General features: G+C 39.5%; 1 protein-coding gene across 1 annotated transcript; it reads left to right on the forward strand.

Annotated features, from left to right (window-relative positions):
• The first annotated feature begins 12,973 nt into the window (after positions 1-12,973).
• Positions 12,974-38,572, forward strand: LOC142098448 (uncharacterized). Its single transcript, XM_075181294.1, has 8 exons — positions 12,974-13,118; positions 22,137-22,436; positions 22,603-22,881; positions 24,689-24,799; positions 32,807-33,175; positions 36,235-36,540; positions 36,646-36,999; positions 38,166-38,572. The coding sequence occupies exons 1-8, from the start codon at positions 12,974-12,976 to the stop codon at positions 38,570-38,572; spliced, it is 2,271 nt and encodes a 756-aa protein (XP_075037395.1).
• Positions 38,573-58,108: the final 19,536 nt, after the last annotated feature.

A 58,108-nucleotide genomic window follows, 5' to 3' on the forward strand; every position in this document is an offset into this window, starting at 1 on the left:
TGAGATAAAATCAAGACCCTCTCTATAGAAGAGCATTTAGGCTTATCGCTCTGGTTCCTTCCCCAGACACAGACAGGTCTGTTTGTTGGTGCTAGTCTGCGGAAACACCTTGGTTGCTGACTAATCTCCTATGTAAACACATATGCATGTTTATGAAGGAAATAAAGCAAACAAGACTTATCAATGTGGATTCCGGACTCCAACATTTACAGTTGTAGCAGTGATGGGATCCCGGTTGGGCAGCTTATACAGGGAAGGATGGAGACAGTTGTGAATGAGCTGTTACAGGAGTGAAGGAAAATACAAGATACTCAGCAAGCCTGACTGGTAGAGAATAACCGAGATATACTGATCTAGATACAGAATTAGAGGGCTGGCAACTGCTACAGACCCCATGATTACCATCAGTGGCAATAATATATTTTCTGTCTAAAATTAAAGAATCAAATGAGCTATATATGTTCTTTATTATATTTGAAACCTCGTCAATGTGGAGAGTGTTAGGAAGCTGAACATTTGGAGAAAGAATGTTCACAAATGGACTGTGCCTTCACCACAACATTTTTGTGAAGATGAAAATATGGATTAAATAGGTCAGTGAGGTAATAGACAATGGGTCACAATAAATATTGGTCTGGACTTTCCTTCATTTCCTTCCGAAACAAGGAAGGAAATGAAGGATGCAAGTAGCTACCCAATTGCCTTCTAAAAAATACAGAAATTTTCTGGGTGGCAGAAACTGAGGTCTTGGGTCTTCCTTTGTGTTCTGCATTTGATCTAAGAACTACCCACAGGAATGATCCCACATTTTAAAACTTGAGGTTAATGGACACTATCAGTCACTCTAATTATCTGTTTCTTTTACATGATGTAATATTATGTAGGAGAGACCTGTTTTATCAAACAGGGAAAGTGTTTCAGCAACTGGTGATACCCAGGGAGCTAAGGAAATCGGTACTGTCTTTGGCATAATCTACTCACTGGTGCAGACATTTAGAGGTATATTTACTAAACTGTGGGTTTGAAAAAGTCGAGATGTTGCCTATAGCAACCAATCAGATTCTAGTCAACATTTATTTAGAACATTCTATAAAATGACAGCTAGAATCTGATTGGTTGCCATAGGCAACATCTCCACTTTTTCAAACCCACAGTTTAGTACATATAGACCTTAGACTGAGATAAAACTATCAATCAAATTTTAGCTAGATTTCTTCGCCTGTAATTTATGTGGGAATTGGTAAATAATGTTCAGCCTGCCTTATGCATCCACTTATTAGTGACAAGAGGATTAAACCAACTCCTTTGGTGCCACTCCCAGTTGTTGAAACACCTTTCGATTGAAGACTGGTGGACCTAGTTGGGCCTCTAGAACTTTTTTTACAAGGGTAAAAGTTTATTTTAATTATTGTGGATTATGCAAAACAATATCCTGAGTCCTTCCCACTTCCCACCGCTACAACCAGTCAAATTGCCTCTACTTTTTTTTCAAGTGTTGGTTTATCCAAGTGTATTGATTGGCCATGTTACTAATTTTATGGCAAATAGTTTAAAAGATGTACTAGATGTACTAAAAAATAAATCTGTTCTTACTTCTGTCTACCATCCTCAAACTTGTGGCTTGTTGGAAAGGTTAAATAAATATTAAAAGATATACTAACAAGTTTGTTCTCTGAAAAGTAGTGAGGTCAATTGTTACAGTTTCTATCTTTCGATATCTGACTGGTGCTTCAAGTGTCCACAGCTTTTCTCCTTTTGTATTGTTATATTGTAGGAGACCTTAAGGAATCTGATATCTCCTTTTAGATGAATGGGAATTCCAAACTTTTTTTCATTAAAAAAAAAAAAAAAATTGCAAAATTTTGAGGCATAAATAAAACATTTAACTTGCTAGGAACTTTTGCCAGAAGCAATTTGTTGGAAGCACAAATACCAAAGTAAAAAAAAACTATAATCAGAGTGGTTATTACATGAATAAATACCCTGGACTTAAAGTAATGCTGTTGCTACCTACCTCAGAAGATAAGTTATTGGCTAGCTTGTAGAGACTTTTGTAAATGGTTTGTAAAGTGGGGTAAGTGAATCATAAAATAAAGCAACCAGGTTGCAAGATAGGGAACTTGCTTCTCCATGTGCTGAAACCAGGGGTTACCCATGATAATTTGTTTATTGCCCCGACTGGAGACAGTCTCAAATTAGGCCTACAAAGAAAATATATGTTGTAATAGGGGTTAGATATGAAATTGTCACTGTCCAAACATCAAAAATTTCTTGTTCTGGAAAAGAGTGGTAATTTGAGACTTTGAATTGACTTTCAGAAGGTCAGTATAGTCTCTGCTTCGACATTTACTCTATGCTCAAAGTGGGTGAGTTGTTATTATTGAGCTCTCATATAGACAGATTGCGCTAGATGAGTCTTCAAAACATAAACCGGCTTTCACCACGTACTTCTGGCTTTTTCAGTTCACGACCATGTCTTTTGGTCTACATGGAGTATAAGCTCTCATTCAAGATAAATGGATGTCGTGCTTTTGCCTAATCATAGCTATGCAACCTTTGAATGGCATTGTCATCTTTAGTACACACTGGATATGTTATCTATCATGTACATAAGCTGAGGGCAGTATTTTATTCCCTGAAACAAACAGGTTTTACAATCAATATTAAGAAACATACATTTGCAAAGCAAGAAAACAGGTATTTGGGATATTTACTGGGTGATAGAATTATAAAGTGCTTAATATAGATGGTAGACGCTTTGACTAAGACTCCTGTCCCTAAGACAAAAATGGATCGTCAGCTGTTTATAGGAGAGGCAGGGTATTATTGGAGGATAATTTCTCATTTCTCAAATTGACTCCATTAAAATATCTGTTAGAAAAAAAAGTTCTTGAAGTGGTCCCTGCTGACTCAGGAGGTCTTTAATTCCAATAAGTCTATTTTCACTTGAGGACCTGTTTTAAAATGTCCCAATTCTTCACTGTCCATGTTCGGTTTAGTTTTAGGGTTCGTTCTGTCCCAGATCTAGATCCAGAAAAGTGTATGGCACCCAGTGCTCTTTATTAGTATGTAACTCTTCCCAATGGAAACAAAATATTTACAATTGAAAAAGAAAGGCTAACAGTAAAGTGGGTCATTGTTTCTGTAACTTATTATTTGACAGAGGTTTTGACTTCAATCAGTTAAGAACCATGCTCCTCTAAAATGGTCAAACTCCATACATGATGGTACTGCAAGGTTAACCAGATGGCAGCTCACTCTCTAACCCTTCTGTTTTGAATAAGTTCATTAGTCAGGGACCTGCCCCTGGAGATCAGAATTTTGTCTAGCTTTGGCTGGGAAAACCAGCATTCGGCCATAAGTCCCCAACCATGTTAACAGGAGAGAAATGTAATAGGTTGGTAGGAGTTAATGACAATCGGGATCATGTTGAGTCTGATTTGAGTAAAACATTAATTTTTGTACTGAGGGTGTGCACCAAATAAATTAACACATACGTCCATATGCAGATTTTGTCTCATCTTACACTTACAACTACTTATGACTGGAAAGGAGGAATGGGGGAAGGAAGTGCCAGGCGATCACAAGGCCGTGTGCTGAAAGGTCATGGTCACGTAATTTTCACTGAGGTAGATCTGGGTGTAGATTCATATAAATCTGTCAGGAGCCATATATTTTGTCGTTGCTGGAGGGATAAAAGCAAAGATGATGATGGGGATGATGATCGGGAGCGCTAGGTAGATGCTTGATTGTGTATTATTGACTGATTGTGTATTGAAACCTCCAGCTGATTGAATTTAAGTGTCATTAGTGTGGCTGCTGTATTATATAAACTTGTGGCACTCCATTCACATTACTTAATTTATATCTCCATTTAGACTGCACTAGGGAAGAAGATTGCCATTTGATTTTAAACAGATGTTTGTATTAAAGTTAATGTCATTTCATTTAATTTGTAATTTGTATCCATATTTAATATTTTTGTTATATGGTAAAAGTAATTTTAGTATGTATTAATAGTTGTCAAGTCACTATTTTCTGTGACACTTCATTACATATTGTGTGTATTTTAAAGGTATATATATTATAGTGCATAATTTTACACGCTTGTTACTCCTGACATAAAGCTGGCTCACATGCTAGCGAACTACAGCTGGATGTATTGTGAGATGCTTCTGGCTGAACATATGCACGAAGATTCCTTTTTCATCCTGCTTACATGCGCCTTTTCCTGCTTGCCTTCGCTGGGTAAATGAGTCCAATGCTACATGAGCTCCAGTGCCTCCATAAAATAAGTTGTTAGCAGTTAATGATAATGGAGTTGATGCAGAGTGGGATGTATGAAAAAGTTATAAGAATTGATTAAAACGCATTGAGTGGGTTTCATTTATTTTACATGATAGACCATTATGATTATTGGAAGCGTTCTCTACTGTTTTCAAGAATTTTGGTATAAGGATACAGACTTTTGACAATAAAATTGTTATTTCACCTACATTCTGCTCAATGTTCTAATCACATATGCTGGAGACACTGTGGATTGTGGGCGGAAATTCAGATATGTGTAGCCGGCATCTTAGAGCTGGATGAACGGACCTTACGGGCGCTGATCATACAGTAGCAAATGGAGGTACATTACAGTTCATTTACCAGTAAGTGGCTACTATTCCTTATTTAGGATATTCTTACGTTATTATGACCAATTTTTCCATTTACTCTTATTTCATGTGAACTTGGCCATTTACATTGACAGTGACTTGTAGACCGTGATGACCAACAACTGATACACACACAGAGTATTATTGAACTGTTTACTAGAGGATTGATTCATTTTATGCTCTCACTTGTACTGTGACCTTTGTGGATACTGAGGTGTAAGAAACATGACTTTTCTCACTGTCTATTATCTGCATAGAGATCTGTGATTGGCATCCATCCCAGCCATTATACACACCTTACACAATTTGTAAACAAGCCCCGCTATATATGGTAATCACCCTTTTTAGTATGAACCTATTTGTGCACTATAGTCCTTGTTGTTATAGCGGGATATATGCCAGTTTGGGCACCGTATCTTGTGTGAAATCACTCTGTGCGTGCCCATAATGTAGGAGCACGGATGTGAGCCTATGTAGACTTGCACGTTTCTGCCACTTATGTCCATCTGTGCCTGGGGTGTTTTAATATAACCTGGGCACAGTAGCAGCGTATGTACGCAAATTGGGCTCATGCAGATTTGCATAAGCACACATATACGTATTTTTTGACCCTGCTATAGGGCAAGTGCACATAAATGCTAAGGATTAGATAGATAATACAGAAGTAGACAAATTTTAAGATATATACGTCTCTGCAAATAGATGGAAATACATTATTGCTATATGTTTTGTGTCACGAGATGATTGGAGCTAAAGGTCATTTGCTGATATTTGCGATGCTAAGCCAGGAGGCGCAGAGTATAAACACGCCCCTGGTCTTTGCCAGGGACCCCCTCAAGGGAATTTGGAGTTTGCTGCAAGGGATGTGCAGGTCGCGGCCCTCCAAGTTAGCTATCAGCAAACTGGATGGTGAACAGGCATGGTCGTACATGCAGTGGTCAAACCATTTGGACAAATGCTGTACCAAAGGAGTGAGCAAAACGAAGTCAGCAAGCCAAGGGTCAATTACAATAGGAGCAGTCAGGCCAAAGGGAGATCCAGGATCAGAAACAGAGGAAGCCGGTTCGGTACACAGGAAGTCAATAAGAGAGCAGGGAAAGAGGCAGGAATGCTGGAGCATAGGGAGACCTAGATACTCTGGCACCCATATGCCTCCCTTAAATAGATTAAGCACTGCTCTGATTTGTGGACAGTGGATTCGGTGGTCAGAACAGCTGACCGCCAACAGGAACTGCAAGTAGTGTCCTCGTTGCCAAGCAATGAAGATGCGATAGGCCGCAAATGCGCCCAAACGTCTGTCCCAACAAGCAGGATTCGTCCCATTCCTAGGCAACGGGATGTGAGGCTCCAAGAAGGTACCTGTCCCAAGCTGCCAGGTAGAGAGCGGGGGTGGCGCCTGACATTTTGTTTTAAAGAATAATTTACTCCACTTCTGCAACCAACTCTGCATCAGCCACAATGTCTTCAACTTGAGGCAGGGAAAAGCTAAGGACCCTCCCTATAAGAAGCTCCTGAGCTTGTCATCCTGGTTCCTTCCCAGGCACAGACAGGTCTGTTTGTTGGTGTTAGCATGCTGTAACACTATTTTTCCATGTCTAAACTCATATGGGAAAACCTTTGAATAATTATGAAGAAAATAAAGCAACCTGGACTTGTCAATGTTGATTGCAGCCTTCCAGGTTTACAGGGACCTCAAGGTTTCTATTGATAGACATCCTTTCCTCTCTTGTTGTCTGCATCTCCGCTTCTTCAACCTGTCCTTTACGACATGCTTTAGTTGCATAGAATAGAAAATAGCTCCTCTTAAGAACCCATGGTCCATCAACCAATGTTCAAAATAATCTATGGTTCCTTGTCAATACAAGTCCCCAAGGAAATTAATGCGAAGGCCCTTCCAGAATTTGTGGTTGACCACCGATTGTAGTTCTGAGAGGTTCACATTATTTACTGCAATATCATTATTGATTTACCATGTAAACCAGTCATCACAGATTCAAGATTAAGTGACAAAGTAGTGGCCAGGTCCAGTAGCCATGAGCTCACGTATTGGAGTTCTGCGGCAAGTATGTAAAAGTGACAATTGAGCAAAGCAGGTCCATCAGATTTTAAAGAATTTTATAATTTTAGAAATAATCCTGGACAGTGCCCACTGCAAATTAATGAGGTTATTAGACTTTAGAGGTTTCTAAGGTTTTTCTGGAGGATAAAGATCAGATAACTTTGAAATAAGAGTACTGTATACTCTTTTAAATTAAAATAATTTGACTTATCACAGGCAAATTTGCCCAATGAGCATTATAATGTAAAGAAGAAAGCTAAATATTCTTCTTGAATCAACAAAACATATGTTTCAATTGAGATACTCAAATTATTTTGTGGCCCTCTTTTTGTAATTTTCTGGATCCCTCAACTAAATGTAAAAAGATTTCTCTTGCTCCTAGTTACAAATAGACCTCAGAAAAGGACCAAAATGCGCCACATTTTGTAAAGATTGAATAGATGAATGATCATCTGTGAAACGGAGCAGCATATCATCTGCAAATAAATATATATATTCCTCTAATTCCCAAATTTTTAGTGGCTGAAATTTTTTTCTTCCCTTATACATTGTGCCAGGGGGCCAACAGCCAGTGTAAACAAGACAGGACGGTCATTCATCTATTTAATGGAAAAGGGTGTTATATTCAATCTCCCGTTCTCACTCTTGCATGTGTAATGTGTAAATTATCTTTTATTTTTTTAAATTATCTATCTAATTAGTTTCCAAAGCCTCAATATTCATATCCGTAATAGACAAGATGATAAAATATAATTGTTTGTAAACTATTTTTAACACCATCATTAATTAATGTTGGACTCATCACCAGTGAACCACTATTATCCCTCAGACCAGTAATTACAGTCTTCAAATAGGATCACTTTTTGTTCCAACCAGTTATGTCTTACATAGAACCTGGCATCCTCTCTGAAGAGCTGCTTATGTGCTTTATTAGTAATTAGTGATTTATTAGTCATTTCAAACAGAGGAGGAAGAAATTCTCTGTCTAGAGTTTTGATGCGGGATTCTGCCTGAAGTCTGTCGTTTTTATTATATTTGTTATGAAGTGCTATAAATTGTTATAAAGTATTTGTGATGTTATGCCTCAAAAACGCATCTCAAACTATTAAATCAGCAGCTGTGCCATCATTATTATTACTAAGAAGAGTTCTATATCTGTTTCTAATTTATCAACAACTTTAGGAATTCTATCCAATCTAACCATTGAGGATGGAAACTCCATATTCTAGTGGAAATTGGGATATTTAAATACAGATTAACAATTAAAGGTGAGTGATCTGAAATGCCGCATAGAATAGATTTTTACTTGCTGGTTCCTTAAACATATTTTTTTTGCTGATAAGGTGGGTTATATATATATATATATATATATATATATATATATATATATATTTACAGATTACACAAGTTTTCACGGGCAACTGGACTTGTCTTCTCTTCGTCCTAAGGGGGTCACTTGTACCACATCAACGCAGTATTTATACCATAGCAATGCCTGTTCTGTTAATGTAATCGGAGGATTAAAAATATATATTCATTGACTGAATCAATGTGTTTTTTTAGCGGTTCCTGTAGGGAAAACGAGCCCAATGCTGATGTCACTGGGGCTCTTCCTAACCCCTGGCTGATGGGGTTTGGCGCCAATAAGTCAAAGTGAGAAAAACATTTACTATGTGGAAGTATATGTCCCAGTAAGCTCAGGAAGCCAGTATCTGCTTGGTTATACTCACTCGTGTAGAACTACTAGTACCAGCATAACCATAGCTGTCAGTGGCTACAATCCATTTATAGACAATAAATTCTTAAAAATGTGCATATACAAATACAATAAGCAGTAAGGACGATGCAACAGCCAAACTCAAGGATTGTCTTAGGGGCAGACAGAGGTTTTCAAGAGGGGATCTTCTGTTCTCTTAGATTAATATCAATAAGAAATGTAGAAATACTCTATAATTGATAACAGCATTAATATGTAGAATGATTATACTAATGGGATAATACTGCAGTGATTAAATAGAAGAACTATTTCTTAATGTGCTTTTTAGTAGTGCTTGTTGTTTTAAAATTGAATACTTATAATCAGGGGAGGGCTGGCAAATTTTAGCCTGGGGGGCAAGACTGGACTCAGCAGCCTATTAGAAACATTTTAAAGGGAACAGAAATGCAGGTGGCCCAGTGACCCAGCCCAAAGTAGCCCAGGGGGCAGATGCCCCCCTACCACCCAGCCCAGCTTGCCCCTGTATATAATTTCAGCCCTTATACTACCAACTGCAATCTCAATTACAGCAAAATAAACTGGGACACACTATGTACCATTACCTTAATCTAACTTGATGCTCTAAATTCATGCAGCAAAATTTTTGAATGAATAAACAGTCACTAGCACAGCGTGTATGTTATCTATAAACAGAATAGCAGCGATCATCTGGTGTCGATCTGGTACTTCTACATTCATTCATAATGAACAGATGTCATCAAAAAGTATATTAGAAATTAAATTACAGGTATTTCCCTGTATCCCTATTGAGGATAGATATGTGATAGATTCTCACAACATGACTGTGAATGATTAACAGGCTATGAACACAGTGTGTGCTCTATAACAAAGGATAGTTCCAATTTACAGCAGATAGTATCTAATATATAAAAGCCTAGCGGCATGTGTTAGTGTGTGTGTGTGTGTGTGTGTGTGGAAAAAACTATTTTCTCAGAAAGGGCTCATTCAATTGACCTGAAATTTGGTATACTGACATTATTTGACAAAAAAATTATAATAGTGAAGTCAGTTAACTTCCATCATCCCCCCTTCCCCCCGGGGGAAGGGTAGTAAAGGCTGAATTTACGAGCTAAGACGGCGGCAGTTCCCTTTGAAGACGGCATTTGCTATGACCATTAGCAAGTCACAGGGTCAAACACTTGACCGTGTGGGTATTTATTTACCAGAGCCTGTGTTTGGTCATGGACAATTGTATGTTGCATTTTCACGAGTACGGAGAAGCAGTGATGTGAAGGTGCAGGTTATGAATATTGCCCTTCAAGGAAGACTGATTGAGCACAGCGATAAGGTGTTTAGCAGAAATGTTGTGTATCGAGAGGTTTTAGAACAGTAAGACGATGGAGATGAAGGATGTGGCGATGAAGATGAAGGATGAGGTGATGGAGAAGAATGATGAGGTGGTAACATGTGGACAAAACCACGTTAAAAAAAGGGCGCTTGCGTCGGGAAGTAACATTCTTCCCCTGAGGAGGCCTGGCCTAGCCCCAAATGCATGACAAGAACCTTTTTAACACCTTAAGTAGCTTGATTTGACTAGAATGCACGAGTATCATGCACGGGTTAACTTGTTGATTATAAAAGCAAATGCTGATAAGGAATTTACTATATATATTTATAATAAAGTACTATCATTTAAACTCTTCTGCTGCTATAATTAACATACTTATTACTAGTTGAGAATTAGCCTTGGACATATTTTGCTGCTTTAATAATGAGTCATACATTATAGTACAGTATTTATTATGATTACTAGCAGAGTTTTATAGCTAGCAATTGGAAATGATTCATCTAATGCCTGTGTGTATTAAAATATGACCATATCCCAGACATCATTGATAAAGATAGCAGTAGCCGACCAGCAGATATTGGTGACTCTAGACATGCTATATATAACCGAATGTAATAAGACCTGACCTGTATATAGGATACATTACAGGATACGCTTTTCTTATAGCTATTTAAATGGTCACAATTATGGCAGAACCTCTTCAGATTGTGATACTCAGTCTTTTTAAACCCTCTACCTTTATATTTTCTTTTTCACAATTTTACTTCTATCTTTTAATAAATGAATCCACAATGAGTTTTATGACAATTTTCTTAAATGTAATAAATAAAGTATAATTTTTTACAAATCAAATGAATTATTATTGTGGACATTGATTGTCTTTATTCGAAGTTTATTTTACTCTTTTTTCTTCTTGTGACACATACTCCATGATGTCACTGGGGCTGTCAGACTACAGAAAAATGTCCAGTAAGTTCAATTTCTGGGATCTGCAAACTGAAGGTGAAGGTAGAGATTGCGCTTAATGGGTCTTTCGGGCAAATGAAACCCACCCCTTATTGAGCACCTGGTTGGAACATAGCCCCTCTGCCCCACCACAAACCGTAATTCATGTGAAATTTTGCAATGATTTCCCCCACCTCTAATTATGAGATTTTAGTGAATAAAAAAAAGAGAAACATATTATAGGATATCTGCCTCTCATAGTTTGACAGTTGTCTGCATAATGATCAGCGTACAGATAAACTTTTATGACACAATGTACTTATTAACCATGATTGACATTTAGTGACTTTGAACAGTCATGTGACTGAGGGAACGTCAGTTGTCAGAATCTCCTCTGCTACAATGGAGAGATCCAGGATATATACAGGATGTCTTCTCCTTCTGTTACTGCACCATTCATGTAAGTTTTGAAACTGACATGTTCTTTTATATATAACAAAACATATAGACCCCTAAAATGTTAGTTACCAAGGGTAACCCCTTGATAGATTGGGAGAAGCCCTAACTCTGCAAAAAACACATGTTTTTGCCAGAAAAATTAGTTATCTTCAATTCATAAATAGGTCCTAGAGTGGTAGAATACCAATTTAGTGATGTATCTGCACAAATTAAAACATAAGTAAATTAATCTTAATAATAAATTAAATTCAGGATTAAATACATTTTTACTTCCTAATTGTTTTGATAACCAATCTACAAGGATACTATGAGCTATGCTAAAGTCTTCAAAATAGGGCAATTAAATAGCCCCCAATTTATCACTTTATATCAGCACAAAAACATAAGAATACAATAAGTTGTTACTTCCCCCCAATTAAATTCCTATTGTTTTCACTCTCCCGGGAGAGAGAGAAAAGGACTTTTTCCTTTGTACTTCCCTATACAAAGTACATTTTCACTTGCGTGTACTCTCCTGATTCTGCTTGTCACTACTGTAGTCTATGTTATGCAAAATTGCTTGTGTGTAATTTAAAAATAACAAAAACACTTTATAATTAAGAAAAAAATAAATACAGGAGACAGCATAGATACATTGCGGGCTCAATTAAAAGCTCCCTGCTGGGTCAACAAGATCACAGGGGAGTTCCGTTGTTTGGGGGAGGGGAATGCAACCATCCCTTAAAAAAACATACTTGTCCACCACTATAGATCACTGTATATTTATATATAAATATTTAATATTGGAACACTGCTGCTCTATCATTGCTTCCTATTCCAGCACGTCCACACCGGAAGTTATCGGCTCCGTGTGTAAAAATGCTGGGCTTCTGCCTGACCTGTCTTGTGAGTAACAAGATTGTTACTACTGGATTGACCTCAGTATAATAGATAGGGATCTTCTTGTCCATTACACTATCCATGTAAAAAAAGAAAAACAAAACTCCACCAAATTTAGAAATAAACTTTATATAAAAGACTCCTCCAACCCTCATTCATCACTTTATTAAAATCTATTCTTCTTTCCTAATCCAATGTAGAGTAAATAAAAACAAAAGAAAGAAAATCCCCAAATAAATGACCCCTGCAAAATAGCATCAACTGACACCAAATGTTTAAAGCCGGGAGTACCCAATTCTTCCCTTCACCAGCCAATAGGGTAAAATTTGTGTTTTCTTGGCCAGTGAACGGGATGGGGTCTTCTGCTGAGGTTGTTTTTTTTTTATAGGGATTTTCTGTTGTTGTTCTATTTGGACTATTTCAGATAAAGAAAATACTTTTTCTAACTTTAATAACGAGACGAATAGGGGTTTGGGGGGTCTTTCATTCAAGTAAATTTCCCAATCCTGCTCACTGTCTGGCCCCCACAGTCCAGGTCTCTTACTAATATTATGTTTTATTTACATTAAACAGCTTCAGCCCCGTGAAATTAGGACCAGAACTTAAGCCAGGGATGATCATTTTCATTTTCATTTGTGAGATTCATAAACTGAAATTCTTGGGTCTCATACACCTGTAGATAGCACTTTATCCTTACACAGAGTTCCATTTTATATTATGCAGGTTCGGTACTAGAAGTGGTGGCCCCCACTTCTCATAGTGCTGCAATAGGATCAACTACTCTTCTCTCCTGCTCATTTACTGTAGACAACCCCCCCATACAACCTTCATTTCTTGCTATCTTGTGGTACCGTGGAGACAAGGAGCTTCTGAGATATGACAACAAAGGGAAACATTCTAGTCTCAGGATGTCCATCGATGATCAGGAGGCCAAAAAGGGCAACGCCTCATTGTCCATTACCAATGTGACCCTCTCTGACCAGGGAATGTACAAGTGTTTAGTGATTTACAGTCCAGAGAAGCAAGAAAAGGAGATCTTACTAAAGGCTCAAGGTGAGTGAATAACTGTTATTAGCCCATCTGTACACTTTCCCGTAACTTCATCTAAAATGGTAATAATTAAACATTATATGACACTTGTTGTTCTGCGTCACTGGGATCACCACTACTAAGGATTAAATTGAGAATTTGTGCTATCTGTGAATGCACTTTGTACCATGGTACAAGAAATTCCACGCAACCTGCAGATAGTGTGATCTATTCCCATTAGGGATGAGCGCACTCGGATTTATGAAATCCGAGCCCACCCGAACGTTGCCGATCCGAGTCGGATCCGAGACAGATCCGGGTATTGGCGCCAAATTCAAATCTGAAACTGAGGCTCTGACTCATAATCCCGTTGTCGGATCTCGCGATACTCGGATCCTATAAATTCCCCGCTAGTCGCCGCCATCTTCACTCGGGCATTGATCAGGGTAGAGGGAGGGTCTGTTAGGTGGTCCTCTGTCCTGGTAGATCTCGTGCTGTGCTGTTTAGTTCTGTGCTGTGCTGTTTAGTTCTGTGCTGTGCTGTGCTGTGCTGTGCTGTGCTGTGTTCTGCAGTATCAGTCCAGTGGTGCTGTGTGCTGTGCTCTGTCCTTCTGAGGTCAGTGGTGCTGCTGGGTCCAGTGCTGTGTCCTGTTCAGTCCAGTGGTGCTGTGTCCTGTGCTCTGTGCTTCTAAGGGCATAGTTATTTCCCCAATATTCCCCTGTGTTTAAAAAAATAAAAAAAAGTTATTTAAAAAAATACCAAAAACTAATTTAATTTTTTTTAATTACCACAAAATTTGCACAACCAATCCTGCAGTATAAGCCCATTGGTACTGCAATATTACCAAGTTTACACATTCTGCAGTATCAGTCCAGTGGTGCTGTGTCCTGTGCTCTGTCCTGCTGAGTTCCGTAGTGCTGCTGGGTCCTGTGCCGTGTCCTGTTCAGTCCAGTGGTGCTGTGTCCTGTGCTCTGTGCTTCTAAGGGCATAGTTATTTCCCCATTATTCCCAAGTTTTTAAAAAATAAAAGAAAAGTAAAAAAAAAATTACAATTAAAAATTAAAAAAAAAATATATAATAATTATAACCAAATTTGCAAAACCAATCCAGCAGTATAAGTCCATTGGTACTGCAATATTACAAAGTTCACACATTCTGCAGTATCAGTCCAGTGGTGCTGTGTCCTGTGCTCTGTCCTGCTGAGTTCCGTAGTGCTGCTGGGTCCTGTGCCGTTCCTGTTCAGTCCAGTGGTGCTGTGTCCTGTGCTCTGTGCTTCTAAGGGCATAGTTAGTTCCCCATTATTCCCAAGTTTTTAAAAAATAAAAAAAAAGTAAAAAAAAAAAAAAAATTAAAAAAAAAAAAATATATAATAATTATAACCAAATTTGCAAAACCAATACAGCAGTATAAGTCCATTGGTACTGCAATATTACCAAGTTCACACATTCTGCAGTATCTTGTGCTACATATAATGGAGACCAAAAATTTGGAGGATAAAGTAGGGAAAGATCAAGACCCACTTCCTCCTAATGCTGAAGCTGCTGCCACTAGTCATGACATAGACGATGAAATGCCATCAACGTCGTCTTCCAAGCCCGATGCCCAATCTCGTAGTACCGGGCATGTAAAATCCAAAAAGCCCAAGTTAAGAAAAAGTAGCAAAAAGAGAAACTTAAAATCATCTGAGGAGAAACGTAAAGTTGCCAATATGCCATTTACGACACGGAGTGGCAAGGAACGGCTTAGGCCCTGGCCCGTGTTCATGACTAGTGGTTCAGCTTCACCCACGGATCTTAGCCCTCCTCCTCCTCCCCCCCCCTACAAAAAATTGAAGAGAGTTATGGTGTCAGCAACAAAACAGCAAACAACTCTGCCTTCTAAAGAGAAATTATCACAAATCCACAAGGCGAGTCCAAGGATGTTGGTGGTTGTCAAGCCTGACCTTCCCATCACTGTACGGGAAGAGGTGGCTCGGGAGGAGGCTATTGATGATGTAGCTGGCGCTGTGGAGGAACTTGATGATGAGGATGGTGATGTGGTTATTGTAAATGAGGCACCAGGGGGGGAAACAGCTGATGTCCATGGGATGAAAAAGCCCATCGTCATGCCTGGTCAGAAGACCAAAAAATGCACCTCTTCGGTCTGGAGTTATTTTTATCCAAATCCAGACAACCAATGTATGGCCATATGTAGCTTATGTAAAGCTCAAATAAGCAGGGGTAAGGATCTTGCCCACCTAGGAACATCCTCCCTTATACGTCACCTGAATAACCTTCATAGTTCAGTGGTTAGTTCAGGAACTGGGGCTAGGACCCTCATCGGTACAGGGACACCTAAATCCCGTGGTCCAGTTGGATACACACCAGCAACACCCTCCTCGTCAACTTCCTCCACAATCTCCATCAGATTCAGTCCTGCAGCCCAAGTCAGCAGCCAGACTGAGTCCTCCTCAATACGGGATTCATCCGAGGAATCCTGCAGCGGTACGCCTACTACTGCCACTGCTGCTGTTGCTGCTGTTAGTCGGTCATCTTCCCAGAGGGGAAGTCGTAAGACCGCTAAGTCTTTCACAAAACAATTGACCGTCCAACAGTCGTTTGCCATGACCACAAAATACGATAGTAGTCACCCTATTGCAAAGCGTATAACTGCGGCTGTAACTGCAATGTTGGTGTTAGACGTGCGCCCGGTGTCCGCCATCAGTGGAGTGGGATTTAGAGGGTTGATGGAGGTATTGTGTCCCCGGTACCAAATCCCGTCGAGATTCCACTTCACTAGGCAGGCGATACCAAAAATGTACAGAGAAGTACGATCAAGTGTCCTCAGTGCTCTAAAAAATGCGGTTGTACCCACTGTCCACTTAACCACGGACATGTGGACAAGTGGTTCTGGGCAAACGAAGGACTATATGACTGTGACAGCCCACTGGGTAGATGCATTCCCTTCCGCAGCAACAGCAACAGCTGCATCAGTAGCAGCAACTACAAAATGGCGGCTCGTGCAAAGGCAGGCAACATTGTGTATTACAGGCTTTAATAAGAGGCACAACGCTGACAACATATTAGAGAAAATGAGGGAAATTATCTCCCAGTGGCTTACCCCACTTAGACTCTCATGGGGATTTGTGGTGTCAGACAATGCCAGTAACATTGTGCGGGCATTAAATATGGGCAATTTCCAGCACGTCCCATGTTTTGCCCACACCATTAATTTGGTGGTGCAGCATTACCTCAAGAGTGACAGGGGTGTGCAGGAGATGCTTGCGGTGGCGCGCAAAATTGCTGGACACTTTCGGCATTCAGCCAGTGCCTACCGCAGACTAGAGGCACATCAAAAAAGCATGAACCTGCCCTGCCATCACCTCAAACAAGAGGTTGTGACGCGCTGGAACTCCACCCTCTATATGCTGCAGAGGATGGAGGAGCAGCAAAAGGCCATTCAGGCCTACACAGCCACCTACGACATAGGCAAAGGAGTGGGGATGCGCCTCAGTCAAGCGCAGTGGAGACTGATTTCCGTGTTGTGCAAGGTTCTGCAGCCATTTGAACTTGCCACACGAGAAGTCAGTTCCGACACTGCCAGCTTGAGTCAGGTCATTCCCCTGATCAGGCTGTTGCAGAAGCAGCTGGAGAAAGTGAGGGAGGAGCTGGTAAGCCATTGCGATTACACCAAGCATGTAGCTCTTGTGGATGTAGCCCTTCGTACGCTTTGCCAGGATCCGAGGGTGGTCACTCTTTTAAAGTCAGAGGAATACATTCTGGCCACCGTGCTCGATCCTCGGTTTAAAGCGTATGTTGTGTCTCTGTTTCCGGCGGACACAAGTCTACAGCGGTGCAAAGACCTGCTGGTCAGGAGATTATCCTCTGAAGAGGACCGTGACATGCCAACAGCTCCACCCTCATTTTCTTCCACATCTATGGCTGCGAGGAAAAAGCTCAGTTTTCCCAAAAGAGGCACTGGCGGGGATGCTGATAACATCTGGTCCGGACTGAAGGACCTGCCAACCATTGCAGACATGTCTACTCTCGCTGCATTGGATGCTGTCACAATAGAAAAAATTGTGGATGATTACTTTGCTGACACCATCCAAGTAGACATGTCAGACAGTCCATATTGTTACTGGCAGGAAAAAAAGGCAGTTTGGAAGCCCCTGTACAAACTGGCTCTATTTTACCTGAGTTGTCCCCCCTCCAGTGTGTACTCGGAAAGAGTTTTTAGTGCAGCGGGGAACCTGGTCAGTGAGCGGCGAAGGAGGTTGCTTCCTCACAACATGGAAAAAATGATGTTTATAAAAATGAATAATCAATTCCTCAATGAAGTACAGCACTGCCCTCCAGATACTACAGAGGGACCTGTGGTTGTGGAGTCCAGCGGGGACGAATTGATAATGTGTGATGAGGAGGAAGTACACACTGTAGGGGGAGAGGAATCAGAGGTTGAGGATGAGGACGACATCTTGCCTCAGTAGAGCCTGTTTAGTCTGTACAGGGAGAGATGAATAGCTTTTTTGGTGTGGGGGCCCAAACAAACCAATCATTTCAGCCAAAGTTGTTTGGTAGGCCCTGTCGCTGAAATGATTGGTTTGTTAAAGTGTGCATGTCCTATTTCAACAACATAAGGGTGGGTGTGAGGGCCCAAGGACAATTCCATCTTGGACCTTTTTTTTTTGCATTATATGACCAATCAACAGTCGTTTGCCATGTTCAAAAAGTAAAACCAAATTTAAAAAAATTCAAGAAATTAAACCAAAAGTAAAATGCCGTGTCATAATTTAAAACAAGAGGTATTGACGTGCTCTAAAACTACTGTATTGTTGTTTATATTTTATAAACACTACACTTGAAAGCTTGAGTCTTTCAATAAAAAAGTAACTGTCCATTGCACGAATATTTGCAACAGGGACAATTTTAGGGTTAAGAAAGTCAACTAATAACACTTCGACGCTGTCTGTCTTTATAAACACTACACTTGGAAGTTGGAGGAGGTATTGTGGCCCCGGCACCAAATTTACTACCGGGGCCACTCCACTGTGCAGTCCATATTTAGGTGTATCAGATATTAAACAACGGTGACAGTTGATGCCCAATTTTTTAATTATATTGTGGCCTCGGTACCAAATTGTGTACCGGGGCCACCACACTACGCAGTCCATACCCTTTTTTGGTGGAATTCTGACACGTGGAGGGTTTTTTAATTATATTGTGGCCTCGGTACCAAATTGTGTACCGGAGCCACCACACTACGCAGTCCAGATACTTGTTTGGTGGAATTCAGACCAGTTGAGGGTTTTATTATTATATTGTGGGGACCACTCTATCTATACCACACTACAACTCTATACCACTCTATTTAATACTTTAATTCTATTTAATACTTTAATTCTATTTAATACTTTAATTCTATTACTAATTACCATAAAGAGGAACTGCCGCTTCTATTTAATACTTTAATTCTATTAGTAGTTACCATAAAGAGGAACAAAATAAACCAATTTTACCAAAAGTATAATATGACTTAGACTTACAAACACTACACTTGAAAGATGGTGCCTTTAAATGAAAAAGTCAGTCTTCATTGCACGACTATGTGCAACAGGGACAGTTTTTGGGTTTACAAAGTCAACCAATAACACTTCGACCCTGTCTGTCTTTAACATATTTGATGGGATCTCAATGACGAATTGTCTGTACCATGTTTGGAGGAGGTATTGTGGCCCCGGTATCAAATTGGGTACCGGGGCCACCCCACTACGCAGTCCAGATACTTGTTTGGTGGAATTCAGACCAGTTGAGGGTGTATTTATTTTATTGTGGCCCCGGCACCAAATTTACTACCGGGGCCACTCCACTGTGCAGTCCATATTTAGGTGTATCATATATTAAACAACGGTGACAGTTGATGCCCAATTTTTTTATTATATTGTGGCCTCGGTACCAAATTGTGTACCGGGGCCACCACACTACGCAGTCCATACCCTTTTTTGGTGGAATTCTGACACGTGGAGGGTTTTTTAATTATATTGTGGCCTCGGTACCAAATTGTGTACCGGGGCCACCACACTACGCAGTCAAGATAGATAGATGCGTATCATAGATAAAGTACATTCAGTGGTGTGGGGCAAATTGAAAAATATTCAAAATGCACTGACATTATCAAAAACAAGAGGTTGTCACACGCTAAAACTCCAACATGTATATGATGGAGAGGATGGAGGAGCAGCCGTATGTGTAGTGTAATGCAGACCTGTTGAAGGTTTTTTATATATTTTATTGTGGTGCCCAGTGCCCACTCCTCTAGGCAGTCCAGGTACATTTATTGGTGCGAATCATAAAAGTTCAGGGTTTTTAAGATATTGTGGTGACCCACTCCTCTACGCAGTCCAGGTACATTTATTGGTGCGATTCATAAAAGTTCAGGGTTTTTAATATATATTGTGATGACCCACTCCTCTACGCAGTCCAGGTACATTTATTGGTGCGATTCATAAAAGTTCAGGGTTTTTAAGATATTGTGGTGACCCACTCCTCTACGCAGTCCAGGTACATTTATTGGTGCGATTCATAAAAGTTCAGGGTTTTTAATATATATTGTGGTGACCCACTCCTCTACGCAGTCCAGGTACATTTATTGGTGCGAATCATACATGTTGATGGTTTTCTTAATATATATCTTGTGGTGACCCACTCCTCTACGCAGTCCAGGTACATTTATTGGTGCGATTCATAAAAGTTCTGGGTTTTTAAGATATTGTGGTGACCCACTCCTCTACGCAGTCCAGGTACATTTATTGGTGCGAATCATAAAAGTTCAGGGTTTTTAATATATATTGTGGTGACCCACTCCTCTACGCAGTCCAGGTACATTTATTGGTGCGAATCATAAAAGTTCAGGGTTTTTAATATATATTGTGGTGACCCACTCCTCTACGCAGTCCAGGTACATTTATTGGTGCGATTCATAAAAGTTCAGGGTTTTTAATATATTGTGGTGACCCACTCCTCTACGCAGTCCAGGTACATTTATTGGTGCGAATCATAAAAGTTCAGGGTTTTTAATATATATTGTGGTGACCCACTCCTCTACGCAGTCCAGGTACATTTATTGGTGCGATTCATAAAAGTTCAGGGTTTTTAAGATATTGTGGTGACCCACTCCTCTACGCAGTCCAGGTACATTTATTGGTGCAATTCATAAAAGTTCAGGGTTTTTAAGATATTGTGGTGACCCACTCCTCTACGCAGTCCAGGTACATTTATTGGTGCGAATCATAAAAGTTCAGGGTTTTTAATATATATTGTGGTGACCCACTCCTCTACGCAGTCCAGGTACATTTATTGGTGCGATTCATAAAAGTTCAGGGTTTTTAATATATTGTGGTGACCCACTCCTCTACGCAGTCCAGGTACATTTATTGGTGCGATTCATAAAAGTTCAGGGTTTTTAATATATTGTGGTGACCCACTCCTCTACGCAGTCCAGGTACATTTATTGGTGCGATTCATAAAAGTTCAGGGTTTTTAAGATATTGTGGTGACCCACTCCTCTACGCAGTCCAGGTACATTTATTGGTGCGATTCATAAAAGTTCAGGGTTTTTAATATATATTGTGGTGACCCACTCCTCTAGGCAGTCCAGGTACATTTATTGGTGCGAATCATAAAAGTTCAGGGTTTTTAAGATATTGTGGTGACCCACTCCTCTACGCAGTCCAGGTACATTTATTGGTGCGATTCATAAAAGTTCAGGGTTTTTAATATATTGTGGTGACCCACTCCTCTACGCAGTCCAGGTACATTTATTGGTGCGATTCATAAAAGTTCAGGGTTTTTAAGATATTGTGGTGACCCACTCCTCTACGCAGTCCAGGTACATTTATTGGTGCGATTCATAAAAGTTCAGGGTTTTTAAGATATTGTGGTGACCCACTCCTCTACGCAGTCCAGGTACATTTATTGGTGCGATTCATAAAAGTTCAGGGTTTTTAATATATATTGTGGTGACCCACTCCTCTACGCAGTCCAGGTACATTTATTGGTGCGAATCATAAAAGTTCAGGGTTTTTAATATATATTGTGGTGACCCACTCCTCTACGCAGTCCAGAAAGATACCTTGTTGCAACGTTTTGGACTAATAACTATATTGTGAGGTGTTCAGAATACACTGTAAATTAGTGGAAATGCTTGTTATTGAATGTTATTGAGGTTAATAATAGCCTAGGAGTGAAAATAAGCCCAAAAACTTGATTTTTAAACTTTTTATGTTTTTTTCAAAAAAAATCCGAATCCAAAACCTTAAATCCGAACCGAGACCTTTCGTCAAGTGTTTTGCGAGACAAATCCGAACCCCAAAAATAACGAAAATCCGGATCCAAAACACAAAACACGAGACCTCAAAAGTCGCCGGTGCACATCCCTAATTCCCATCCTTAATGACTTAACACAATCACATGTGAACAGATAGGAGAGGCTGGCGTAATGATCAATAATTCCTATTCATCCAGTTTATATGTGGTGCAGTGAATGCAGATTATACAAACACATTTAAGTGAACAAGACCCATAAGATATGAGATAATGTGCTGTAAATTATGTGGATATCTGAAGTCACCAAAGAATTCTGTGTCCATATAAAAGCATGAGGCTGTAGCAGAATGCATTTATACAGGTCATAGAAATCTTAGGTGACTTCTAACATCTATAACTTACATTTAGGTGAGCATTATTCCTTATCAGCAGTGGTCGAAGTGGTCCAGTATATGGTGGTAGGCCATGCTGACACATCTCATACTGCTTTGATTGTAATATTATCACATTACATTTGCTTACATTTTCAATACAGCCTTCTAAATTTCTATACCTTCACTGCTTATAACGCAGACACTGTCCTAACAAACACTGAAGCTGTGACATCAGAACTCACAGGTTATAAACAATGACACTGTAAACAGACATTATTTATAGGAGTTTATATATATATATATATATATAAAAAACACAACTTGTGTAATAAGTAGTATTATTAACAATTGTCTCTCCCTCCCAGCTGCTGCAGTGGTAAAGATACATAAAAAGGCTCTGCTTAAAAATGAGAAAAATATATTGTTGTGCTCGATCATGGGTTTCTATCCAAGAGATATTAAAGTGACGTGGGTGAGGAATGGTCAGACTGTGAGTGGATCAGTACTCGGGAATTTTCAAATGAATGCAGACAGTACTTGGAATTTAAACAGCTCAGTGACTATCACTCCCACTCAGACTCAAGACAATCCTGTCATCACCTGTCAGGTTGAACATGAGTCTCACCGAGATCCTATCCAAGAAAGCTTCAGAGTGGAGTATGGAGGTGAGTGAAACTTAGTGTTAAGAATAAATCAATTACAATATATATATATATTAGAAGTCACTGCAATTATATCAATCTATGATCTATACCCATTAATAAAACAAAACTGTATTTGCAGCCTAAATATCTAAATATAACTATACAATGACCTCTTGTCCTTGTCTAGTGGCGCCGAAGGTGAAACTTCTCTCTTCTCACAACGGCGGAGAACAGATATATGTGTGTGAAGCTCAGGGCTTCACCCCTGAAGCTGTGGGAATTACCTGGTTACTGGATGGGAAAAGGACTGAGCCTCCCAGAAGGAACGCGGATGGCAGCTATAATAACTGGAAATTATACCGGATAGATGGAAAACAGCAGAAGAGAATAGAAAATATCTCCTGTTTGGTGGAACATGAGACTTTGTACAATCCTATTATTGAGACACTGACAGTGACAGCTGAGAGTAAGTAAATTGTGGTACTATTAAAACTGTCACTATTATTGAGTAATGTAACTTGTGTTTTATATTATGTAGCACAATCAAACATTTAACTGACACAGCTGGCGACTGAGTGTCTTTTTATTATCAGGCTTTCAACTAATGCATCTGTATAAAATAGCAACATAAGTTCCAAAGTATTCTGTACCTCATGGCAATGTGGGACCGTGATGGGCACATTTCGTATGCTAAACTGTACTAATAAATTTACATTAATGTTTTTTTCACTTTCAACTGACATTCATCTATTGACTTATTTATGCCCTCTTTAAAATGGAATGTTTTTTCTTCCCAGATTCTTTTCTGGTAAAGGAAGGCAGTCTACTCAAATAAGATATTCAAGATTGTAGCATATTCAACAGTGATTAGCATTGTTGTGTCACAGTGGGTTCTACCTTTGTCTAGTTTGCATATTCTCTGCATTGTTTTTTCTCTGGCTACTGTGATTTTCTCCCAAAGTCCAAGAACATAATGGTAGGTTAAATGGCTGCTGACAAAAAAGGATTCTAGGTGTGTGTATTTGGTAGGGAATTCTGACTGTAAGTTCCAATGGGGCAGGGAATGATGTGGATGATTAAATATTCTCTGTACAAGTGCTAGTCAATCATCTTTTTGGAATTTTCAAAGCAGCACAGATTATTTTAGGGAAGTGTTTCCCAAACCCACTCCTCAAGTACCACTAACAGTGCTTGTTTTCAATACCTCTATGATGGAGCAAAGGTGCATTATTACTGACTGACACATTTTGAAAGATCTACAGGTGGCAGTAATTATTTCACTTGTGACCTGGAAAACCTGCACTGTCAGAGGTACTTGAGGACTGTGTTTGGGAAACACTGTTTTAGGGGATAACTTTGCTGCTCTTGTGAAAGGCATTGACCTGACCTCTCCTGTGATTATGTTAGTGAATGTTGAATGTGACTGGGGCATCATCATGACGTGAGGATTCAACTGGAGGAAGCAGGAACCACAGACTGAGAGTTAGATAGTAGAAAGAACAGCGTTCTCCATACAGCACAGAGAAGTGATATAAGGCTCTGTCAAATTTATACAGGAAAAACTGTGATGTCAAATGCACATCTATATGACAAAATGCTGATGCATCAAAATTGCTTTTTATGAATAACCCTCTGTATGCAGGAGACACACATGATCAGGTAAATTAGATATTTCAAGAGGTACGTATGATTTTGTAAAATGTTTAAGTAGAACTAGTCCATAACCTTATTCCTTTCAATTGTGTACCTAACTATGCTATGAAAGGGAGTCCCTTCTCACCTTTCACAAGGACCCCCAATATTATCCAGTCACAGGAGGAATAGTCGAATGCTTCCAGGTTTTGAGGACGTACATAGCATTTTGTGCTATGAACGGGGAGGTTTGTAATGAATCTAGAAAATAGTTGGACTGGTCGTAGCTCCTGTCCAATCAGGTGCCATGTTCATTTTATACCTTTAACTCAGGAAAGTCTAAATTACCTGCTAAGGCATGCCCATGATGGTAAAAGATTTCTGCTCTTCCTCCTGGTAATGTTGCCGGCAATCAGGTATTGGTGAGGATCAAGCAAATCCTTTCACTGAACCGCTACTCAGGTGTTCTACACAAATAGGAGGTTGTCTAATAGAAGACAAGCCTTTTTATATAAAGTGAGAAATAGGAGTAAGCAGAGCTATTCAGACAACACTTGAAAGAGAACGCAGTGGATTACACTCTGAACTATAATGTATCAAATGTATTTTCTCTTACTCACATATATTACTGTTATTTTCAGATGTGGAGGACTCCCAAACTACCAGTGTGGTTATGGCCGTAATTCTTACCATGTTATTAACACTTTGTGTGACTGCAGCAGCATTGTGGGTCCTCATTTATAAGAAGAAATGTAAGTGAGTTAAACTTTTCCCACCCTAACCCTGACTACTCCTCATTAATGTACTTCGCAGTGTCACTCAGTGCGGCTCATGCTGATTTGGGTACCATTTGTAAAATACATAAATGTTCTATGCACATGAACACAAAAAAAAGCATATGTTTATATGCAGATTGCATTGCATCTAACACGTGCTCCTGCACGGAGACATAGATATACCTGCCAGTAAGCGTATCACTTGCACGTGCATGAGAGCTGGCACAAATACATGCCAGCTAGCCTATAGGATCTGATTTAGTAAGTGTATTTTAGAATTAATCTTTGCTACTTTCATTTGTATACTGTAAGGCATACTTGCCAACTCTCCCGGAATGTCCGGGAGACTCCCGCATTTTGCGAGAGTCTCACGGACTCCTGGGAGAGTGTGGCAATCTCCCGGATCTGCCCACTTCACTAGGAAGTGCCCACTTCCTAGTGAATTGGGCAGAATTAGGTCCCAAACGCCGCGATTCCCGGTGAATCGCAGCATTTGACTCCGCCCCCTCTGTCAAATGATACGGTTGCGTCATGCCGTCATGGGGGGCGGGTCCAAAATGACATGCATTTTGGAGGCCCACCCCCCATCATTCCCATCTCCCCCGCAGGCTCCCGGATACCAACATTTCAAAGTTGGTAAGTATGCTGTAAGGAAGATTATACCTGCTGTATCATAGATGTAGTTTATTTAAATCAAACCAAATGTACTTTTTGCTATCAAAACAAATTTTAAAAAAACTTTCCTTGTGCTCATGACCAGGTTGAGTGTAAGTGTATCTGATGTACCCCTGATATAACTTGGTGCATATGTTCTGGTGCAGAAATACATGCATCTTGAAATGCATTCGACTCAGCATATAGGTGTAAATATGCTATATTTACTTGCATCTTTTAGAGCTTTTCTTTTTTAATACATATGCATCCAACTCAACATCGGTCCCAGTGAGTGCAAAATGAGACTCTTCATGAGTGTGTATGTGTGTTTGTGTGTATGACATTATCACTGAACAACATCACTTATTTACTATTCTGGATAATGGATTTACATACAAGGGATCCCATACCTGTATTTGTCAGTATAGAATTTCTGGCCATGTTACAAATGTAACTTAACTGAGATGCAATTGGCTGAAGTTGTTGTAATTCAATATTTAGAGTACAACAATGACTGCATTATCCCGTATTAATACTGTGACAAGATGGGTCTGACAGACACCATCTATCCCATCTGTCACTTTGAACATTTCACATGTAAGATGTTTGTGTGAACTGTTTATTTGTATGGGACTTTATTTTTTATTAATCATATCATTACAATATCAGACTGTGTACAAAAACCTGGACAGGATGGACTTAATGAGGCCCACCTAGTTCTTATAAGAAGGCATGTGGGTTGCGCATATTCATCTCCATGGCTACATCGGAGACCAACATGGTGGATGAACTATTCACTGCCAAGTTGCCCCCCACTGGATGAACAGGAAGTTTGCACCAACCAAAGCCCCTTCAAAGTCACAAAATCATGGAAGGGGTTAAAACAGGGAGGTTCTATTACTCAACCAGAATTAAGTCTACCAACAACTGGTTTGAGCAGATATTGTTCTCTCTGGTACTGCAACAGACTCCTGTACTCCAAAATAGCAGGGGAGATAATGGCATCCAAGCTGAACTTGAGATAACCATGCAGAGAGGGATTTCTATTTTACAGTTTAAAAAGGCCTGCATGGGGAACCCAAGATGTGTTTGAGGTCCTACTAAGTCTAATTTTGGAGTTCTGCCTCCTATCAGCTCAATAGTGGTTCCTGTATCAAATCCTGAGACGTGCCTGGGGTAAACTCTGCTCCATCAGGAGCTGCCCGTGGAGCTGTTACACCTGGAGTACGGTGACTGTGGTGCACATAACTACCATCTCATTAGAGAGCTTCTGGTTGAGCGGCTGGGATTTGCAAGACACAAAGATTGCAGCAACAACTTGGCTGGGATGTCGCCATTAACAGAAGTTGGACTAACAACTTGGCTGGAACACGTTTACACAGTGGGGAATAGGACTTAGCAACTTGGCCGGAGAGTGTCATAGCCTTTGCTGTGACATTGAGGAAATAGGAAGAAACAGCTTTGCCGGACTCCGCATACTCCCTGCGTGCTGGTTTACTATCATTGGATCACCATAGAAACAGCATCAGCACCACTCTTACAGCTTAGCATTGACTATTATATTACAACTTATGGATTTTTTACAACTTGTCTGTATGATAATGTCCATAGGCATTAACAGCTGTCCAGGTTAGTGTGTCATTATTTTATATTGTATAGAATTAACAGCTTGGTCTGGCACCGTGGTACTCTCGGCATACTCTGTACCTACCTTGTGGTCGTCCCAGCAACTGCATCAGAACCACTAGAAAAATATAGTTTGACCTGAGAACTGTCTTTTTTACATGGTTGAGGGTAATTGAACACTGGGATGCTGTAGGGTGATGTTTGGAGTTTCTAGACCACTTTGATGTTATTTAATTGTTTATGGTTATTTGTTTACATTGTTTACAATTGTTAATTGTACTGTAATAAAGACACCTTTTGATCTTCTCTCTTTCTCTTTGCCTGTGTGGTCCCAAGAACCCTAAAGTGCTAGGGATACCCACAAGGTTAGGATGCTGTCTTCTCAAATTTAGTGGATGTATGAAAAGAGGATGCTGGTACATGATGCCTCCGCTGGGCCATTAGTTTTTTATTTTGTACATATTAACCCTAATAAAATATCCGCTAAAGTGGAGTTTTTCTTTAAATATACACATGCTGTGTTGTATGTAATAATCAGTTCTAACAAATGCACCACTAAGCTGCATAAATGGAGAACTATGGAGGCACTATGATGGAACATAGAACTAAATATGGCTATCTTATAAAGATACTAGACATGAGCAGTTCGGATTAGTTGAAATCCAACAAAATCCAACGTTTGGGATCTTAGTGAAAACGAGTCATGGCTCGGGTTCAATGGCCAAATTAGGATCTCAAAACGAGGCAAAACGTAATTTCCCTCCCAAAAAAATGGCGCTATCTTCTCTATATATATATAGTGCTCCCTGGTTTTCTCAAGTGTTATTTTAGAACAGACATCGTGTAGGGAGGAGGTTAGCTGTGGTGGTCTGCTCAGAAATAGTGTCCAGGGTGATCGAGGGACATAGGAAAGCAGTAGAATCCTGTCATTATCCTGTCATTATTGTACAGCAGTTTTGTAGAGATTAGTCAGCTAGAATAGTTTGCTGATCAATTGCTTTTAATTTCAATCTTTAATAGACTTTACACGGTCTAGTGGCTACTGGTTGCTGTTAATGCATTGCATAATAGTACTAGACAGTATATACATACTGAGATATTCTGAACTAAGTAGTATATTTATTTAGTGTAAGAAAACAGTGTACTTTTGCTGTCTATTAGCAGCAGAATCCAAAAAACTATATTATAATCCTTTCTATTTTTCTATACTTGCCATTTTTAAAAGGGTCATTCAGTGAAATCTATATTTAAAAAAGGGTGTTTGTGTGTGAGGTTCAGCATGCAGATGCATTCCCCAAAAAAACGCTATTCATTATATTCTAATCTTTTCTATATTTCAATGCTTTTCAATTTGGGAAGGCTTATTCAGTGACATCCTTTTTAGAAAAGAGTGTTTTCGTGTGAAGGTCAGCAGTAGCTACAGACCGCCAAAAAATGCTGTATATTCTAATCCTTTCTATTTTTCACTACTTGTCAATTTTGAAAGGGTAATTCAGTGACATCCATATTAAAAACAGAACGTATGCAGGTGAGGTTTTTTTCTGGGCATTTTCGACATTCAGTGACCACATATAGAACATTGCAGCGGCTGCAAAAAAATAAAAGTAATCTACCACGCCACCAACTGAAGCAAGCCCATTGGATAAATGAATCAACAAAAGAAATTTAGTGTGAGGTGCAAGAGACAAAAATGTAAAACGCTACGCAAACACTAAATTTGAAACGTTATAATGCATGCTATATAAAGAAATGAGGATGCTGAGAGATGAAGGTGGCCTGCAGCCATACTATGTACACAATACAATACATTACCAGAGTATTTATAGGTAGCCAAGAGCAGGGATTTCCTTACATTGCCGATATATAAATAAATGAGGATGCTGAGAGATGAAGGTGGCCTGCAGTTATACTAAAAAACTTCAAAGACTACACAGACAATACATTTTTTGATGGACAGAGTATTCATCAGTAGCCAAGAGCAGGGTTTTCCTTACCTTGTTTTATTTATATTCTCTGTGCCGTAATGCTGCCCTTCTGAATCAAATCAGGGGACTTGTAAATATTTATGGGGACTGCCCGAGACTTGCAGCAGAGGCGATCCCTAGGAGGGAGTATACTCACTCAAATGCCAGGGCAACCGGGATGCCACACACTGCCGCTGTGTCCCGGCCAGTAACAGGCACCAGGGAGCACAGCTGTAATTAAATTATTGCTGCCTTCTGAGTGGATGTGGGGGACGTGCTCTTGGCCCCATTTCTCCTAACTCCGTACTACTGGTTCCTGCTCATAAGCTTTTACTATGTTGAGTTAAGTCCTGGGGGCATTCGAGTACCTGTGAGTGCGTCCAACTCTACAGGAATGGTAGCTGCTATAGTTGAAGACCTCAGAAGAATGGCTGCAGCAGGAAGCTGTTCAAAAATTTTCTCACATAGGGCTCTGCACTTGGAATAATCTCCCTCACTTAATTCTTGAACCTACATCATTTTGTAAGGATGTAATTTTAAATCGGCATGTAAAATTCACCTCAATCTCCGACTTGATATCCCCAGTGCCATGGCAAGGCATTCTTATAAGTGGAACGCCTTGGTGATTGCTGAATGGATGCTCTCCCTGCTTCCACATTTTCGGGCGTTCTAACGGTCCTATGTCTGCCAGGTGATTTTCATTTCAGTGTGGATCCAGTTGCCCAAAGAATAGAAATCCATAGGAAAATCGTTTTCCGATCTGGTACAGATGCCTTTTGACCTAGCGTGAAGTGTTTACGGAACGTTCTCTGCGTTGTTATCACAGAACGGTTGTTTTCATAATACGCTTGAACAACAAAGTCCAGGGGGTAAATGTATCAAAGTGCGATTTTGCAACTCCAGCGATTTTCTCGGGAGAGTTGAAACTCGCCGATGTATAAAGCTGAGATTTCAAGCAAAATCGCCAGAGTTGTGCTTCTGTCATAATCGCTGTTTGCAAAATCGCCAGTGATCAAACTCCCGACTGTTTGCCACTACAGCTATACAAGTCTCAAATGTATGAAGCTGTGAGTTAGCAAACTCAGGAGAGTTTGCTTCAAAACAAGCCAGATACAACACGCTGCTTGATAGCAGCGTGTTGTACAAACACATCACTGTTACACTGCCCTGGCAGTGTTAAAACTGTAAAGAACAGATCAAAATGAAAAAAATAAAATAAAAGCGTGGGGTCCTCCCGCTATTCCTGCTAAACCATAGTGCTGCCTGACTAGTGCTGGTCCCGTGAAAATCGGGGAAAGATTTTGCGTGGCGTCCCCTCGATTTTCACTTTACCAGCACTAGGCAAACCAGCCAGGGTTGGCGGCACTATAGCAGTGGGACACACGGCAGGGGTCCCCCTGCCATAATGACTAACCAACCCTAGACTGTTTAGCGCTGGGCTGGATTCCCTAGGGAGTGGGGTCCGCCGAAAAAAAACGAGCGCCCCCCCCCCCCCCCCCCCCTGGAAAGAACCAGCCCAGTGCTGATAGCACTAGGGCTCTTCCTACTACCCATGGGCTGTGGGTAGTAAGGTAATACGGCGATAAATGAATGAAAAAAAATATGGACGCTATTTTGTTTTGTGGAACTACAAGTCCCAGCCAGCCATGTTGCCTAAAACAGTGTGGCCATGCTGCTGCTTGTATAACTACAAGCACCAGCATACCCACGGCAGCCAGGGCATGTTGGCACTTTGAGAACCACAAGTGCCAACATGCCCTGACATCCCTGGCTTGCTGGGACCTGTAGTTTCACCCAAAAAAATGTTAAATAAACAACAGCACCCTAGTAAACACCACACATATTTATTAAAAATAAAAAACCCACAATAAATACACTAACCACCCTCATTAAAACCACATCTATTTATTAAAAATAAAACACCCCAAATACTCACAAAAGATGTCTTCTTTCTTTTTCCAAAGTCTGCTTGTCCCAGTCCCATAATATTTATACTTCCAAAATGGCTTAAATAATATCTTCATCACTACGCAAGTAGCATAGCGCATGCGCAATGAGCTACGTTCATTGCGTAAGCTCTAACTACTGTATTATGTGATTTTCCCACGCTAGTGGGGGAATCACCTAATACTGTACATAGAGCTTACGCAAGTAACGTAGCTCATTGCGCATGCACGACGCCATTGCGCAAGCTGTATTACAGTTAATACAGCTTATGCGTTCATTGCGTAGCGGATCTCCTACCTAGTAGGAGGTGTTAGCGGCGGCTCCAGACTTTTATTATTTTTCTTCAATCAAGATTAAAGTGCCGGGATGTTACAAATATGGGGCCCCCCTGGCCGAAGCAACGAAGACTTCAATCAACAAGGGGCCCCTTCTGGGCGAAGTGATGAAGATATTATTTAAGCCATTTTGGAAGTATAAATATTATGGGACTGGGAGAAGCAGACTTTGGAAGAAGAAAGAAGACATCTTTTGTGAGTATTTAGGTTGTTTTTATTTTTAATAAATAGATGTGGTTTTAATGAGGGTGGTTAGTGTATTTATTGTGGGTTTTTTATTTTTAATAAATATGTGTGGTGTTTACTAGGGTGCTGTTGTTTATTTAACATTTTTTGGGTGGAACTACAGGTCCCAGCAAGCCAGGGATGTCAGGGCATGTTGGCACTTGTGGTTCTCCAATTGCCAACATGCCCTGGCTGCCGTGGGTATGCTGGTGCTTGTAGTTATACAAGCAGCAGCATGGCCACACTGTTTTAGGCAACCTGGCTGGCTCGGACTTGTAGTTTCACAAAACAAATGGCGTCTGTTTATTTTTTTTCCATTTTTATCGCTGTATTACCTTACTACCCACAGCCCAGGGGTAGTAGGAAGAGCCCTAGTGCTATCAGCACTGGGCTGGTTCTTTCTAGCGGGGGGGCCCGCTCATTTTTTTCGGCGGACCCCACTCCCTAGGGAATCCAGCCCAGCGCTAAACAGTCTAGGGTTGGTTAGTCATTATGGCAGGGGGACCCCTGCCGAGTGTCCCACTGCTATAGTGCCGCCAACCCTGGCTGGTTTGCCTAGTGCTGGTAAAGTGAAAATCGGGGGGACCCCACGCAAAATTTTTCCCCGATTTTCACGGAACCAGCACTAGTCAGGCAGCACTAGGGTTAAGCTGTTCTTTACAGTTCCTACAGCTGCCGAAGCTCTGGCAGCTGTATGACACGTCAGTGTAACAGTGATGTGTTTACAACTCACTGTTACAACACAGGAGAGTTTGCCAAACACAGGAGAGTAAGCTAATCTCGGGGGTGTTTACATCGCACAAAATCGCCAGAGATGACCAGCAATTTTGAACTTCAGTGTCAAAATCGCAGCTTGATACATTTCAGGTTTTTTTTTCAAAACTCGCGGGTAAACACCCGCGATTTGCCACGATTTAAACACGCTGGCAAACTCGCACTTTGATACATTTACCCCCAGATGTTCAGTTCATGATGGGTACTAAAAACTGAGGAGCCTAACTTACCAAATTAAATCTACCACACCACTTTACCCCCACTACAGGTCATACAGTGCCCCCTCGAAACATGGGAGATCTTTATGCCCCACCCTGTATGATAGGATGATAAATGATTAAGGAAAGTATCTAGAGATATGAGAAATTCTGATAACTGCATAGAAAAGAGCATAAAGGAAAGAATCTGTAAACTGATGTTTCCTCATTATTAGTAATCACTTTATTATATTTCTATAGATTTCCAGTGGTTCCAGGTGAGTCCTATGCATAAGGTGCAGGGATCGACTGGTAATGAAAAGATGACCCTGTATTGTATGGCTTCCAACTGCAAAAAGAACGTTCAGGTGACCTGGACTGTTACTGAGGACGGTGGACTGAAGGTCACAGTCCCAGACAGTGAGACACATAGTGATGGAGAAAGTGATCAGTTACTCAGCACTTACACTGTGAGAACAGACCAGTCACAGACGGACGGATTATACAATGTTATCACCACACTGAGCATCACACAGACTGTATCCAAACACAAGAACATGGAGGTTGTCTGCACGTTCCTCTGTGATGGAAAATCCAGGGAGAGATGTATGAAATGCAGCTTTAATCCACGTAAGTATATAAATACAAGTATGGGGTCTCTTATCTATAAATCATTATACAGAACAATAGAGAAAGCAGAGAGGAAAAAAGGAGCGATAAACACCTTGTGCCTCATATTGCAGTCAGTGTGAGGAGCACTGCTGAACATCTGCTGCAAGGATAATTTTTGAATGTAACTTCGTACATTATAGGCTTGGTGTTCAAAATGATGGAATATCCACTTATCCAGAAAGTCTTAAAGTTTATACTTTTACACAGTGCGATTCGGCCACTCACCTTGACCAACAAGCCACTTAATCTCTGTCAGAATTGGCCATGCAAATAAAACTGACTAAATCTGAAGGATCTGGCTGTTCTGCACCCGGGCATAGATGTTTTTATTGAAATTAGTGGGTTTTGCCAGTGAGTGTTAAACTGAGTAGAATTTCTGTAAGCAGAAACCCCATGCAAGCGCAGGGAGAACTACATACTCCACATTGACAAAGAGAACATAACTCCACACTGATAAGGCCTTATTACCACAGCGCTATGAGGCAGAAGTTCTAACCACTGAGCCACCATGCTGAGATATATAGAGATCCAACACAATTCATCTGGTGTGGTCAAGACTTTTCAGATGAAGGTTTAGAAGAATGAGGAGGGAATGGAAAGTGGAAATAAGCTGATGGGTTTCAAAGGATTGGGAGAAAATTATAGATTTGAAGAAATAGGGATGTCTAGATAGAGAGAGTGCAGACTTGTAGGAGGAGGGAATACATTTGAAGTGGAGAAAGTCATTGCGGGAGTACGATTTTCCACCAGAGACGCTTGATGGTGAGAGAACATTTTTGTATATAGTGGGTCTGTTTATAATGCCAAGGTTGTGGTGGGGACCATCGTAGGCTGATAGTGATGCAGGGCAGCATCCAGGACAGAGGTAAATGTGCTATTATAAAGGGACAGCCTGGTCAGGGCAGGAGAGGGTGGTAATGAGGGAGAGAATCATTTCCAAAGAGGAGGGGAAAATGACTGGGTTGAGGGCATCAAGATTGCACTTATTGAGAGTGTCCTTAAGAGAGGGGGTAGGTGAGGGGGGAGATGTTAAAGGAGAGGTGGGTAGAAATAGGGCCTTATATAAAGTAGGGCACCATTTTGCCTGAATGTACATGCAAAATTACAGATTCAAAAACTGCAGCCTAGCGTGTATATGCTGAGTTGTACATATCTTATGTCTAGCTATGTGTCAGCAGTAATGATACACCCGTCATCATTATCAGCTTGATGGCTAGGCACAGCCCTGATGGATATCACAGGGATATCAATTAATATTTTTGTGAGCAGCAGTATATAATATGTAGATAAGGATAATAATAATGTTATATCCACAGATTCATTTAATCAGTGATTTGTATTTCCAACCGTCTATAATAGGACAGTTCTATAATCTGCTAAATTGCCAACATGCAGTGCAATCGCAGTGTTTAATCTCTGTGATATCATGCAGCTTTCTTTATGCAAGTAGACCCATTCTCACAGGATAGTTTATGACTGAATGATTTTGCTGCTCCTAATGGGAGGAGCTGAGCAGATCGGGGGCTTTCCATGATAAATATGGATCATCTACAGCAGGCTTGTCCAACCCGCGGCCCGCGGGCCGCATGCGGCCCAGCTCGCCTGTAGATGTGGCCCAGCAGGAGTTTTGGTTGTGGCAAGAGGGCAGTGCTGTTAATAAAAAAAAAAATCCTGCAAAAAAAGAAAAGAAAATGCTTACCTTGCGGCCACGTGGTCCCGTCAGCTGGTACTCCGGCTCCCTCCCTTGTCTCCTCCGTCCGGCGCTCGCAGTGAATGTCGGGCGTGATGTCATCACGCCCAACATCCATTGCGGAACGCAGGACAGAGTAGTCACCCGCGCGAGAAGAAAATTCAGCAGCACAGAATTGCAGAAAAGAAGAGAAGAGGACAGGAGAACAAGCCGATTAAAAGGTAAGTTAAGGGGGATTTTTTTTTTATTATTTCAAGGGATGCTGACCAGGGAATAAAAGTCACCTGGTCCTGGAGCATCATGGACCTTATCTCCCTGCTACATATTTCTACTTGTAATACTAATGGGGCATTATATATTATTCTCTTTGGCCCATTATAAATTGTTATCCCTTAACTAACATAGTGGTGTAATTAGCAAAACAGGTCACAATTTGGGATCACAGTGGTGTATATGTCAGGTACCGCAGGCCTGGTCAGGGCACCCTGATATACAATGCCTGGCTTAAATGCACTTTATTGATATTGCATCGAAACAATACAAAAAGTGATCATAGTATAATAACTAGAGAGGAGTTTTTGAACAGGGCGATTGAAAGGTAAGTATAGGGGGATTAGAAATTAGAAATATATATATATATATATATATATATATTATCACTTTTTTTCTCATATATATATATATATATATATATATATATGTTAACTATGTTCTCTATGTTTTTTTTGGATGATCAGCTATCGTTAGTGTTAGTGTATTTTATGTGCGGCCCAAACCAACTCGTCGTCTTCCAATGTGGCCCAGGGAAGCTAAAAGGTTGGACACCCCTGATCTACAGTATAGTAATTATATTGTAGCAAGTGGTGAAAAAAATCATTTAGCTTGGTATTCCAAATTAAGCTGGTAAACTTCTGTTTATTCACCCATCCTGTGAGAATGGACATTTGCTCTAACTTTTGCACTATTCAGGCACATTATAAAGAGGAAAGTATTACAGTTGTGCCAGTCATCTGGACGGAGGCACTTCCAGAACAGGGAATGCACCTGTCTTTGTGGGTATTGCCTGTATGGCCATATTTGCACATAAATTATACCTGGTTATACTGTGATTGTTAAATAACTTACAAAATGTGCACTGTTAATGCTTCATGCTTGAGCTCGAGAATTTTATATTTTGGCAATAGTTTCTTTCCTGGTTTCATTTTTTTTACAACTTTAATAAAACACAAACCTGCATATCTTATTCCAGTATTATTAAATACTTACCTTAAAGTGATAAATCCCCGTATATCCTTTTACTGATAAATGTTCTCTTATTTTCTAACAGTAAAACCCCGATTATTAGCCCCTATAAAGCTGTCTCTGTGTGACTCCAGGGATGTTCTGTGTTCTGTGACTCTGGAGAAGTTTTATCCCAGAAATATCCAGATAAATTGGAGCTGTGGAGCTGGACATTACCAGGAGTTGGATACAGCTAAGAACAACATTGTACACAATTCTGACCAGAGGTGTAATGCGGAAAGTAATTGTATAGTCCCCGGACATCTCTTCAAGGATCCAGGATTCAGAGTACGTGTGGCGTGGAGCCACCAATCTATGGATGAGACTGAGCACCGGGAAGTGTCTGTAACAGGTAACATCACTGAGAGAGTTCAGTTATACTTTGTAAATGTGTATTTACTCGTCACAGCAAAACAAATCATGATATTATCTTCCATTACATCTCTATGTGTTACAGACTTTCCTTGGCTCCCAGTGATGGATGAAATCATAAAACCTCCATTATTACTACACAGCACAGAGGCCAAACTGCAGTGTACAATCTCTGGGTATTTCCCTGGTGATCTGGATGTGAAGTGGGTGAGGAGAGAAGCTGGAAAGCAGGAATTGTATGAAGTGTCTCCCAGTGATAAATACAAGATCCCAGTAATGGAGATCACACAACAGTCTGATAAGACTTACACCTGCACAGCCAGTCTGATTGTATCTGTGTCAGCACTAACAGAACATGGGTCAGAATTCATCTGCCGGGTGACACCCCCCACTCTGGTGACACCGCTGGAGAAGAGGACGGGAGAGCTCAGTGTGACAGGTGTGTGTGATAGTGGGAAATGGTAAAACCTACAATTATCCTTATTTTTGTTGTAGATTTGGAAGGCGCCACAATGCTCCGTAGCGCCGGCCAGTGGGGAAAACATGACATACATAAAACAGGGACATACAAATTATACAAAATAAAACTGACATGAAACTAAAGTATAGGAAGGGACCTGCTGATAGGAAATCTTACAATCTAATGTGAAAAGGGCACAGCTGAGACATGAGGCGTTAGTGTGTTTCACAGTGGAGATTGGGACGGCTGTGAAGGTGTGAGTAGTAAGTCAATTACTGTAAGCTCTAATAATGAGATGGGTTTTTAGAGAGCGCTTACAAAATTTTCAAGATAACAGGAATGATCCGTGGAAGCTGCAGATTGGTAAATTAATTTACAGGGACAGAGCCATTGGTATCACAATAACCATAAAAGACTTTATGTATTATAACTGTGCTGTCCTGTAATATATCTTATTAAGTATATTGATAAGTTAAAGCAACCGATGATTTTGTCTTAATACTTAATACATCCTGAATGAATGTCTAAAAACAAACTGTTCAAGAGCATCTGGTATCACTAATTATTTAGTGACAAGGTAACTTTGCTGCTCAAAAGTAATAAAAAAAAAGTTGTTTTGCTATTATGCTTCATACCGCAACTTACTGGAATGATGACTTATGCTTAAAATAGAACTCGTACTCTAAATTGGCATTAGAAAGACTCAGATATGGCTGTTGGTGTTATTTTGCAGATATGGTTTAAATATCTGAAGCTCCTCAGCAATATCTATAAGCACACTGTGCAATGCATTACCTGTTTCTCAGGTTACAGATGAGAAGGGTTTGGGGGACTCTTTATTTATTTCAATGGATTCTACGTTGCTGAATCTCAGGATAGTACTTATTCTATCTGTATATTATGTCATGTTGGTAAATTTGGATTCAAAAAGATGGAGGCAGCCCAAGTGTATTAAACATGGCTTCATGTATTATTTAACTCTATATATCTATATATGATGTGTATAATAGTTTATATTTACATGTGATTTATTCTCTGGCACTGTCAGTGCAATATATTATTATCTCAGCTTAGTGTGTGAGATGTCAGAGTTTCCTCACACTCACATTATATTTGTTACTAAATGTCACAATTACACATTTCAGGAATTCCAGTTATAAGGAACCTTCTTCAGGATGGCAGATACATTATACTGGAGGTTGATAGGTTTTACCCACGAGAACTTGGAGTAATCTGGGAACGAACTGACAGTAAACATGGTCCATATAAAAGGATCTCGGACTCTGATATAGAAAATAATTCAACTGTAAGCAGTGACGGCTCATACAGAGTCACCAGCATATGTGATGCCATGACGCTGTGGTATAAGGTGGATCGGAGTGACCAGTATTTTAAGGTAATTGTGGAACATGAAGCTCTGAAGTCTCCAGTACAGCTCATCATCTTACGCAGCGCAGGTAATATGTTTTGTGATTTTCTAACACTCCCATTCATTGTACATAACACAGAAGCACATTACAATTATCATAACCTTTCTTCTAAGCAGCTGTGACATTAATGCTCCATATCAGGGTGCTCACACAGCACAATCTATGGTCCATTCATAACCAGCTGCTCATACTGGTCCCCAGGTGAATAAGTAACACTGTATAATTGTGTACTGGTGCTTAGGCTGTGTGTGATCTGATGTCACAATGTTGGGGACATGGTACAAAAATGTATTTTGTGACTTCAGTGTACATGGAATTCATCTGCTGCATGTGTACAATGTAATGTGTGTAACATGAGAACACATTAATAACCTCTATTTAAACGTTATCTCTGTTTTATTATCTAGCTGTAGGGACAGCTAGACAATAACAAGCAGAGTTCCCCAGCACGGAACACCATCACAAGCTGTATAATGTATTACCTTATATGAATGTTCACATTTCTCTTCTTATACCTTCTACTTAAGTTAATTTAATGTGTTGTATCATGAACAAGAAAAAAATGTAAGTAAACAGAGGTGTCTTATGAGAACAGCCTCTATATATCGGAAAATTGTTTGATTTCATGACTTATAGGCTGATTTAAAACACCTCTCTGGATAATGACCTAGTTTTACTGAAAACTGACATTATTCTGAGTAATTGAATAGGTTAAAAATTCATGTCAGAACTGAATAATTTTTTCTTACACTCTGATTTGTTTTTCAGCTTGAAAAACTCAATTTGCAAATAAAAATCTACAAAGTGCCTTTATTCTTTTTAGTAAACTGTCCTAATCATTAATTTTCTCATCTATTTTTCCACAAAATCCATAGAAAACCATCACTGCATTATCTTACATTTTATCTCCTATGACAATTATTTCAACATCTTTGAACCAAACCTTAAACACTGGAGCCGTCTTCCTCTCATTATCTTCCTGCTCACCTTCTAAATGCAGTTATTTATCTGCTGTCATCGTGCTGCTGCTACTGCTGATTACACTCCTAGTGGCCATGTCTGTATAATGCAGGGACGTGGGGTGCTGGGGGAGAGTGTATCAATCAAATAATGGGGTCCTGGGGATATATCTGTTCTACCTGTTGGGGAGGGTCCTGCAGGTTTCCACTGATCTCCTTTATTCACTGTTTAGTATTATTGTGTTTAATGATTTTAACTTTTTATTTTTTAAACAGGAATTTTTTATTTAATATCAGAAGGTGAAAGTCGGCAACTGCAGCAAGTTGATCGGAGGACAATGGTCAAATCTACCTCCAGCCACAATCACAAATGAAAGGAAAGGGATGAAGCAGAGGAGTCTGATAAGAGCCCAGTCTGATAGATCATCTTCATTATTACTTGGTATTATTACTAACTTAGTATTATTACTAGTACAAGACTAATATTGTAACGCTGTAAATAGTTAGCAATTTTACCTCCAACCTTATCACCATCACACAACATGGGAGAAGTGATGAAGCAGGGGAGTGTGATAATAACCAGTCTGATAGATCGTTATTATTAGTCACATAGTACAAGACTCATATTAATGTATATCCAGAACAGATACCGGGGAACAGGACATAGACATCCAGCCACTGCCCTCCTGTGACTGTAGAGAATCAGCTTTATACAGACAGCTGCGCCTGACGGGGGATTTCTCTACAAATACTGATGTTCTTACTGAATGGATCCAGTATTATTACATGGAATACATTATATGACCAGGAGTTACTCTCAGATAGTCAGACACCACCACAAACCAGAGTGAATCTCCTCTCAGTCACTGGATCCATCACATCCTGACTGACACACAGGAGACTTCTGACCAATTGAACTTTTTTCTAAAAAATACTACTTATTGAAAGGAATAATGCATAGAAAGGTTACAGTGATATAAAAATAGTAAACAAGATATAAGTTTACAGTCAATCCAGCTTGTAGCTAAAACCAAAATCTGTGAACAAAAACTAGTGATGCAAATTTTATAAAAAAAAATTCAAAACATGGGAGAACAGGGAACATATGACTTTTAATAGAAATGTGTAAAGTTTAGAAAAAAAATAAAAAAATATTTGAACATTAACCAAGATATACTATTGCTTTCTAGACCCATTAATAAATTTAACAAAACATGTGTTTAACAAAGAGCATCTCATTCTGCCCAACCTCACAGATTAGAAGGAGGAAAATCTTGTCCCCCCGCAGTTACCACAATGATGGGCTGAGCCATAAACTACTCATATAAGTAGATGCAATTAAAATAGACGCCTGGCGTCACCAAAGAGGAAAGAAGGGCATTTGCACCGTGGGCCCACATTTGTCTGCTTTAGTAAACTTTCATTACTCTGCACTCCAAAATATTGTAAGACTGTATGAGATACATACCTTCTGAATTAGGTTCATACTGTAATAGCCATAGTAAAATATATGATGACTAAATGGTATTGAATGGTACAGTTACACGTAATGTAGTTATTTAAAAAATGGCAACAGTCTAACTGTCGACAGATTCAACATGGATAAAAGGGTGATATTGTGACTGTCGACAGGTAGTAATGTCGACAGTCACAATGTCATCATTCAAAAGGCAATGCCAACGGCCTCCAACAGACCCACCAGCATTGCATCCACCGGACTTGTCAGCATCACAGCCGCCAGACCTGCTGGCAATAGAGCCAGCAGATCCCGCACAAAATAGTTAATATTAAAAAAAAAAACCACTAACATTAACCCCAAACCTTCCCCATGCCGAAACAACCTTGAGCTTCCGGAACAATACCATACAACGATAAACAATACCATATATTAGAACAAAGCCGTCATCCCCCCAAACAGAATAACCCTAGTGCTACCGCCTAGGCTTCTACTGGAAAAATCGAGGGGATGAAAAACTTGGGGTCCCCCTTGATTTTGCTAGAACTAGCACTAGGTGTATGGCAACCACTGCCATAGCTGGATTTCCTAGGGAGATGGAGTCCGCCTAATAAAAGTGGACACCCCTCCCTAGGGGGGAGGTGGGTGTGGGATAATAAAAAATATTTTTATTGTAAGCACAACATATGTGTTGGTACTACAGGTCCCAGCAAAGTCAGGCTGCCATTACCAGTTTGGGCATGCTGCACCAGCTTACCCATTGCTGCCAGGGCATGCTGGCGCTTGGAGGACCACAAGTGCCAGCATGCCCTGACACCCAAGACCCGCTGGCACACAAGTAGTGCACCAATACAAAATTTGAATAAAAGATACACTCATTGTAAAACTTATTTTATTGTAAATAAAAACCTTTTGTGATTTAGGAAGGAACCTGTGACAATCCCAATTAGCACTAGCAGACCAGGGGCGCAGAGTCTAATGAGTTTCCTGGTATTCACCAAGAACCGCCGCAAGGCAGGGTGGACTTTGCTATTGGGCACTCGCAGGTCGCCCCAGCATGTAAGTGGAAAGAGGGAGGTACCTTGGATGTATAGCAGAAAACAGGAATACCATAGCTGGTACAGAATGGTCTAACAGGCTTGGATCTGATACACGGATGGTCAGGCAGAGAATTTTCGGATAGGCTAGGATCTGGTACACGTATGGTCAGGCAGAAAATAGTCCGACAGTCTAGCATCTTGTACACGGTTAATTAGGCAGAGAATGGTCAAACAAGCCAAGTTCGGTACACGAAGTGATCCAGCAGACTATAGCACCACACTAGGAGCAGCAAACGGGCAGTCAGAAGCTCAGCAAACAAGTTGCACTGACACTGAACAAGTGTCAATGCCGACATTATATAGAGAGGAAAGTTTGAAATGCCCGCCTCGACAGACGAGTCATGTGACCCGCTACCCAGACGAGCCGACCACAGGACAGAGGAGACAACGCTAGAATGCGGAGAAGGTAAGTCTTTTACAAAACCCCAGTAATACTCACCAACCTCCAGGTTATTTATCTGTACTAATTCCAATGGTGCGGAAAATAAAAAAATGACAGCCACTAGGTACATTTATAATCTGGGACTTTCCCACATTGTCAACATTCCAGGTTATAAATACAACTAGCAGCTGTCATTTTTTCATTTTGCAATGGGAGCTCCTGCAGTCAGCAGCTAGTGTGCATAGTATATTAGGGTTTTTGCTACTTTACTAAGCATGTTCCCATGCATCATTCTGATTTATCAAGCTTGAAGAACAGAATTTGCTCATTCAATGTTGGGATTAATTTCACTAAGTTTTTTTTTGGGATAACCACGGACCATTGGATTAATTTTATTAGGTATTTTCTTGGCCAACCAAGAACCACATGAAGAACCTGGTGATACAGTTTTTTGTTATGTATTTGCAATAAAATTATTTTTACAGCAAAGAGTGTCTATTATTTAAATTTTGTCTTGGTGCACTACAGGTTGCAGAGGGCACTGGATGCCAGGACATACTGACACTTGTTCTTCCCCAAGTGCAAGAATGCCAGGGCATCCATGGGTATGCTGGTGTTTCTAGTACTACAAGCAACAGTATGCCCAAACAGGTAATGGCAGCCTGGGCTTGCTGGAACCTCTAGTGCACCAATGCAAAATGGTGTCTTTATTATAAAAAAAAAAGTAATTTCCCCACACCCACCACCCCATGGGTGTGGAAAAAGCCCTAGTACTTTCAGCATGGGGCTGGGTACCCATAGCGGGGGGTACCCATCTACCTAGTAAATCCAGCCCCATGCTGGCCCCAAGCTGCGGGTTCCCCTGCTTTAGTGCTACCAGTCTTGGCTGGCAAAGCCCAGTGCTGGTTCTACTAAAACCAGGTTGACCATGCTCTTTTTGTCCATCCACCCCTCTGTTTGGCACGGGAAGGGGGCTGTTTTATAAATATATTTATTCACTGTATTGTCCGGCAGCACTAGAGTTAATGTGTTTTTTTGGGGGGGAGTGGTAAAGGGAAGGTTTGGGCTAAATGTGGGTATTTTTTGTTAATATTAGCTATTTTGTGCCGGGCCCGGTGGGTTTGGCGGCTGTAATTCCGGCTGGTCCGTTCGAATTTTAACTACCTGTCCACAATCACAATGTCACCATTTTAACCTTGTCGACAGAATGCATACGTTGACATTTAGACTGTCGCCATTTTCGTTTCGACAGGATGACCGTCAACAGAATCACTGTCGACAAATCGTACCCAACCCCAGTTACACAGAAGGTGGTGATGCAAAGTATCTGAGGTTTGAATAAAATGTAACTGTCAATGGTATGAGGGGACATTTACTCTGCTTCACATACAGGTGAATGTATCACTGCTGTCTCTGGAACAAAGCACTTTCTCCAGGTTATCCACTTTCTTTTATGTAATAGTGGTGACTTCAGAAGTCTACAATTGGATAGCAGATAGGAACCACTTGGCCCATCTAGTTTCCACTATTTTTCTTAATCCCTAATAAGCAAGCATGTTTAGGTTGTTTCATTATATTATGCTTTACCGATCTCTGTTGGATGCCTATTCCACCTAACCACTACGACTTTGGTAAAGTATATTTCCTCTAAAGCTAGTACCCTCCACTTCAAGTCAAAATCTTTTTCCCACCAGCTTTTCTCTCACATGACACCCTAAATGACTACAGATTTTCGCTCAGGTGCTACCCCATATGATCACCAGCTTTTCTCTTACATGTCACTGTTTATGCCCAACGTATGAGCATTTTTTATTTTGCCAGAAGCTAGTGTAGAGGTGATTATATTTCAAATACAATTCATTTTAAACTTTATTTTAATTTTAAACTTTTATGTGTGTTTTATTTATATATTTCCTTAGTGCACTACAGGTCCCAATGGGTCCTGGGTGCCAAGACATGCTGGCACTTGTGGTTCTCCGAGTGAAAGATCACTAGAGCTTACAACCTAAAGGGAAGTGTAGACAAACAGAGTTGTGAAAGAAATCAAGATATTTAGATAACCGACTAGATAACAAATGTATCCCTGAAATTATTGGTTTCTCAGGTGGATTTACTTTTGTTGTTGATTTTTAGTAAATGTATAATTACACAATGCTTAGCTTGGTGCCTCACAGTGCCGGGGTCATGGGTTCTGTCCCAACCAAGCCCTACATGTGTTGAGTTTGTATGTTCTCCCAATGCTTGCATGGGTTCTTCTGGGTGAAGCTGGTTGGGCATAAGTAGAAAATAAGAGATGCGACCAATGAGGATCAAAGCGAAGTAAAGAATCAATGCATCATAGACAGCAGAAAGTGCCCGATGACCACAGGTGAAGGCTCTGTAGGATCATTTGTTTATAGATCTGCTTTTGGTTAAAAATGTCTACCATGTATCATTAGTATTAATTACAGTACATTGTGATATAATGTGAAATAATATAAGTCCCATGATATATAGGTTCAATAACCTTTTGAATAAAAAAAAACTTTATATGCAACATAATATTGGTTTCTGTTATAAAATTAAATATAGTGGAAATCGTATTAAGTGGAAAAAATACTTTTATCATTTTGATATTCTTAACTTATTGTAAATAGTTAAATGATTTTATAACTATTACATTTTATCCATCTGAGTTTCCTAATTGCCTTTACAGATCACTAAACCTAATAAATATGAAAACTAAATGAATGTACATTGTAAAACATAGACTCTTGTGCATATACTTACAATATATTGACTGCAGTTAAAAAAAATTTTTTAGTTATTCAAAACATGATCTGCAGCCGTGGTGCTTAAAGGAAAAGGAGGAGAGTAGAAGTAAAGAATATATAGTGTAATAAAGTTTTATGAACCTTCCCACCTGCACAAATTAATAATGTATTTACTTAATGGTTGATGTACATCATAAAATAAAGTTATAAAAGGTATTGTAAAGGGCACGATCGCACATTCAAGAACAGAAACTGCAGTGTAGTAGGACTGGAGCAGCTTCCAACCATTTCACCTGAAAAACTTTTTCAAGTAGTGTCATCACGGTGCTTGCGCTCCTTATATATAATGCATTCCAATTTATATCATAATTCAATACAATATAGCAAAAACAAATATAAATATAAAAGACAAAATATTTTTTAAGCAATAGTCCATAATGGAAAAACACTGCTAAAAGATTAAACGGAAAATAAAATATAAGCAAGAAAAAAAATCTAACAAACTGTAGAAAACATATTGATAATAACAAATTAAGAAACACGTGTGTGTGTCAGTATATATTATATCTTGCCGGCAAACTGCACATTTTGGGACTGATGGTGGGGTTGAACACATTTGAATCCAAAACACAGACGTAAAATGCATTAGAAAGGACAAAATTAAGTGTACATTGTGAGCCACAGAATAGTGCGTCTGAATGATTAAAGCACGTGATACACTTTAAGCTTATAATGATGTTTTTGAGATGCCAGTCATCATCATCAACTGGATGATGATGAGTGGCATTTTAATGTAGATTTCAAAGATAAATAAATGAATACTTTTTAAAAATCGTGTTTTGCATATTAATTGCCCCAATACTCCCCAGGCATAGGTGTTGGGAGCAGCCCTAGTGCTTTCAACATGGGGGCATCAGAAATTATGACAAGGGGGCCACACACTGCTGGTTTCCTGTCATTGTGTCACAAGCCCAGCCTGCCATAGCCTGGTGGTGATTGCAACTTTTTCTGGGGGACCCACGTTGTTCATCCTTCCAAAATTACTGCAATCAGCCCTCCTTCAGCTGCAAGACATACAGCTCCTGACAGGTGTATATATCATCTTCAGCATCAACATTTATATAGCGCCAGCTAATTCCATAGTCCTTTAATATATATGGATGTGTCCAGGTCTTCACATTTACGTGCCTTCACTGTACTTGGCCTATGTTTACCGCCCCTTCCCTCCCCCATACCACCTAACCAAGTGGATGGAACTGCAAGTTTAAAATGCGCCTGAATCACATGGACGTATGTATGTGTGCATGCACAGTAATATCATTTTATGCTAAACAGCGTAGGTCCAACTCAGCATCAGCACCTTTATCAACAATATGTTTCTCACTTTGGACATGTCACTCATATCAAATGCAAACATTATCTAACCCAAACCATCTCTATAAACATTATAATATCTTTATTTATAAAGCGCTGACGCATTACGCAGCACTGTACATTAAGGTAAACATGTGACACAAATTACATACAATGACATGAAACAGGACGTTGGTCCTGCCCAAATGAGCTCACGATCTAAGATAATAAAAAAAATAGTTATTATAAAGCATAACATTGAAATGGTATTCATCTGCTTCATATATGTAAATACTGAAACAGTGTTGTTATTTGAAGTATAGTCACAGACGATAATAACTGTACACCGCCACATATCAGTTTGGACATGTCATATCGTATACGAAAATTATATAAAACAAGCCATATCTATAATTAAAAATAATTGACATAAAATTTAACAGCATCCTTTTACTTCACATATTTAAATACTGACATGGAAGAACAGTGTTGGCATCTATAAGTATGGTCAATAATAGCTGGGTGCTGCTGCATATGAAAGTGAAACATACATTATTTCCGTTATATTACATATGCATCTGTTGAAGACATTTTTTCCAAAACCCATATATGAATAAAATGTTAATTTACAGCAACGAAATGAAATAAATCAAATAAATTCAATAAAAGACTAGTAATCTATCTCTATAAAAGTATAGCGATATCAAAACAGTATTGGTTTTAAAAGTATAATCACTACCGGTAAAGATTATACACTGCTGCATATAAAATTATAGCATACATTGGTTTACTCTATACACATCAAAGAGAGAAATAAAATTCCAGACCCATATATAAAGAATAAAATATTTGAGAAGTCAAGTAAAAACTGTATAGAAGACAAACGAGATGGAATTAATAAAATCCAAAAGTTCTCCTTCTGTTTAATATATTCAATCTATGACCCTCGCGATAATCAACAGGAATCATTTCAATACCAAGGACATATAGACAACCTAGATCTCTGTTGTGTTTGATCCTAAAGTGTTATGATAAAATATAAAATTCATATTCCATTTTTTATATTTCTTACAGTAGGTGTTCCTTAATTAGCATTCATTGTTGGATATATCATTGCAGTATTCATTGTTGAATCCTGTCATCTTGATCACAGGTTCAATTGGCCGCGATGTGCCGCCAGACATTACCGTAATGTCCGGCTGCACACATTGCCAGCTATTATGGTAAGGAATCAATTTTGCTCGCACCTTTATGGGGCAAAAGGATAAATGAGCGGAGATTCCATCCTCAAAATTGGCAGTCCATGGACTGTGGTTCAGAGACATGTCACGCTAATTTGAAGCTGCCCCTGAGCGTTTTTTTTTCGGATTACACTTCATCAATCCTTTAACAACAATGTGTATTACTTTAATGAGATAAACTCCTGGGGGTAAATGTATTAAGCCGCAGATTATGCCTCTGTTTTAAATTTCCCAAGCAAAGTCGCCGAATATCGGCAACTTGCAGAATCCGCTGCTTAATACATTTGCCCCCTAGATTTACAGCATAATATCAGTGCGCTGTGGTTTCAGCACCATAACAATTAAGCCTCATTATCCTGGCTGTAAATAACTTGTATTTGTGTTTATAAAGGCTTCTTCCTATGTATACTAACAACACTTCCAAGTGTGGGTTTTACTTTTTATTGTTAATGGTTCTATTATTGATTTAATTGATTAACTGTCTTGCACTTGAACAATGGTTTTTGGATTAAGGTATAAATCAGCCTACTTACTATTTAAACTAGTGATCCCTGGCTGTTGCACTTGGTGGGTAAGAAAGGACTGTGTGACTACAATACCAGCAAAGCTCAGTCTAGGAAGCAGGTTGGAGATGTTGGTGTTGGATCAGAGAAGTCCTTATATATTTGTTATATGTTCTAATATGAGACTTGCCATAACTGAGATATCTGTGAAAACACCCTGATGTAGTCACACTGAGAGGAAAGACTCTACTGGATTGAATACAGACGCCGACTGGATAAATCAGATAATCTCTGTTGCATTGCTTTTTTGTATCTGTATATTTTTAAAATATTGTCTCACAAGACACTCCTCAACATATTGCAGTATTAGGTAGACTTTTAAAAAAAAAAATATTGTCAGATTTACACCTCAGAAGCAAGTTTAGGAAACAAGTGTCTGAAAGAACTAACTTACCCTGAACATCACAGCTAATGTTACTAGAATTTCAATTATCTCTCAATTTATCAAGTTATGGGAACTTTTACACATATATTTGCGAACGTTAATTGTAGCTCGTTTACATAAGAAAATTAGTAGAAGTTTAAGCTTAGTTGCCCTTTGACAATGCAGTCTGCACATTGAAGACAAGGACCTGCTGAGAATTTTAATGACTGTACTCTGTAAAGAACCTGTACTTCAATCCCGTTGTGTTAATGTGCTACCACTCGATATGTAAACATGAGAAAGCAAGTCAATAAGATAAAGCACAAAATAATAAAAGTTAAGCATATAGAGATACAGTCAAAACATGTTTCAATTATAATTAATGTAAGTGGCATAAACAGTAAATGAGGTGACACCACATAAAATAACACTGTACTGTATAGAAATGTTACAATATAACAATGTCTGTATGTCAGTATATCATGCACAGTTTATTAGAAGGTATAATTTGTAGCAAATAAACACAGTTAATCATTGTCTTTCATGGCAGTTACTTTACATTGCTGGGGATTTATTGTGTCCCAAAGCACTCATATCACATTCCCATACAATATGTACTTTCTTTCTGCCGGAGGCTCAGATTAGATCTGGGAGTCAACTGCAGAGTAGTTGTATAGCTTTGCTTTAAATTAATGATTAATTTTCATTTATTTACTGATGGGTACAAGTAATTAAAACAATCAGGAAAACAGGTATTTGCAATGAATAATATTTAATATCAATAATTATTAATTTATTAGTTGGTAGTATAAAATATTGTTGGAAAGAGAAGATCATGGTGAGACACCTGAAATGGCATGGGACCTGCTTTCTGAATTGTGGCGACCACGTTCCGGATCCTTAAAAATGGATAAATATAAAGGATATTGGGGAGGATTGTAAAAGGAATTTCCAGAATGTTTCACATTTCACAGATTTACTGTACAGACGGCAGTATTAGGTTATATCACAAGATATCTATTGGTCTTTTGAAGATTTAGCTGGTATCTGTAGGTTCTTCTGGTGATCCTGCAGATACAGAGAACAGGGTTAAATATGTTTGTATTGTCAGGTGTCTTACTAGATACAGTGTATACTATCCATAGCATTATTAGTAACAGACTGTGGGGCTCATTAAGAGCTGCATAAGATATACATTTTCGTTTTGCAGATTTTTGTGTATCTTCCTTCGACTTACATCTGGTGAGGCAGCATAGGGGAAGAAAGCACCAGGCAAGCAAATAACGGCATGTGCACGTAATTGTAAATCAATTAGACATGAGCGTGGATACACCTGCCAGATTTGACTGGTTGGTGTTGGAATTCTGGTACATATAAACACAATTATGACGACTATCAGAAGTAAAACATAGCTATCTATCAGAAGTACTACATATCCGCTTCTGATTGACTGACCTCTCCAGCTGATAGCAATGATAACATTTACTTTGCGGCTATTTTATATCAAATCATGGCCTATTCACATTACTTAATTGTCATTTGCATAAGGATGACTGCAGAAGAGAGGATTCCCATTTAATTTTTTAGAGGGATAAACAAAGGATGTGGAGGTGCCCTAATTTTTTTTTTTAATATAGTAAGTGAGACTTTTACTTTTATTTATAAAAAATTATTCTCTGCACTATTTAATTGACCACATTACCCTATTTGTATACAACATAATAATGTATTTAAATATGCTTTTATTAGATTGCTAGGCTGTGTACAAGTAAGTTAATCTGGATTTAGTACTAACAGCCCATGACCCAGTGTGCACCCACTAGCAGGGGGTGGTCCAATGCTTCCTTGGCCGCTGGAGACTACACGATGAGCAAAGAGACAGGAAGTTGCGTTAGAGCATTCCACTATTGGGAGGTTGATGAAGCAGCACGGCTACATCTAGAAGACCTGCCACTGAGTACAGCTACTTTGAAGAGAGAGAAGCTGCAGAGAGGCACAGCCAGAGAGGGCAACAGCATTATAGAGAGGCTGAAGATAAGGAGGAGGGCTGACAGATCAATAGACAGAGCTGACAGTCTAACAGAAAAAGATGCCAATCTAATAGAGAGTGCTGCCAGGGAAATATGCCAGTCTAATAGATGTAGCTAATTTCAAATGGGAAAGAAAAGAGTAATTTTAATGGGGCACACCTAGGATATTGGAAATTAGAAGATCATTAAAAACTTAAATTCTTTATTAGTTATCTCATTAAAATGTTCCAATGTGTATCAGGATCCCTACTCTTTACCATCTTATAGAGAGACCTGCCAGAATTCTAGAAGGAACTGCCAGTATGAGAGTGAATACTGCCAATTCCAGAGGAGGATCTGCCAGTATAAAATGATAAGCTGTCAGAGTCAGAGAGCAGGCTGCCAGGTGTCCAGAGGAAGTTCAGATCCAGTCCATGTATTCCAGAGAGAGTCTTGAATTGTTCCAGTTTTTCCAGGTGCCTGCATTTGCTTCTATTTCTATTGTTTGGCCTAGTAAGGAGCATCATTGGGGACCCAGCAGGTTCCTAGAACTAGTCAGGGTCCACAGCAAGTATGAGACTCTGTATTGCAGCCCACCTGAGCTAGAGGTCTGGCCTTGAACTGCTTAAAGCTGCTGGTCTATAGTTCCCCTCATCTTCTATGGCCATTACCATTACCCCAACTTCCTCATAAATTCATTGTCATTATTATTGTTGGGACTACTCCCCCACCATCTTTTGCAAGATAGAGGTATATTATCTACATTACACTTATTATAGAGGGACTTAGTATAACTCATTGGGCCTGATTCATTAAGGCACGCAAAGAAAAAAAGGGAGCAACTTTGCGCCTTCGCAAAACCATGTTGGATTGGAGGGGAAGTAAATTTAAAATTTGGGGACTGATTTATAGTTGTGGTAGGGCATGTCCTAGATCGACTTAAGTTTCAGTGTAAAAAAATATCTAGCTATCAAGTATTTGTGTGCTACAAGAAAAAGCAGTAAATAATAAAAGTAATAAACTGACTTGTACCCCTTGCATTGTAACATGGTTGTCCAGGAGCAAATTTGCTCCTTTTTTTTTGCTTTGCTTGCTCTAATGAATCAGGCCCTTTGTCTTTACACTGAAATCACCATAGTTTTATTTAATACTACATGCTGCAACCTCATGTCGCAGAGTAGGGGTTCATACCAATTGTTTAATTCCCTGAGTCAAAGTGTTTTTCCATTTCATGTTGTTTCCTTGCATTTATTTACACAATGTTAGCCAGTTTAGGGTGTGTGCCTGTAGGTCCAGATGTGAGTATTGCCCACAGTAGGCCTGTCCCCAGGTTTGAGTGGTTACATGCTAAGAGTAAAGTCTTTAATTGTATTGATACCAAACACATGGCTACAGTCTAATTTTGTGTTATCGTTACTATTGTGAACTGATACATATGTTAGAAATGTTTATGTGAATAATTACACTATGTTATTGATGAGCGCAATGCAACTGTGATTCATCAGCATAGAGATGATACTGGAGACCAAATAAGCACCAATAAGCAGATTGATAAGTAGAAAGTGAACTAGTAAAGAACTGTTTTTAAAGGACAATGGAGTGAAGGGTGTTGAAGATAAGAGGGTTATTAACAGCACTGAAAGCAGTATAGAGATGTAGGTGGATGAGTATGGAGAAATGACCCTTAGTCATTGCTGTAAGTAGATCAATGATCAATTTTTTGAAGGCTCTTTCAGTGTAATGTTAGGACTGAAAGAATGATTGCAGACAGTATAAAAGGGAGTGAGCAGAGAGGAAGTAATATAGGTGGTTGTACACAAGTTATTATTATTAACCTTTATTTATAGGGTGCCACAAAGTATCCGTAGCGCCGTACAAGGACAAACAATGGCACGGTACAAGGTGAAACAGCACAGTACAAGTAACAGTAAGCACTATAACTGGGGGCTCAGGCACAGCAAGAGAGAGAGGGAGGGAGGGGAAAAGTGAGTACAGGCAGGTAACTATGGCCCAATAGGGTGGGCACGGATGACAGGTAAAGAGTCACTGAGGGGAGCGGAGAGAAGCGAGAGGAGACAGAGGGCAGAGGGGCCGAGAGGAGGTGAGCTAAGTAGCTGGAGAGCGCAGTTAAAAGTGATGGAAACAAGAGGTTGGAGAGCCCTGCTCAAAGGAGCGAACAATCTAAAGGGAGGGGAAGACAGACAGACACATGGATGAGACGGAGAGACGGGGACGGAGTCGAGGAAGGGGGAGAAGGGAAGAAGGGATGAGAAAGAGAGGAAGCCGACCGGTGGGAGTTTAGGTATGAGACTGGAAGGCTTTTAGGAAAAGGTGGGTTTTTAATGTTCATCTGAAAGAGGACAGATTAGGGGAAGTTCTGATGGAGCGGGTGAGTTGGTTCTAATGGAGGGGAGCGGCGCGGGAGAAGTCTTGGATACGTGCGTGAGAGGAGGCAATCAGCGGGGAAGAGAGGCGATGATGATCGTTGGACGATCGCAGTGGGCGGGAGAGATTATGAACAAGTCACTCAAATAGTTTGGATGGGGAGGAGAGAAATAGGGTGGTAGCTGGAGAGAGGCTGGTTAAAGAGATGGCTTCTTTAGGATTAGTGAGAGAAGTGTGTGTTTAATGGAGGATGTAAAGTTAAAGGTGGTAAATATCTATAAATATTAATATTTTCATTTGATATATTTAGAAATGGCAAATTACTGAGAGTTTTTAAAAAAGCAATTCCAATAAAATGTACCTTCCTAGTCCACTCACCCATCACTAGTAATGGTCCTGAGCTTCTCTCTATTGGTTCCTCCAGGCTGGGATGTTCCACTCTGCAGATGATGTCTGATCCTTGGTCTCTCAGTGATGGAGTGATCACCAGATTGGCTGTACAGCAGTATGTGTTATCAGACTGTCTCTGGGACTTGGTGACTGACATCTTATAGGTCTCACAATCAGATATAGGATTATATATCTGTCCTCCTTTCTCCTTCTTATACCAGATCACACTCAGAGCATCAGGGAAATACCTGGAGATGTTGTACTGGAGAGTAGTCTGTTTCCCCATTATTACATGAGGTATGGGGACTTCCTGAATGTCTGGGCGCCATGCCCAACCTTCATATAAATAAAATTATAAATATTACATTCTGTAGTACAGAAAGATTTGTACATATGTAAGAATTGGCTGTACACATAGCTGCAGCTCTACACACTGTACAAGCAGCTTTATGCTCACTTTCAGCAGTAGCTTGTTCTATTTATTAGTATCTATTACACATATCGTCCACTGTAAGATATATTATCCATAACACTGAGAAATAACATGGATTCTTATATTTCAGAAAAGCTACTATATTAGTTGTTGGATAGTGATTATCATTAGATGGGGCCCCTATTATTAAGCTCCTTTAAAATTACTGCATGCTTTTAATTTTGATATGTGCAATATGAATTTTTTTATTTAACTATTTTAGCTTAATTTAATTATTACATTTCATGTTCGCTGATTAATGAATAATGGATGGACTAATAGATATTTTTAACAAGTATTTTTCTCACCAATTAGTCCTCATGACAAATACCGTCTGGACATTAAGGGGCTCATTTAAAGATGGACGTATCTGTTTTGTTCCTGAAAATATGTATTTTTGTACTGCGCATGTGCACAAACATTTGAACCACTGTCTAGACGCTTCTGTCTGGCTGTATTCATATTGTCTTACAGCTGATTGTACTTAATACTTAATCTCCTCATAGCATACTGTCCCATTCCAGAAAATTATTTTTTGTGCCTATCATTGTAGTGGCCATTCCATATTAGGTTTCAGGCTGCAGCAGGGTCTGATAAATCTTTTGTTATATGTGTGTAATCTGTTATATTACAAAATATATTTCATGTTTGGAAAACACCCTAACACAAATTACATGAAGATGTCTGTAATAGTATTCCATTTAGTGTTCATCTTCTGATAGACAGAAATCTCATTCGCTTTTCCTTGGGTTTTCTATCATGTGTGCTCTTGCAAAGCATTTCTGTTCTAACAATTAGCAATTACATTTCTTAATCATATTTTAATGTTAAATTGCTAAAAAAAAAATAGTATATCACAAAAAAATAAAATATAGCATATGGAAAATATAGTGTACAGAAATTAAAAAATAAACAATTGTTAAAATAAAAGACCTAAAGATATTTTCACACCCCGTTATAATAAGGATAGTTACCTGTAATCAGTCAGCATAGCAAATTACTTAATGCGTTGCAAGAAATCCATAGGTGAATTATATGTGAAAACATAAGGCCTGATTCATTAAGGATCTCAAATGAAGAGGATACTCATTTCAGTCTCCTGGACAAAACCATGTTACAATGGAAGGGGTGCAAATAAGTGTTCTGTTTTACACATAAGTTAAATACTGACTGTTTTTTCACGTAACACACAAATACTTGATAGCTTATTTGTACACTGAATTTAAAGTTGATATTTGTGTGTTACATGAAAAAACAGGCAGTATTTAACTTATGTGCAAAACAGAACACTCCTTTGCACCCCTTCCATTGTAACATAGTTTTGTCCAGGAGACTGAAATGAGTATCCTCTTCATTTGAGATCGTTAATGAATCAGGCCCATAATCCTTACCTTTATCTCTTATAGAGAGCTCACAGCACCCAGGATCATCCATGGACTCATGGGTCCAAGTTACACGTACTCTGAAGTCCAGGATGTTTAAGAGATTCTCAGAAAGTCCACATTCACTTGTAACACTAAATGTTTCCTCTTTATTTGTTTTATATTTTTCCTTTGAAGAACAGGTTTGTGTTAGTTGTTCTCCTGACCCATAACACCACTGAATGTTGATATCTTTGGGCCAGAACTTCTCCAGAACCAGGGAGTATTTTACCTCTTCTTTGCCCAAAATTAGTTGTACAGGTTTATTGTTATACGGTTTAACTGGAAAACAATAGAAACTATAGCAATGTGACAAAAATCTGCATTGTTATTACTGCTATTGATTGTACTCCACTGCACAGGATAGTGGGGATAAAAGATCATACATAAACCAGGGACATGCAAGGTAGAAAAAAGAAATGCAGACATGAAAACAGAAGGTATGAGAGAGCTTACACTATAATGGGAAGATGACAGAGCTAAGAGATGCAAGTGTGGGTCAGAGCTCATATCGGGACAGTAATGAGGCTGATCCAGTGGGAGTTGTATCATGTAGGAGCAGTATAAGTTCTAATAAAGAGATGGGCATAGAAAGAGCATTTAAAGATTGGGAAAAGCTGGGAGAGTATGATCGTAGAGTAGGTAGAAAAATTCATAAGTGGGTAGTGGCATGGAAGAAATCTTGCTGGTGGGAATGAGAAGTGGTTATCCGAGGAGAGGTGAGATACGGGTCAGGGATAGATCTAAGAGGGATGAGAGAGTGTTTTGAGTTGATATTTGAGATGTATTAAGGCATGCTGAGGTTGAGGGCTTTTTAAGTGAGGGTGAGTAATGTGGATAGGATTTGGAGGAACATAAAGAGCCCACACAGGGATTTGTGGAGTGGTCTGCTGAATGTGAAGCAGAGATAGATGTGTGAGGAGAATGCTAGATAGGAGGAGGTTGCAGTAGTCAAGGCAGGAGATGATGAGAGAATGTATAAGAGTTTTGGTTGTATCTGGATGAAAATTGACAATATTTTGAAAGTGGAGGTGACAGGACTGGGAAAAAGACTGGATATGAGGAATAAAGCCAAAAGAGGAGTAAAGTGTGACACCAAGGAAGCAGATTTGGGAGACTGACAAAATTGTAATGTCGTTGTCATTGAGGGAGATTTAAGGGGATAGCATTGGGGCAGCTTTGTAGAGATAGTAGAGATTGGTGGTTACATGAGATGGTTATATGAGATTTTGGGATTCATCAGCATAGAGGTGATACTGGAGACCAAATGAGCACCAATAAACAGATTGATAAGTTGGAAGTGAACCAGTGAAGAGCTGTGTCATGAAAGGGCAATGGAGTGAAGGATGTTGAAGAGAAGAGGGTGATTAACAGTGTTGAAAGCAGCAAAAATATCCAGGAGGATGAGTATAGAGAAATGACCCTTAGTCTTTGTTGAAATTAAATTAATGATTAATTTTATGATGGCAGTTTCACTAAAATGTTTGGGCTGAAAACATGAATGCAGAGAGTATAGAAGGTAGCAAGAGAAGGGAAAGTAATATAGGTGGTTGTACAATAATTTAGATGGGGAGGAGAGACATAATAGCTGGATAGAGAGGCTGGGTCAAGAGATGGCTTCTATAGGAATAGTGAGAAAAGTGTGTGTTTAATGGAGGATGAAATTGTGCCAGCAGAGAGACAGGTTGAAGACGTCAGCTAGAGGCAGACTGCAGTGGGGGAGAGGGTGCTGAGAATTTGAGAGTGAATAGGGTCGGGGGCAGGTTGTTGGGTGAGAAGATGGATCCTCAGTTACTGGGAAGATTAAACTGAGGGAGCATTGGGGAGCATAGGAGAAGGTGGGTCTGGTGTGCAGGATATGGCATAAGAAAATAGTTTGTCAAACTTGTTTTTGAAGTAGGTAAGAAGACAGCAGTTATGAGAGAGTAAGGGGGAGGTGGTGAAGGTGGGCAGAGAAGTCAGTTAAATATGGCAAACATCTATTAATATTAATATTTTCATATGATATAGTTGAAAATGACCAATTACTGAGAGTTTTAAAAAAGCAATTCCAGGCTGGGATGTTCCACTCTGCAGATGATGTCTGATCCTCGGTCTCTCAGTGATGGAGTGATAACCAGACTGGCTGTACAGCAGTATGTGTTATCAGACTGTCTCTGGGACTTGGTGACTGACATCTTATAGGTCTCACAATCAGATATAGGATTAGATATCTGTCCTCCTTTCTCCTTCTTATACCAGCTCACACTCAGAGCATCAGGGGAATACCTGGAGATGTTGTACTGGAGGGTAGACTGTTTCCCCATTATTACATGAGATATGGGGACTTCCTGAACTTCTGGACGCCATGCCAAACTTTCATATAAATAAAATTATAAATATTACATTCTGTAGTACAGAAAGAGGTATAAGTATGTAAGAACTGTCTGTACACAGACCTGCAGCTTTACACACTGTATAATAAGCCTTCTGCTCAGCATATAATCACTTCACCAACAGCTAGTTCTATTTATTAGTATTACACATATGATCCCCTATCAGCCTCTGTAAGATTCATTATCCATAACCCTGAGAAAGCCGCACATCAATCAGAATTGATTCTTACACTTCCAAAAAGCTATTATATTTGTTGCTGGATAGTTATTATGTTTATAAGGGAACCCTATTAGTAAGCCCCTTTATTATCACTGTATGTTTTATATTTGAATATATGCAATATGATTTCTTTTATTTTAACTATTTTCTTTATTGGTTTAATTTAATTATTTAATTTCACATGTGATGTTTAATGAATAATGTATGAACTAATA

The sequence above is a fragment of the Mixophyes fleayi genome, chromosome 7, assembly GCF_038048845.1.
Source record: "Mixophyes fleayi isolate aMixFle1 chromosome 7, aMixFle1.hap1, whole genome shotgun sequence".
In the NCBI taxonomy this organism is placed as follows: Eukaryota; Metazoa; Chordata; class Amphibia; order Anura; family Limnodynastidae; genus Mixophyes; species Mixophyes fleayi.

Bases quoted from the DNA above. Each gene is read 5' to 3' on its own strand.
- LOC142098448 (XM_075181294.1), top strand. From the start codon at position 12,974: ATGTCCATCGATGATCAGGAGGCCAAAAAGGGCAACGCCTCATTGTCC. The intron at 22,882-24,688 runs GTAAGTAAATTG...TGTTATTTTCAG, and splicing joins ACTGACAGTGACAGCTGAGA to ATGTGGAGGACTCCCAAACT. The intron at 37,000-38,165 runs GTGTGTGTGATA...TACACATTTCAG, and splicing joins GGGAGAGCTCAGTGTGACAG to GAATTCCAGTTATAAGGAAC.